General features: G+C 47.4%; 3 protein-coding genes across 5 annotated transcripts in view; 1 reads left to right on the top strand and 2 right to left on the bottom strand.

Annotated features, from left to right (window-relative positions):
• Positions 1-12,707, top strand: part of ARRB1 (arrestin beta 1) — a 118,501-nt gene extending 105,794 nt beyond the window's left edge. For both annotated transcript variants that reach the window (XM_060273992.1, XM_060273991.1), the window contains exons 13-15: positions 4,188-4,258; positions 6,024-6,075; positions 7,483-12,707. In XM_060273992.1, coding sequence (XP_060129975.1) covers positions 4,188-4,258; positions 6,024-6,075; positions 7,483-7,594 — 235 coding nt within the window. In that variant the 3' untranslated portion in view covers positions 7,595-12,707. The remainder of the gene's footprint in view (positions 1-4,187; positions 4,259-6,023; positions 6,076-7,482) is intronic.
• Positions 12,708-13,263: 556 nt separating this feature from the next.
• Positions 13,264-24,992, bottom strand: WDR73 (WD repeat domain 73). 2 transcript variants are annotated; one of them, XM_035116305.2, is made up of 8 exons: positions 24,869-24,992; positions 24,272-24,339; positions 23,905-23,993; positions 23,610-23,698; positions 22,217-22,284; positions 20,677-20,841; positions 18,011-18,397; positions 13,264-15,282 (listed from the first exon to the last, which is right to left on the bottom strand). In XM_035116305.2, the coding sequence occupies exons 1-8, from the start codon at positions 24,931-24,933 to the stop codon at positions 15,044-15,046; spliced, it is 1,170 nt and encodes a 389-aa protein (XP_034972196.1). In that variant the 5' UTR covers positions 24,934-24,992; the 3' UTR covers positions 13,264-15,043. The 2 variants fall into 2 exon arrangements, with proteins under 2 accessions (XP_034972196.1, XP_034972197.1); XM_035116306.2 differs by lacking the exon at positions 23,905-23,993 and having other exon boundaries at positions 24,869-24,990.
• Positions 24,993-35,317: 10,325 nt separating this feature from the next.
• On the bottom strand, positions 35,318-50,374 carry LOC118085082 (disintegrin and metalloproteinase domain-containing protein 21-like). Its single transcript, XM_035115369.2, has 8 exons — positions 50,228-50,374; positions 48,849-48,938; positions 47,081-47,273; positions 45,215-45,320; positions 43,204-43,387; positions 40,938-41,015; positions 36,792-36,903; positions 35,318-35,461 (listed from the first exon to the last, which is right to left on the bottom strand). The coding sequence occupies exons 1-8, from the start codon at positions 50,372-50,374 to the stop codon at positions 35,364-35,366; spliced, it is 1,008 nt and encodes a 335-aa protein (XP_034971260.2). The 3' UTR covers positions 35,318-35,363.
• Between the last annotated feature and the right edge of the window lie 20,335 nt (positions 50,375-70,709).

Genomic DNA, 70,709 nt, shown 5'->3' with positions numbered 1-70,709 from the left:
GCCATATGCTAGCTCGTAATGCAATCCTCTAGCTCGTAGAATCATAGAGATGGCAGGGACCCCCAGGGGCCATGTAGCCCACCCACCTGCGGTAGAGCAATCACAACTGAAGCATCCATGGCAGATGGCCATCCAGCAGATGGCCATCCTTGAAAAAACCTCCAGGGAAGGAGACTCCACCATCTTCCAAGGGAGCCCATTCCTTGTCCGACCAGCCCTCCCCACCAGAAAGTTATTCGTAAGGTTCAGTCAGAATCTCCTTTCTTGCAATCGGCTTAAAATTCCCTTCCATCCCCAACCAAGGCCTCTTGTGGGCTTCTCAGAAGGATTTATATGTAGGGAGCCACCCAGAGTGGCTGGGGCAACCCGGTCAGATGGACGGGGTATAAATAATAATAATAATAATAATAATAATAATAATAATAATAATAATAATAATGTGGTTATCCCCAGATGTGTGCCAAACACATGGGTCAGCCTATGATGAGAGTGGAGGCCTTCATCTGCCTAACTTCAATTTACAAATGCCTGACATTCAATCTGCTCCCTCGAGGATGCATCAATAGGAGTATAGCATCTAGATCTAGGGAAGTAATAGTACCACTGTATTCTGCTCTGGTCAGACCTCACCTGGAGTACTGTGTCCAGTTCTGGGCACCACAGTTCAAGAAGGATACTGACAAGCTGGAACGTGTCCAGAAGAGGGCAACCAAAATGGTCAAAGGCCTGGAAACGATGCCTTATGAGGAACGGCTTAGGGAGCTGGGTATGTTTAGCCTGGAGAAGAGAAGGTTAAGGGGTGATGTGATAGCCATGTTCAAATATATCAAAGGATGTCATATAGAGGAGGGAGAAAGGCTGTTTCCTGCTGCTCCAGAGAAGCGGACACGGAGCAATGGATTCAAGCTACAAGAAAGAAGATTCCACCTAAACATTAGCAAGAACTTCCTGACAGTAAGAGCTGTTTGACAGTGGAATTTGCTGCCAAGGAGTGTGGTGGAGTCTCCTTCTTTGGAGGTCTTTAAGCAAAGGCTTGACAGGCATGTGTTAAGAATGCTTTGATGGTGTTTCCTGCTTGGCAGGGGGGTGGACTAGATGGCCCTTGTGGTCTCTTCCAACTCTATGATTCTATGATCCTATGATTAGCTCCATTGATCCTCTGCAACCAGTTCCAGTCAGGCTGGCTGACAGCAGTCCTGAACACCCTCCAGAAAATGGGTTTTGCTCCCCAAGCCCTCTTAATTCTGGGGTTGGGCCAAGCAAAAGCCACGGTCAAACAAAAAAATCATAGACATTGAAAGACAACAGGACTGCTCAAGATGCCCCGACTATAAAATAGGAGAATCGGAGAGATACATAGCCGCCCCGGCAGCTTACCTCTCCTTTCTCTTAGCCAAAAACGCAAGAAGGGCTTTTAGACTCGCCAGAAGCTCAGCCCTGCCCTCGCCGGTCCTGGAAGGATCCTACAAAAAAAGTTCCATTCGCCCAAAGACTCTGTGCCTGTTCATAGGGGGAAATAGGAAGCCCAGAGCATCTATTTTTTAGATGTCCCTTCTTTGAAGAGGCCCGTCGGGAGATCTTTGATTCCACGCTGGTGAGACTAGCTGACCTCACAGAGAAGCAAATATACACCCTGCTCCGTCCTGTTAGGCAAAGATCAGAAGACAACCTGGATGGTCGCCAGTAGTTCGTTTGAAAGTCCTTAAACCCAGCTCCCCGAGCGACCCAGGGCCAGATCTCTGCGGCCGCTTATTTGAAAGTTCTAATACCTTTACGTTCACTGTATTTTTAAACATTAATTTTTATCGTCGTATAAAGTTTTTTTGGTTTGTTTTGTCCTTTGGGATTGTTCCCTCAATTGTGTTCTAAAAGCTGGTCTCTGACAGCAGTAAATTATTCATTGATTCATAATATGGTTATCCACCATTGGAAACAAGGTGGGGTCTGGGTCTGATCTAGCACAACTCTCTCTGGATACATAAAGGGGAACTGATAAATTCATTGAGCTCTTTCAGGATGACCAAATGAAGAACAGGAGGACACCAAAAAGGGCTCGCTGGCTCAGGCCAGTGGCCCATCCTGCTCTCCCAGGGGCCAGCCAGATGCTCCATAGGGAAACCCGTAAGCGAGATTCAAACCCAGGAGCAAAGTCCCCTCCTGCAGTTTCCAGCAAATGGTATTCAGAAGCATTTCTCCCTCCAGCTGTGAAGAAGAGCCTGGCCATCCTACTTAGTAGCCATCGATAGCCCCCTCCGCCTCCATGAAATGGTCTAATCCTCTTTTAAAGCCATCTAGGTTGGTAGCCACCGCTGCTTCCTGTGGCAGGGAGTTCCGCAGATCATCTGTGTGCAGAAGTGCTTTGTTTTATCCGTCCCGAGTCTTCCAGCATTCAGCCTCATTGGATGTCCGTGAGGGTCCGCGTCTTGTCGTCCCACCCAGAAGTGCTCCGGGTGCAAACGCTCCAAACCTCTTGCTTTTCCTCCCCGTCTCTGGCAGATTTTGAGAGGTTTCCCCCGTTCCAGGGGCTCAGCGTCCTCTCTCAGCCACCCTGATTCATCTATGATAGCAGGCAGAACAAACAGGGAGGCTGCAGCGAGTTCAGGCGCTGCCCAATGTCAAGAAGATGCGTCCCCAAAATGAGCTCCCTCTGATCACCTGGGCACATCTTGATCTCAGATCTATGCAGCAAGAGAGATTTAGATCAATGGCACCTCCTGCTGGCAGAGAAGAGCCAGCCCATTATTTTCCTGTCCCGGGCAATAACTTTACATTTGTATTCCATTGGAACTGAATTCGCAGAATCATGGAAGTTGTAGAGTTGGACAGGACCAATTGCATTGATTTATTAACAACTTTTATATTAATAATTTAATAATAATAATAATTTATTATTTATACCCCGCCCATCTGGCCGGGTTCCCCCAGCCACTCTATATATCCCTCGACCGCAAGAAGACAAAAGCACAGCGTAAAACATTTAAATCATGGATTACAACCCCGCACACAGTTACAATCCGGTGTTTAAAAACATTCGAAAGGCGATTTCAAAAGTCAACTCTAGCTAAAAAGAAATAAAAAGCCGGTGATATCCATGTGTCTGGACAGGCTCAGATGGTTAGAGCATGGTGCTGATAGTGCCAAGGTTGCAGGTTCGATCCCCGCATGGGACAGCTGCATATTCCTGTGTTGCAGGGGGTTGGACTAGATGACCATTGGGGACCCCTTACAACTCTACAATTCTATGGTTCAGGATGGATAAAAAAGGTACTTCTTCATGCAACGCAATGAGGAAAGTCATCTAAAAGAAAAAATTGACAGCAATAGTTTAAGACTTTCAGAAAGTTAGCAATAGACTAATATCGCATACAAACTCAATGTTCTAGACATCTGGGTAGGCTTGTCCAAACAGAAATGCTTTTAGCAGGTGCTGAAAAGGGCACTGGGAAGGTGCCATCCTAATATCAACAGGCAGGGAGTTCCAAAGTGCAGGTGCTGCCATACCAAACAATCAAGTTACAGTGGTACCTTGGTTCTCAAACGTAATCCGTTCTGGAAGTCCGTTACAAAACCAAATCGTTCCAAAACCAAGGTGCACTTTCCCATAGAAAGTAATGCAAAACGGATTAATCTGTTCCAGACTTTTAAAAAAACGCCTAAAACAGCCATTTAACATGGATTTTACTATCTAACGAGACCATTGATCCATAAAATGAAAGCAATAAACAATGTACTGCACTCACACAATCAATCAATTTGTAGCTGAACTGCGTTCCACACAGTCACAAAAACAAAAAAGCCACAGAAATGCAAAATAAATAGCAAGAACAGACAGACCCCAGCGTAACACTCAAAACAGAAGTGTGGCACTCAAAACGGAGCATGTTCGGCTTCCGGAAACAGTTCGCAAACCGGAACACTTCCTTCCGGGTTTGCACTGTTTGGGTTCCAAGTTGTTTGAGTTCCAAGGCGTTTGAGAACCAAGGTACCACTGTATTGACTTTTGGAACTGCAACCCCCCCCCAATCCCAGCAAAGCGCTCCCCCCTCCTTGTTCAAGCCCCTCACAGCCATTCAGTCGTGGTCCCAAACTTCTGGGGGGCGCTGCAGGCTGCAGAAGGCTGCCCTAGAGCCTGAGCAAGCTAACTTGGGCTGTTTTGGGGTGTCTCACTCTCTTGTCTGTCTTTCCAGCGATGTGGCTGTGGAACTGCCATTCACCCTCATGCACCCCAAGCCAAAGGAGGAGCCTCTGCAACGGGACGGTGAGTCGAGTGTCTGCCCCCACCCCACTCCGCAAGGGGGCTCTGCTTGGTGGGGGTCTCGTTGGGGTGAAAATGTTCAGGGTGGCAGGAGAGGATATATTGTTTATTAATATCCTTCCTAACTTGCACTAGCAAGTTCCTTTACTTAGCAGAGTTACGTTCCCCTGTTTCATACATGCACAGCAGGTAGCTGGTTGCAGGCTCGCGTGAGCCTCTCACTTTTCTACATTTCAGTCTGTCTAAGATTGAATTGTGCGTTCCTAGTAAGTTCCCTTTAAAAAGGTAAAGCTAAAGGACCCCTGACAGTTAAGTCCAGTCGCAGACGACTCTGGGGTTGCGGCGCTCATCTCGCTTTACAGGCCGAGGGAGCCGGCGTTTGTCCACAGACAGTCTTTCCGGGTCATGTGGCCAGCATGACTGAGCCGCTTCTGGCGCAATGGAACACCGAAACCAGAGCAGCGCATGGAAACTCCATTTACCTTCCTGCCGGAGGGGTACCTATTTATCTACTTGCACTTCGATGTGCTTTCGAACTGCTAGGTTGGCAGGAGTTGGGACTGAGCAACAGGAGCTCACCCCATCACGGGGATTCAAACCGCCAACCTTCTAATCGGCAGGCCCAAGAGGCTCAGTGGTTTAGACCACAGCGCCACCCACATCCCTTTAATCCCTCTTAAAAGAATAAAGACACGACAATCTTATTTAGAGCCAACAAAAGAAGTTTACTCGCATCAGTTCACAGTTGGAGTCCTGAAGGCAGGCTTAGTTACAAATATGTGGATCTACCCCATATGGGGGAATAATCCCAGGGCTTCTGCTAGCTAAGAGCTGGCAGAGCAGTCCTAGCTAGAAACTGGTCAAACGAAGAAGGAAGTCAAAAAGAAGTGTGTTGCATGACTCATCCTTTTGTTACCTGGACAGGTTAAGTCATGCCCACCTCTAGTTACATGCAAGGGAATGATGCTCCAGCCAGGAGGAACAGGAAGTTTCAACTGGCTGGACCAACATCGCCTTGCATGTCAATTCTAGGAAAACAAGGAATGTTTTATTTGACTGCCTATCATGGATCACATCCCCCAGTTGGGAGCATCTTGCTTTGGAAGGACCCAGTTTCAGCCGTGAGGCTGGAAGCCTGAACCGCGGTAACCGGGACTTGTTCCGCGGCAGCGGAGGTGTTAGGATGGAGTTTGCGCATCAACGGGTCCTGTGCCCTAGAGCAGCCTTCACAATGTCAACCGGCATAGCAGAGGCGGGACAGGTGATTTGATGCTGCGATTGGGCGTGTGATTTGCTGCTGTGGCAAGGCCTGCCGACGATTGGCTGCAGCCGTGGCAATTGGACGTTGATTTACGGCAGCGGCAAGGCGTTGTTGCGTTTATTTAGTAGATGGGCTTTTTGCGGTGAGCAGTCTTGGAGAGCAATTGACGTTGGTACACCCCCCCCCCAAAAAAAAGCTCAATAACTCTGGGCAATCTCTCCTCTACAAAAAGCTCAACAGTTTTGGGCAACCCCCCCAAAAAAAACATTATTTATGGTGGTCCCCAGAAATACATGAGGGGGTGTTATACACGGGAAAATATGGCATATACTGTGATCCTTTTCTGTGAACTGCCCTGAGACCTTCAAGTATAGGGCAGTATATAAATTCTGATTAATAATAATAATAATAATAATAATAATAATAATAATAATAATGTTGGGGAAATAATGGCTGGCTTCCGGCGCTCGAGAAAACTAACCGTTTGCCCTGATTCCGTCTGTTCAGTTCCAGAAAACGAAGCTCCGATTGACACAAATCTCATAGAGCTTGATACGAAGTAAGCCGGACTCACTGGGGGGAGGACGATGGGGGGGAGAAAGCATCCGCATGGGGAATCCTGCATCCTTTGCATGTCTCGCCATCATCTGCATGTAGCTTGATAGGGAGTCACTTCAATTCCTCTGCATGCCACTCACTAACCAACTAACTTGCCATCCTCCGTGGAAAGGTCTACGGCTTCCTTTTAACACTCTTGCATGTAACACGAAATCTGCATTTTTTCTTCTTCTTCTCTTCCCCCCTCCCCTCCTTTGCATGATCCCAACCATCGCCGCATGTCCCACGGAGCAGGAAAAACACAGTAAGAGCTCTCCTCATCTCTGCCTTTGCTCAGCGGTTGCTTCTGTGTTCCCTTGGGCAGGGTGATTCCTGCACTGCAACGGGGTTGGGCTAGATGACCTGGGGGGAGCCCCTTCCAGCTCTACGATTCTTGAGCTGTACCCAGGCTTGCTGCTTCTGAGCGGAAAGCGGCCTGAGAGAAGCTCTGCGCCCATAGTGCCACAGGCCACGCACCATAGTCGCTTTCGCCCCCCTTTTCCACCTTTGGTCAAACAGGCTTTGCAGGTTTCGGAAACAAACCCCAAACATGCAGCACCTGTTTGAGCAGAGGCGAAGCTTCGGTTGGATCTTGCAGCTCAACTTCACTTGCTCAGGTTTCTGGTAGTACAGAAATTTGGGGGTTTGGGCAGATAATCTCCCCCCCCCCCCTTTTCAGGAGACATCATAAAACAGCCCAGGCAAATCCTCATCGGGGTGCACAAAGGTTTGCTGAAAGTTTCATAAGGAAACTAAGGAAGTTTCTCAATGTGAAAGGAGGAGAGGAAGACCACAATTTAATATCACATTTCCCAGTCTCTCTCTGGGTGCCTCCAGATGGGTGCTATTATGGGATGGGGACTCCTCCTGCACTCAAGGGTCTGTACCCCCCACACTCCACAGTGCCCACAATATATTGTCATCAAAATGCCTGTATTTCCCCCCAGTTCATTTGGATATAGCCTTTTTTGGACGGAATATGTTGTTGCCCACGACTTGCTTGCAATTCATTATGATTATCACTATTTTCACTGCACGTTTACGTTGATTTCTATAAAATAGGTCTCTAACCTGGGGACCGTTTAAAGCCAAAAGCATGGAATAAAAGAGACTGCAGCGGAGGGGGAAAATTAATATCAGGGGCCACCGCAGGAGAAGGCCATCTCCTGGGTTGCCATTCTCCCCACTTCTGAGCGCAGTGGAACAACCAAGAGGGGGTCCCCTCTGCCGATTTTCACTTCTTGCCTAGTGATACTGCGGGGGTATCGCTTCCACCTCTACGTTTGTGCACTTCTGCAACCCAGTCCCGTGTCCCCATCTTTTTGCAGCTCTCGGCCCATTTTCCTTCTCACTTTCTCTCTCCCGCTAGTGACGATGACATCGTTTTCGAGGACTTTGCCCGCCAGAGGCTGAAGGGGGTGAAAGACGAGAAGGAGGAGGATGACGACGGGATGAGCTCCCCGCAGCTGTATGACAGATAAACTGGATCTCCTCCCCGAGGGTCTCTCTCTCTGTTTCCAAGTTCTGACACCTGAGCACTAGGCTTCTTATCTTTTGTATAAAGGTTTCTTTTTTTCCGGGGTGGGGTGGGGGTGGGGAGTTCCTTTGTTTTTTTAAAACACTGACCAGGAGCCCTGTGTGGTGAGTTGGGGAGCTTGCAAGAGCCTTGGGTTCTTTTTCCACCTGCTCTACGAGCCACAGATTTTTCTGGCGGCCTCCAAGGAGGGCGAATGCCCACCCACCTGTGAGCCACGCTGGAGGGGGGGGGGCTGTGTGTGCGTGTTTTCTGTCGTTGTCGTCATTTGCCCAGGAAGGAGCTGCGGCCTTGCTTGGTAACTCTGCTCTGCTTTCTGCTGGGGGGGGGAAGCAAAGCTCCCCTCCTTCGGGGCTCCATCCCAGGGTCCCCACCCCACTGGCTCGAGGGCCCTGCTGCTTCGCACTTCACTCCGTTCACCGGCGGAACCCCCTGCCACAAGATGCGGCAACGGGCGCCTCTCGCCCTGAGAGTTCCCGAGGCGATTTTGGAGGCCTGTCGGCAGCTGTTAAGCCAGGGGGCAATGCGCCTAGAGCTGGCTACCATGGTCTTTGGGTTGGATCCAGTCGAGCGCTGTGCTGTCTTCTCTGGTTTTCCATCTCTTGCCCTGAGGGCCTTTTTGAGATGCTTAGAATAATAGAATTTGTAGAGTTGGAAGGGCCCCCCTGCGGGTCATCTAGTCCAACCCGCCCTGGAATGCAGGTATCTTTTGCCCAATGTGGGGCCCTGAGTTCAAGAGTCATGTTCCACCCACTGAGGTGTCCCAGGTCCAAGGAGGGGCTATGGCTCAGTGATGGAGTTTATCGGCACGCTCATTCCCCATCATCTCTAGATAAATGGAACAAGAGAGAAAAAGATGCATAAGTTGATGGAATTGAGATGAGGTTGAACAAGAGCAGCAGTCCGGTTTTGCAGAAATGGAGAATTCTCCCTTCCAAACCCGTACTGCATGTTCTAAACGCTTTAGCTTCATAGAATCGTAGAGCTGGAAGGGAACATGCAAAACATGTTCGGTGGAGTTGCTCTGATTCCCACCCCCAGCCCAAATTCCAGCCCCTGAAAAGGTTGTGCTTCGGGACTGCTGCAGCTCCCGGGAATTACTGCCCTGGGTTCGAATGCAGTGATTTGCTACATTTGGACTACTGCAATGCGCTCTACGTGGGGCTACCTTTGAAGGTGACCCGGAAACTGCAATTAATCCAGAATGCGGCAGCTAGACTGGTGACTGGAAGTGGCCGCCGGGACCACATAACACCGGTCCTGAAAGACCTACATTGGCTCCCAGTACGTTTCCGAGCACAATTCAAAGTGTTGGTACTGACCTTTAAAGCCCTAAATGGCCTCAGTCCTGTATATCTGAAGGAGCGTCTCCACCCCCATCATTCAGCCTGGACACTGAGATCCAGCGCCGAGGGCCTTCTGGCGGTTCCCTCCCTGTGAGAAGCGAAGTTACAGGGAACCAGGCCTTCTTGGTAGTGGCACCCGCCCTGTGGAACGCCCTCCCATCAGATGTCAAGGAAATAGACTTTTGAAGACATCTGAAGGCAGCCCTGTTTAGGGAAGTTTTTCATGTTTAATAAATTATTGTATTTTAATATTTCTGCTGGAAGCCACCCAGAGTGGCTGGGGAAACCCAGCCAGATGGGCGGGGTATAAATAATAAATTACTATTATTATTTGGGTCTGAGAAGCCAAGCTGGACTGGAGAGCAAAACCTGCCACTCAAGTTTTCATCTCCAGGCAGGGTATGGGGTCTCTGTCTGCACACACTGCGATTTCAGTGAGCAAGGACTACACATTTGTTATCTTATGGGTTCCATAAAATATATTCAGCTTGATTGTTCAAACAAACAAACAAACCTAAAAGCGGTTTACAAAGAGAACGAAGCGATAAAACTACCAGTAAAAGCACCTCTTTGAAACTTTTGAAAGATAATGTAATAAACTAAGAAGAAACTAAAACATGCATTGAGGTTCCACGTGTCCGGACAGGCTTGTCTAAACAAGACTGGTTTGGGCAGACACCAAAAATAGGATGGTGTCAATGAGCAGGGAGTTCCAAAGTGCATGGGACATTAAAATATTAATTCAATATTAAAATATGGATTTCATACCAGTGTGGAACAAGCATCACGCGGCACCTTTAGCAGTGCCGGTTTCTGCAGATTGTCGCAGTCGGAAGGACATCTGTGAGGTTTGTGCCATTATCACGGACAGGCTCGCTCTCTTTCTTTCTCTCTCTCTCTCTCTCTCTCTCTCTCTCTCTCTCTCTCTCTAAGGCAAAATTTCCTGCCGGAATGCTGTATTCTTATGCTGTGAACCTCCCTGAGCTCTACAGGCGAAACTTAATACATTTAATAATAAATCTGCAGAGATGGGCTCTGCAGATGAAACTTAATAACAACACCCTTGGTTCATCCAGAGCTCACCTGGATTTCAGAAAGGAGTCCCCCCCTCTCTCACCTGCAAATCCCCTCTCGCCGTGCGTTTACCCGCCTCACACCTGATGCCATAAATCAGCTTCAGGTGTAGGGTCAGGTGGCTGGGGGTCTGGCCTTTAATAGCCTCATGGGCCAAGGGTGAAGGCGCCACGGGCCAAATTGGGGTACAGGGACCTAAAACTTCTATCAGGTGTGATATTTGTCCAGCTGGTCTCTCAGGGGCTTGGGCAAAGGACCCCAGCGCCTGGCAGTTTCTTAGTGGAAGACACCTTTGGGGGATTGAGCCTTGGGAACAAAGGAGTTAGGCTCTTTTGCTACAGCCCCTTTTGCCCTATGGAAGAAGGGCAGCAGCTAGTTTATGCTGGAAGCTGGGAAGAAAGGGGAATCACAGAAAAGGAACAATGGCTGCATTGATCAGCATGAGCCGATCGAATTTGCAGAACTAGCAAACGGCAGCCCAAAATAAGGAACCAAGGCAACAGGCAGATAAGGGGCGAGTGGGAAAGCTTCAGGGGGGGGGGGTATTTTAAAAGATATTACACCAAATTTTCATGTTGAGGCAGCTTTATGAGGAACAGTGAACAAAGACATGAAAAATAGGGTGGATAAATTATTTGATATGCAGCAAAACAAGGCATATCTAGAATGCCTTTTGGGAGTCTTGGGTTGGGAAGTCTGTAAATATTGCATGATGGGAAAGTATGCTGTGTATATTGAATACTGCAAAACGCTTTAAAAAATTTTTTAAAAAGGAAGAGGGGGAGCAGCAAGGCTTTCTCTGAATGACCCAGAAGCCTCAGGAAGGGGGTCTGCTGTCAACAAAAGGGTGGCGGACGAGATTTTTGCCTATCCCAAAGAATGATGTGCTTTTACTAATCTGGCATGTAGAGCCTCTTCCACTGCCATTTGTCAGCAGAGGACTGGGGGCCAGTTCCCTGAATTTCTCCAGGGGATGAATCATAGCATTGCAAAGTTGGAAGGGCCCCCCAAGGGGCATCTAGCCCAACCCCCTGCAATGCTGGGGAATATTTGGAGACTATTCTGCAAAGCAGCCTTTCCCCGAGGAGCTGAGGAAAAGGGGAAACCGGAATATATTTTCTTTGCAAAAAATGTATTACGAGATGTTTTGGCTCAGCTGCACCGAAGCAACACCTGTGTGCCTTGAACACTTGCAGAAACCAGCCACCTAGAAAAAGCTTCACGTTTTCCCCATTTACATTCCCCACTTACTATGGACTTCAGTTTTGCACACGTAGCAGATATTATCATTGCAGTCGTAGTTATTAGAATATGAGAAATCGGTAGAAACAATTGGCCAAATAGGTATTGTCACAGGTATATTATTAGTTATTAAATTTGCAGGCCACCCTCCACCTGAAGATCTCAAGGCAGTTCGCAGCGTAAGAATACAAAAGCACAAAACGTAATAATTTGTAGAATTCAGTATGCTCAAACCATCTTGCCCTGGTGAACAACCTGGCCGCTGAATGCTCAGTGAGGTTCCCCGCTGACCGAGAGGGAAAAAACCGGTCCTTCCTGCTTCTGCACTTTTATAAAGTTTGATAGGCAGAATCGTGCCACTGAAGTGCGGAGTGAAATCGAATCAAGCTGCCAGTTAAAGGAATTCCCTTTAGGCTCAGTCTTAGGCAAGAGAAGCGATCTCAAGAAAGTGGGTAGGGCGTTGCCAGGAGGGGGTAAAGGTAAAGGGACCCCTGACCATTAGGTCAAGTCGTGACCGACTCTGGGGTTGCGGCGCTCATCTCGCGTTATTGGCCAAGGGAGCCGGCGTACAGCTTCCAGGTCATGTGGCCAGCATGACAAAGCCGCTTCTGGCGAACCAGAGCAGCGCACGGAAACGCCATTTACCTTCCCTATTTATCTACTTGCACTTTGAGGTGCTTTCAAACTGCTAGGTTTGCAGGAGCTGGGAGTGAGCAACGGGAGCTCACCCCGTCGCGGGGATTCGAACCGCCGATCTTCTGATCGGCAAGCCCTAGGCTCGGTGGTTTAACCCACAGTGCCACCTGCATCCCCACCAGGAGGGGGAGTTTTCACAAAACCGCTTTCCGGTGGCTTTCTTTTCTTCTCACGAAAAGCACTCTATTAAATGCCCCCAATAAATATTCCTGCACAGCAAGGGAGTTGGACTAGATGAGCCCTCCGTTCCCCTTCCCAAGCCTTCTAACAAAAGCAGGGGCAGCGGCGACTGCGCCTGCCCAGGTTGTGTGTTCGGTCCCATCCGTGGTTGTGTTTCACGTTGCTGTGTTGACTTTTTGCAACTTCCACGTTTGCCAGAACCGTTTTGGGTCTCGGGGGGGCCCCCCGTTAATAAGCGCACATTTGGGGGTTCGAGAGGCAAGCAGAGCAGAGTTACGGCCGCCCCTTCCCTGGGAGAGGAGGGGGAGGAAGGCTGAATGAACCCGGGGTCAAGGAGGGAGCCCTTTGCAAACTCTAGCTCAGCAAACCAGGTGGCAGCGTGGTCCGTTTTGTAACGTGGTTCCTTTGTACTGTTCTTTAAGGGGGGGGGAGACGACAACACCTTGGCTTCCTCCACTGTATCCGTGACGTTTTCTGTGTTTTTGTCAAATAAATTATTCTAGTTTATTAATCTTAGAAAAATACGAAGTGCTCTCGCAGGGTCTCTGGCCTCATTTCTGTCTCTCTTACTTGAACCAGAGTAGTTTTGCCAGAAATGTTGTTGGTTAGGTATGACTAAAGCAGCCCCACCCCCCACCCCCGGCCTGGCGTCTTCCAGATGTTTCGCCCCCACCTCAACTTTCTATTGAATATTTTGTTGCATGCAGTGTCAGCACTGGGGGGGGGGAGAGAAAAGCAACCATGGAAAGCAGTAATGCGGAGCGGCGGGGGTGAAATAAAAGCTGCAAACCGTTGAACCAAATTACAGGTATTTTTGACTACAATTCCCATCATCCACAGTATGGCAACACTGAATGATGGAGTTTGTAGTCCAAAACTTCTGAAAGGCACCTGGCTAGAAGGTCCGCACTTCCCTTTTGCTCTATGTTTCCTAAACTTATCTCAGTCCATGGAAGGATAGATTCTGAAAGGGAAATGATGCTAGCATTTTTTTGGGGGGGGGAACAAAACTTCTTGCAGGTTACATGTACACACACATCACAGGAAACAATAGGAGCAGGAGTGTTATTGTCCCAACCCCCATCCCCTCCTTTGAGTTTTCCTGTTGCCCCCTGTTGTTATTGCATTTATATCCCTCCCACCTTTTCTCCCCAGAGGTCCGGGGGTGTAAATACTGCTCCCCATTTAATCCTCAGAATAATAACAACCCTGCGAGGTAGATTAGGCTGAGGCAGCAGCTGGCTCAACCCAGGGAACTTAATAGCTGCGTTGGGATTTGAACCCGTGTCTCGCGTGTCCTTGTCCAGCACTCTTAACCACTACCCTACACTGGCTGCCCAGCGTGCCAAACACATCAAGTTTCCGCCCTCCTCACCGAGTTTGGCAGACCAGCTTCCTCGAGGCTGAAGTTCTGCTCTAAAGGAGGTAGAGAGTGGTTTATTCCTGCCTCAATGACTGAAAAAACGAGGGGAAACCACTTTTTGCATGTTTTGCTAATGGTGAACACTCACTTGGGGCTGAGCCCTAGAAGGTGCCACATTCAAAAGGCTTCAGGAAGAAAATCAAAACCTTCCAGTTTAGGAAAACTCGTTTATTGTTAGACTTAAGTATAGCATTCCAATTGCCAGGGCATTCGTCTTTTGTTTTATTCGCTGCTTTGGGTTGTGTGTGTGGCTTGTATGAACAAACAGAGCCATAAAATGGGTACCTAGTGATAAGGGAGGTCTTCAAAAATAAAAGAGTGACGAGGGGGTCCACACCCCATTTTACAGGGCTCTGTGTGGTTTGCACAAAGTTTTAAAACCATTTTGCACGCACCCCATAAAACTGTTGGAACGTGGCATCCCAAGGGAGCTGGCAAGCAAGGACCCTCGGAGACACCAATTTGCATCCTGCAGGGTCACTAACCTCACGTTGATCTTCGCCACCCCTGAAAGCCAGAATGCAAAGACGGCTTCTACTGAACAACTTTGACCGTACCTACAATCTGTTGGGGTTTTTTTGGGGGGGGGGCACGCAAATGCACTGCAGCAATACTTAAGAGGCAGAAGGGGCGGCAGCCCAAAAACGGCTTTTCCCCTTTGCTGATGTCAGCAGCTGAGACCTTCAGAGCCTAATTCTCTCCCCTGCACGATGCCACCAATTTATTTAACTCCTCTATTTACCGGCAGCCACCACCTGATGACAAAAGTCCTCTGGGTGCATAGGAGCCAACTTCTAGGGGCCGAGGGGGTCTTCGCACCCCCATAAAATAATTTGAGAGGACCAGGCCCTTCCAAAGTGGCTGGGTATTGCCGTCCAAATTGGGGTGCAATCGATTAAGGGGGAGTAGGGCTTACCTGCTGCTCCCCCAATATTATATTCAAGTTGGCGCACCTGTCTGGGCGGGTCACAAGTAAAAACCAGAAACATAAAACAGGACACCGAAATGCAACGCAGGATAAAATCAGCGATGACACAGGTACAGCACCTTTTAAAAAGGTTATTGTGAAGGCATCAGGTTCTTTTTTGGCGGGGGGGGGGCAACACTAAAAAGACCCCCTCCCCCATTTTGTAGCCAGCCTCATTTCCTGCATTTTGCCCACACTGTGTCCTGCGTTCCTATGTGACACGACTGGCAGACGTTTGCAGCCGCAGAGCACTGAAGGGTTTGGACTTCTCTCAAGTTAAGAGACAAAGCATTAGGAAGAACTGCTGTGCAGGGTGAGCTCCACAAAGATGCAATCCCTCCCCCCAACAAAAACCCCTCCTTTGCAAAATATCCAATTGCTTCCACTGAAAGAGTTCCAGGGGGTGTGTGACATTTCTCCAGTGTGCAGTGTAGAGAGAACCGCAGCCGGGAAGCGATGCCGCGTGGGCTAGCTGGCCGCGCAGAGCTCGGACCAGTCCCACACGTGCAGCGACCCGTCGCTCGCCGCCGACAGCAACGTCCGGGGCTTGGAGGGGTGCCAGGCGTGGCTTGTGGTGACCGGGGCTGCGTCTCCAGCTTTGCCCACCCCGCTGAAGACGTGCCCTTTGTGGACGAAGGCCGGGTTGACGTCCTGCACGGACGGGCTCCAGTTGTGTGTGTCGTAGACCCGCACGATTCCATCGAAGCCTGCAAGGGGGAGGGGAGGGGAGAGGTGAGCACTTCTCTGCACAGGAGGGAGAAGGGCATGGAAGGATCAGGGCCCTGGAAGGGCAGCATCCTCCTCTCTTACAAGCAGGGCCTCTCCACTGCCTGCGGTTCCCACCAGCTGTTATTTGGAGGTGAAACTGCACCCCAACAGCGGAGGCTGAAGAGGAGAAGAGGTGTAGGCCCCCGTGGTTGCACCTGCGCATGCGACAATTGGAGAAATGATGCTCCAGCCATGCTCAGAGATCACAGACCTATATACCTGAAGGAGAGTCTCCACCCCCATTGTTCTGCCCGGACACTGAGGTCCAACTCCAAGGGCCTTCTGGTGGTTCCCTCACTGCGAGAAGGGAGGTTACAGGGAAGCAGGCAGAGGGCCTTCTCGGTAGTGGCGGCCGCCCTGTGGAACACCCTCCCATCAGAGGTCAGGGAGATAAACAACTACCTGACATTTAGAAAACATCTGAAGGCAGCCCTGTTTAGGGAAGTTTTCAATCTGTGATATTTTAATGTATTTTGGCATTTGTTGGAAGCCGCCCAGAGTGGCGGGGGAAACTCAGCCAGATGGGCAGGGTATGTATAAATAAATAAATAAATAAATAAATAAATAAATAAATAAATAAATAAATAAATAAATAAATAAATAATAGACCTGCAGAATTCGAAGGGACCCTGAGGGTCGTCCAAAGTCCACCCTCCCTACAACACAGGAATCCTTTTAAATCAGAACCGGTGAAGGTCCTGTGTGAGTGGCTGGAGGCGGTTGGAGGATGGATGGCGGCTAACAGATTGAGGTTGAATCCTGACAAGACAGAAGTACTGTTATTGGGGGAAAGGGGACAGGCGGGTGTGGGGAAGTCCCTGTGTCCAGGGCAGCTGTCTATCAGCTCCATCTGGTACGCAGGCTGAGACCCTACCTGCCCACAGACTGTCTCGCCAGAGTGGTGCATGCTCTGGTTATCTCCCGCTTGGACTACTGCAACGCGCTCTACGTGGGGCTACCTTTGAAGGTGACCTGGAAACTACAACTAATCCAGAATGTGGCATCTAGACTGGTGACTGGGAGCGGCCGCCGAGACCATATAACACTGGTCCTGAAAGACCTACATCGGCTCCCAGTACGTCTCCGAGCAGAGTTCAAAGTGTTGCCGCTGACCTTTAAAGCCCAAAACGGCCTTGGCCCAGTAGACCTGAAGGAGCGTCTCCACCCTCATCGTTCTGCCCGGACACTGAGATCCAGCACCGAGGGCCTTCTGGCGGTTCCCTCCCTGTGAGAAGTGAAGTTACAGGGAACCAGGCAGAGGGCCTTTACGGTAGTAGCACCTGCCCTGTGGAACGCCCTCCCATCAGATGTCAAGGAAATAAACAACTACGGTATCTGACTTTTACAAGACACCTGAAGGCAGCCCCGTTTAGGGAAGCTTTTAATATTTGATGAATTATTGTATTTTAATATTTTGCTGGAAGCCACCCAGAGTGGCTGGGGAAACTCAGCCAGATGGGCAGGGTATAAATAATAGTAATAGTAATAGTAATAATAATAAGATGATGATGATGATTTTGGACTCTTATCTCCCCTCCAGCCAGCTTAGCCATGTGATGCCTGGGCTGGGAGGAGCTGGGAGTCCAAAATGTTTACTGTATTATTATTATTATTATTATTATTATTATTATTATTATTATTATTATTTATTGAATTTATATATCGCCCTATACCCGGATGCTTCAGGGCAGTTCAAAGAATAAAATCAAAATATAAAACCACAAAATACATAATCAAAATTAAAAACAACAACCCAATAACCTCCCACTCCCCCCCAAAAAAAACACACAGGATCCTCACAACATTTAAAATGTTTGGAATGTCTCGGCTTCGAAGCAGCTGCTCTGGAGAATGAAGGGAGGTTCCGCTGCAGAGCCTGGCAGCTGGGCAAGAGGCTACTGCAGGCACCCCCAAACTCGGCCCTCGAGCTGTTTTGGGACTACAATTCCCATCATCTCTGACCACTGGTCCTGTTAGCTAGGGCTGATGGGAGTTGTAGTCCCAAAACAGCTGGAGGGCAGAGTTTGGGGGTGCCTGGGCTACTGTAACCCAGCCCCAAGGGTAGCTCTCCACTGGATAAGATTCCCATTTTACAGAAGCGGAGAACCGAGGCCGTTTTGCCCAAAGCTCCCCTGTCGAGTCAAAGGTTGTGTCTCCAACTAGAGAGGGCCCCTGGGGTGGTTGACTTGCCCACACACCCCATTCCCTCGGGATTTCTGGAGCCCCAGAACCAGGACTAGGACGCAGGTGGCACTGTGATCTAAACCACTGAGCCTCTTGGGCTTGCTGACTGGAAGGTTGGCGGTTCGAATCCCCGTGACGGAGTGAGCTCCCGTCGCTCTGTCCCAGCTCCTGCCAACCTAGCAGTTCGAAAGCACACCAGTGCAAGTAGATAAGTAGGTACAACTGTGGCGGGAAGGTAAATGGTCCTCCGTGCACCAGTAGTGGTTTGGTCATGACCTGGAAAGCTGTCTGTGGACAAACGCCGGCTCCCTCGGCCTGTAAAGCGAGATGAGCGCCGCAACCCCAGAGTCGCCTTTGACTGGACTTAACCATCCAGGGGTCCTTTACCTTTAAAGCCAAGGCATTGTGACGTCAGCAGCTAAATTTCTCCCTACCCCCAAATTCCAGCACAAACAGGACCAAAGAAATACTGAGATCTCTTACCTGAGATGGCCAGGTGTTCCCCAAGCAAAGGGGCAAAGGAGACAGAGAGGAACCCTGCCCCACAGAGGCCACCCGTGGGCACAGAGCACTGAGCCATCTTCACAGGTCTCATGGGGTTTCTGAGGTCCGTCAGCATGACACGACCGGCGGAGGAGAGGCGGGCGACCAGCCGCCTGTCCCCCGAGGACAGCAGTGGGGCACAGCAAACTCCAGCACACCAGCTCTGCCCAGGCAGCACCTCAGAGACGTGAGCATCCTCGCCAACCCACAGGAGACCCTGCGGCTGCCTGGTGTCGCCCAGGAACAGCTGCCCCTTCGTGCTGCAGGCCAGGACGGCGGCTTCATCCAGGAACTCCAGTGTGGCAACCTCGTCAGTGCTTGTGGAGCCTACAGAAGCGAACAAGAGCACAAGGGGGTCGTGGAATTGTAGGGTCGGAAGGGATCCCCAAGGGTCATCCAGTCCAACCCCCTCCAATGCAGGACACGGCAATTCTATGATTTTGCAATTCAGCTATCCGCTGTCAGCTGGGTTCAGCTGACGGATCCTGCACAGGAATACAAAATACGGTGATCTTTCAAGGCCAGGGACAGACAGCAGTCTTATAGCTCAGTCAGTCGAGCATGAGATTCTGAAATCTCAGGTTCTGGGTTCAAGACCCATGTTGGGCAAAAGATTCCTGCTAGAGGGTTAGGGGAGGTGAACCTCGTAGTCCCTCCCAGCTCTACAATTCTGTTATTCTAATTGGTCTGAAACCCTTCTTGCCACTGGGTTTGTAAGAAAGTAAAGGGCTTTTGGGAAATGATATATAAGGAACCTAAAAAAATTGTTGAAATACACATTTACAAAAAAAAAACCCAGAAGCCTTTCTATTTGGTATCGTAGGAAGAGAAATACGTAAGCAGGGTAAAATATTGTTTTTATATGCAACAACCACAGCGAGAACATGATGAGCCCAAAGATGGAAGCAGGAAGAACTATCAACAAAAGAAGAGTAGCAGGTGAAATTATTGAATTATGCCGAATTGGCAAAATTGATGGGGAAAATCCGGAACCAGCAGGACCAGACTTTTCTGAAAGATAGGAATAAATTTATGTTGTACAGTATTTGAAAGACGACTGCCAACAACTGACATCGTTACTAGGGTTACAAGAAGCTTTGTAAGGATAAAAGTATCATTGTAAGGATAAAAGTATCAGTGATTTTTTTTTTAAAAAAGGATTGGACTTAATAATAATGAAATATGATCAAATGGAGGATCAGAGAATAAGTTTGAAAACCATTAGCCAGGGGGGAAGGAAGTTATTAGCCAAATGTTGTTATACAATAATATTGTCATCTTGGGGGGGAAATTGTAAAAACCAATAAAAATTATTACCGTATTTTTGGCTCCATAAGACACACTTTTTCCCTCCTAAAAAGTAAGAGGAAATTATGTGCATCTTATGGAGCGAATGCGTGGTCCCTGGAGCCAAATTGCCCAGGGGCGAAAGGCAGGTCGTGCCCTTTCTTTCTTTCTTTCTTTTTCTTTCTTTCTTTCTTTGAAAGAGCTACAGGCTAACAAGAGGGAAAGAGAGTGTTGAAAGGACCCGCTCAGCAGCTGATTGTAAGAGATCAGGGAGGGAGATAAGGGAGCTAGCTCCCTTCCCAGCCCCATCCAGCCCCCTTGCTCAGGCCTCAATTGTTATCTGCAGAAATGGGTCCCTTTCCTAGAGAAGCTGAAGAACTGTGAGTTCAACCCCATAAAAACAGGATTTTTTCCCCTTTGCAAGGTAAGCTCAACAACTTTGAGCTGATCCTCAAAAATGGAGCTTTCCCCCTTTGCAAAAAGATGCACAACTGTGAACTGACCCCCCCCCCCCAAAAAACGGGGCTTTCCCCATTTGCAAAAAGGCTGCACAACTTTTGAGCTGATCCTCCAAAAAAATGGAGCTTTTCCACTTTGCAAAATAAGCTTCCTCAAATATTTAATGGGGGGGGGCAAAGGCACTCAGGCCTTCAAGAACTGTCTGTTATGCCTAGAACAATTCAAGAAAGCAAAAATATATATATCTTGTTTTCCTACTCTAAAAACTAGGTGCGTCCTACGGAGCGAAAAATACGGTATATAAAAGAAGACACCCTTCTTGCCCCTAACTATTCCTCGCCAGGCGATTCCACATTCTCTGCAAATATAGGCCTCCTGCACCCAACACTAACCAGCCAGAAGAAGAAGAGTTTGGATTTGATATCCCGCTTTATCACTGCCCGAAGGAGTCTCAAAGCGGCTAACAATCTCCTTTCCCTTCATCCCCCACAACAAACACTCCGTGAGGTGAGTGAGGCTGAGAGACTTCAGAGAAGTGTGACTAGCCCAAGGTCACCCAGCAGCTGAATGTGGAGGAGTGGGGAAGCGAACCCGGTTCCCCAGATTACGAGTCCACTGCTCTTAACCACTACACCACACTGGCTCTCATTCTGAGCCTAATACGATGTGCTCCCAGGCGGATGGGGAAGGGAGAGGAATTGCTGGCACATAACAGGCTGGGGACCTTTCAGAACTTCCCATCCTGCGGGGCATCCTTTGCCAGCCTGGCAGACCTCCAGACGTTTTGGAGGGATGGCTGGGGCTGTTGGGAGCAGCAGCATTTGGCAAAGAAGGTTTTGTCCCGCGGGACCGAAGGCTACCTGCCATGAAGACGGTTCTCCGGGATTCCATCTCCGTCACCTGAACATCGCTGACCCGCAGGCCATGAAGGACCCACGCCGATTTGGAGAAAGCGGTTGCAATCTTTGCCCAGCAGTGCTCCTCTCCTCGCGTGGTATGGACAGTGTACAGAGGCTTAATAACATCTGGGGGGGGGAGGAAGGGAAAAGGTAAGTTGTCCCCAAGGTATGGCTGTGTGTGTCTCTACGCTCTCCACAACTCCCACAATCCCTGAGCACTGCCTATACCTGAAGGAGCGTCTCCACCCCCATCGTTCTGCCCGGACACTGAGGTAGAGCTCTGAGGGCATTCTGGTGGTTCCCTCGTTGCGAGAAGCCAAGTTGCAGGGAACCAGGCAGAGGGCCTTCTCGGTGGTGGCGCCCACCATGTGGAACGCCCTCCCATCAGATGTCAAAGAGAAAAACAGCTACCAGATTTTTAGAAGACATCTGAAGGTAGCCCTGTTTAGGGAAGCTTTTAATGTTTAATAGAATATTGTATTTTAATATTCTGTTGGAAGCCGCCCAGAGTGGCTGGGGAGGCCCAGCCAGATGGGTGGGGTATAAATATTATTATTATTATTATTATGCTGGCTGGGGCAGGTTAGAATTGGAGTCCATCAATATTAGGGCAGGATCTCTATAGAAGCACCAGCAAACTGGAATCTGGAGACCAGAAGCCAGTTAAGGCCGAGCGAAGGCAGTCGGGTTCAAACTGGAAGCTCGCCGCTCTCGCGGTGCGCGTTTAAGGAATCCTGATTTAACGGCCGCAGAAAGGGAGATGTAATTGTGGATTGGAGAATTTTATGACCTGGAGAAAGCGGGAGGGAGGAAAGCTCTCCTCCCTCCTCGTATAACACACACATTCAGTGAATGTTGGAGAACTCGGGACGCATAGCAGAAAGCCGGTCTTCAAGAGTTAAACTTTGGAACTCCCTGCCACAGGAGGCAGTCACAGCCACCTGCTTGGGTGGCTTTAAAAGAGGATTAGGCAAATTGATGGAGGAGGAGAGGATGATTGAAGGCTTCTAGCCAGGATGGCTCTGCTCCGTCTCCGAAAAGTCAGAGGCAGCGACGTTGCTGAATCCCAATCAGTGGAAGCCACAGGAGGGGAGAGTTGTTCTTGTGCTCGGATCCTGCTTACAGGTTTCCCAGAAGAGGCATCTGGTTGGCCCCTGTGAGAGCAGGATGCTGGACTAGATGGTCCTTTGGCCTCATCCAGCAGCCTGGCCATTCTGGCTGTTATCATGCAGCAGAGACCCCCTTATGTTAAACATTAAAGTAGAAAATATTAGTTCCAGCCTTTAGGGCACGTGGCAAGCCTCACGGTGCAGTGGAAGAAAAATAAACTATGTACCTTTTCTTTTGAATTAGGGTTTTCCTTTCTGTTTTAACATTTTTTGTACTGTAAATTGCCCTGCAATCTTCAGATGCAAGGCACTATACATGTGAATTTAATTAATAAATAATAATAATAATGATAATAATAATACATTAAGCAGCGACTTGCTGGTGGACGCACCTGTTTCATCCTGCCCCATGTGCCACACCTGCAGGAAGCCGTCCGCTGGGCCACTTGTCACCAGCAAGCTGCAGCCACAAGCAAAGAAGAGTTAGGAATGCTTGAGAAAGGGGCAGGGCAAAGGTGGTCTTCCACTCACACACAAACCCTGGAAAAATCTATGACATGTTGTCAACAGAGAACTCCAGTTCAGGATGATCAAGGCACAGTCCGCTCTGCACTGCAAGGACACTAGAACTATTGTATGTTTCCATGTATAAGACAAGTGTTTAATATGGGGGGGGGAAGATGCTAAAATTTGGGGGTGGTCTTATACACGGATAGTGGAGAGGTGGGACGGGTGATTGGTGGATGGCACTGAGCAGGAGATTGTCGGCGGCGTTTTTTGTGGGCGATTGGTTGTTGCCTGAAGGTCTGCTGGCTATTGGCTGCTGCGGCAATTGGGTGGGTGATTGGCGATTGCTTTTTGCGAGCGTGCAGACGATTGGTGGCGTCGTCGATGTGGGTGGGTGATTGGCTGTTGCAGTTCTGCGGGCGAGTGGTTTTTGGCAAACCCCCCCCCCAACAAATCACCCCAACAAAGCTCAACAACTCTGGCAATCTCCCATTTTCTCTATTTTGAGTCTTATACATGGGGGCGCATTATACATGGAAAAATACGGTAATTTAGGTACCACTTCTGAACGGAATGCTCTGGGCAGGCCTTGCACATCTAAATAACCAGCAACCAGAAAATAAGGATTTTCTTAATCTTGTTTTTCTATCTTTCTCTTTTAACCTATTCTTACTCTCTTTATTTCTCTCCCCCCTTTTTGTGTTTTTATTGTATCTCGATAATATTCTTTTAAGAAAAAGAAAGGATATAAAGTTTTGTATTTTTCTCTATAAACCTTAATAAAATTTTATTTAATATATACCAGTATATAAATAACCAGCAACCAAGAAGCAAAGTCCTTTAGTATGTTTCCGAGCACAGTTCAAAGTGTTGGTGCTGACCTTTAAAGCCCTAAACGGCCTCGGTCCTGTATACCTGAAGGAGCGTCTCCACCTCCATCACTCTGCCCGGACACTGAGATCCAGCACCGAGGGCCTTCTGGCGGTTCCCTCATTGCGAGAGGTGAGGTTTGCGAGAGGTGAGGGGCCTTCTCGGTAGTGGCACCCGCCCTGTGGAACGCCCTCCCAGCAGATGTCAAGGCAATAAGCAATTATTTTACTTTTAGAAGACAACTGAAGGCGGCCCTGTTTAGGGAAGTTTTTAATGTTTGATGCTGTACTTTTTAATATTCGGTTGGAAGCCGCCCAGAGTGGCTGGGGAAACCCAGCCAGATGGGCGGGGATTAATTAAATATTATTATTATTATTATTATTATTATTATATTTTAGCACCACCGACCTGGTCTTTGGCACATGCTTCAGCTGGTACACTGGGTGATCGGAAAACCCACCGTGTTCAACCTTGAAATCTCTTTCTGGACATAAGCCCTGTTTAAAAATAAAAAAAATAAGAATCCACCGGAAAACCACCCTGCAGCTAAGGATCCATGCCTGAGCCTCAGCAGAAAAGAGACCCAGAAGAGCATTTGTACAAATACCTATCTGTTTTGAGGCTGGGGTGTGAGGGGGGGGGGCAATAGGGGAGGGGAGAGCAAGGGGGAGGGGTGTCTCCGGAGTGTTATCATTAACATTACCTGGTTCTCCTTTGCGTACAGCCTCTGAGGCAGGAGAAGCTGGAGGATTTCATTCCTCCTTCCATTCTCATACCCTGCCACACAGATGCCTAAAGAAATCAGACCAACATCGTCCCTTTTTAAAACTCCAAGACAGTAAGTTGTTTGTTTTTTTATTAAAAAAAAAAAGATGTAGCAGAACTACGCTAGGAAACGGCATCGTGCCCAGCTGTCAGCTGATCAAATTACTAGGAATCTGAATTCCCAGAAAACAAAAAGTGGAAGCAAAAAAAAAAAAATGCCAACCCTCGTTCTTAGTTTCTAGAAACAGCTGTTCCCAAAGGGCCTGGTGGGCCCAACTGCAAAGAGAAAGAAAACAAAAACTCACTTTTTTCTCCCGTCCACTCAATGACTCTGGTGGGATCGTGAAGCTCAAACAGGTGGAGATCATTGTACCTGGCAACACAGGGGGAAAGAGAAGTGGGAGAGAAATGCAATGAATGAATGAATGGATGGATGGACAGACGGATGGACACTGGGCGACTGGGATGGCTCAAAGGGGCAGAGCAGCCCTCTCCCCCCAGTGGCCACGGAGGCAAAGTGGGAGCCCAAAGCGGGTGCCCCCCCTCTTCTCCCCTCCCCTCCTTTTCTCTCTCCCCTCCCCTCTTCTTCTCCCTCCTATTCCCCTTCCCCACCTTCTCCCCTCTTCCCCCTCTTCTTCTCCCCCTCCCCTCCCCTCTTCTTCTCCCCCTCTCCTCCCCTCCCCCTCTCCTCCCTCCTATTCCCCTTCCCCACTCTCTCCCCTCTTCCCCCTCCCTTTATCTTCCCCTCCCTCTCCCCTCTCCCCCTCCCTTTCTCTTCCCCTCCCCCTCCCCTCCCTCTCCCCTCTCCCCCCTCCCTTTCTCTCTCTCCCCTTTCTCTCCCTTGCCCTCCCCTCCCTCTCCACTCTTCCCCCTTTCTCCCCCCCCCCCAACCGCTGGCTTACAGTCTCAAGGACTCCATCAGCCACTCTTCCTCTCCCTCTCCTTCCTGCTCTCCTTCTCCCTCCATCCTCCTTTCCTCCCAAAACTTGCAATCGGCGCAGAGCGAGGGGGACCCGTCACGTGAGAGCGCCCCGTCACGTGTCCGCCGGCTTCCCTCCAATCGCCGGGCGCCCGGGATGGGCGGAGCCTCGCTCGGAGAAAGCCCCTCCCTTCCCGGCCAGCTGCGAGAGGAGGAGGAGGAGGAGGAGGCGCCGCTGGCTTCTTCCTCTCCCCTCCGAAAAGGCACCGCTCGCCCCGGACGGGACCTCCGCGCTGTCCTCTGGGTGCCCCGCGGGTTTCGTGGCCTTTGGGAATAAGAATGGGGAGGGGGCTCGCATGGCTCTCCCTCCCCCGCCCTATATTTCACCCATCACAAGAACCCCGCAAGGTAGGCTAGGCTGAGAGGGGGCGACTGCACCCCCAGGTCTAGCCCCGTGGGGGGATTCGAACCTGGGTCTTTCCCAGAACCGCTGCTCCGCACTGGCTCTCGGTGGGCTGGGTGCGGGTTCTGGGTTCAAGGGAAAGTGCTAAGTGGTGGCCCCCACCGTGGGTGACGTTAAGAGAAGCAAATTCTTGGAGGACGAGGCCTAGCCAGGGTGGCTGTGATCTTTGGTGGTGCCTCTGGCTGCTGGGAACCCCAAGCGCTGAAAGGGCTTCCCACAATTATTATTCCATTTATTAAATTTGCACATTTGAAGATATCTGGCTGGGCGCTGTGAGAACAGGATGCTGGACTAGATGGGCCACAGGCCTGATTCATCCGTATTGCATTCAGGTGCCTTTTACACAACAACCCTGAAAGGTGGATGCAGCTGAGAGATTGACTTTATACCTACAGGTGTGACTCAGTTGCTTGCCAACCTGGTGTCCCTCCAAATCGGGCATCCCCAAACTTCGGCCCTCCAGATGTTTTGGACTACAATTCCCATCTTCCCCAACCACTGGTCCTGTAAGCTAGGGATCATGGGAGTTGTAGGCCAAAACATCTGGAGGGCCGCAGTTTGGGGATGCCTGCTCCAAATGCTGATGGGGGTCTGTCCCGAAACATCTGCTGTCCTTTCCTGACCCAGTATCTCTCCCCACCATTGCAGCCACTCGCCAGCATTAAGAATGAAAATGGAGAAAGAGGGAGCAGGTGCAATGCAGGGGGTTGGACTAGATGACCACCAGGGTCCCTGCCACCTCTACAATTCAACGATTCTTTGTGCATGGGGGAAAGGGCAAAGATGCACTCATGTACCAGCTAAACCAGCTTTCTTCTTCTTCTTCTTCTTCTTCTTCTTCTTCTTCTTCTTCTTCTTCTTCTTCTTCTTCTTCTTCTTCTGTGGGATAGCTCAGTTGGCAAAGCAGAAGACTCTTGATCTCAAGGTCATGGGTTCGAGCCCCGCGTTGGGCATAAAGATTCCTGCATTGCAGGGGGTTGGGCTGGATGACCCTCAGGACCCCTCCTGATTCTGTGATTCTTTCCTTGGGTTCTGCTTCAAGTGGTGCTTGGGAGCAGGGTTTGTCTCTTCATAGGCTTTGCACCACCGTGATCTGAATGTACACCCTGCCTATTTTTCAAATACGTTTGAAGCAGTAAAATGAAAATATATAAAAATGTCAGCAGTACATAAAAAGTAATGGTGGGAAACCTTGGCTAATGTAGCAAGCCCAGAAATCAAGTAAGCAAACGGAAACAGCCGTTCATAAAGCAGCAATTTAAAAAGAGAGGGAGAACAGACAAGGGAGCAGGAAAATACTCTGCTAGAGGCCTTTCTTGAACAACCAAATGCCTGGCGATGGGTTTCATGTGGGTGGGCATGGCACCATCACCGAAAAGGCCCTGCTGCTCATCATTGCCTGCCATACCTCTCACCTGGAGCCAGGCCTCAGATACTGGGTGGAGCAAGCAGAGAAAAATAGATGAGATAAGGTGGGCTGCAAAGTCTTTAAAGCTGTTTAGGGCTTTAAAGACACCGCTTGAAATAAATGACACACATCTATTTGGTTCTGCCTTCCAGCATAGGGTCCTGGGGCAGGGGGTCTTTTTGTCCAGGACTCAGCCAGAAGCCTAGAACCAGATCACTTTCCTGGCAATTCTCAGCGCCTGGGAAAACAAAGAGTGACCTTTGAGCAGCAGGGTTATAACTTTTTGACACCCCCCCCCCCAAAGATGATTTCCTGTATCGTAAAGGGATAAACTTATGCTTAGAAACACTGGGAAAGGGACTGATTCAGTTGTGAAAAAAGGGCACCCCAAAATGAAAAGTTGGAACCACCGTATATGTAACGTTACTACTCATAAGTATAAGCACCGTAAGAAAAAAAACACTTTATGGATCTGTTTAGAACTTTTACATCTGTCTGGAACTTCCTAAAACTGTATTGGAGAATCAGTTGTAGCAGGACCCACCCTTCCTCCAGATCGCGGGAAGTAATCAGTGTGCATCACACAATCAAAGCAAACTTTATTGCAGCAGAAAGAAAGGCCAGCTACAACCTCGCTTTATTCTAAGCAACAATGTACAAAACATTGTGCGAGTATTGGAAAAATTGCCAGCTCTATTTTCCCTGTATTATAACACACGCTATGCATATTTACACAACACGTTATACAAAAATCGATTGATTTTGAGGTGAGCTTTTTTTCAAGAGATTTGGAAATGACAGTTCATTCCTTTGTATTTTAGGCAAAAGTTCATCGAGCTAAGCTACAGGAACCTGAGGTTGTTAAAAAAAAAAGTTGCAAACCTAGTGGGCAGCTTGTGGGGCAGATGTGGGTCGGTACACCGAGGAGCCGGACTTAAGATCTGGGGAGGAGTGTTGCTAAAGGGCCTTGATGATGTCCCAGCCTTCACGCTGCAAGGAGGCCACTTCGGAGTGAAAAAAGACCAAGCCTGCTCCCATAGCGAGAAGGAGTGTTGCTCAGCCAAAATCTCCAAAGAGGACAGTAAAATTTAACGTTAGAAGAAAACGGATATGCAGGACACTCGAGTGAGGTTGGTGTGTGATGTATTTCTCAGAACTGAAGTGCCGATTTGTGCCTGGAGCACACCAGTGGCAAATATATACAGTATTGGAAGACGAATATATACAGTATTGGAAAAGGGAACACTTTGTTCAAAGGCAAATGATGAGATTAGGCAAAGAAGCAAGAGACTCAGTAGCAGAAGAGGATTCTGGGTGAGCAGCCCGGAAGCGGCAGGCAGAGGGAGCCTCCGCCCTTCCTTCACCACCACAAGCTCCTCCGCAGTCTTCAGGTATAAGAAATGTCTTCTGCTGCACGATTTAGCCAGATTCAAGGCCACAGTAGAGCAACACGACCTCTGTTGATTGTTGGTTCTCCATTGACCCCTAAAAGATGAGAAAAGGGGGGAGGGTTATCCTGGACTAGGTGACCCTTAGGATCCCTTCCGATTCTGGCAGCTAACAGATGGAGGTTGAATCCTGACAAGACAGAAGTACTGTTCGTGGGGGACAGGAGTCGGGCAGGTGTGTGTGGGGGGGGGGGGGACTCCCTGGTCCTGAATGGGGTAACTGTGCCCCTGAAGGACCAGGTGCGCAGCCCGGGAGTCATTTTGGACTCACAGCTGTCCATGGAGGTGCAGGTCAATTCTGTGTCCAGGGCAGCTGTTTATCAGCTCCATCTGGTACGCAGGCTGAAACCCTACCTGCCCGATGTTTTGGACTACAATTCGCATCATCCCTGACCACTGGTCCTGTTAGCTAGGGATCATGGGAGTTGTAGGCCAAAACATCTGGTGCCTGCAGTTTGGGGGTGCCTGATCTAAACACTGTGACATAAGTGACATCAGTTCTGTGCCCGGGGCAGCTGTCTACCAGCTCCATCTGGTACGCAGGCTGAGACCCTCCCTGCCCGCGGACTGTCTCACCAGAGTAGTGCATGCTCTAGTTATCTCCCGCTTGGACTACTGCAATGCACTCTACGTGGGGCTACCTTTGAAGGTGACCCGGAAACTACAACTAATCCAGAATGCGGCAGCTAGACTGGTGACTGGGAGCGGCCGCCGAGACCACATAACACCGGTCCTAAGAGACCTACACTGGCTCCCAGTACGTTTCCGAGCACAATTCAAAGTGTTGGTGCTGACCTTTAAAGCCCTAAACGGCCTCGGTCCAGTATACCTGAAGGAGCGTCTCCACCCCCATTGTTCTGCCCGGACATTGAGGTCCAGTACCGAGGGCCTTCTGGCGGTTCCCTCACTGCGAGAAGCAAAGCTACAGGGAACCAGGCAGAGGGCCTTCTCGGTAGTGGCGCCCGCCCTGTGGAACGCCCTTCCATCGGAGGCCAGGGAGATGAACAAACTACCTGACATTTAGAAAACACCTGTTTAGGGAAGTTTTTAATCTGTGATATTTTAATGTATTTTTGTATTTGTTGGAAGCCACCCAGAGTGGCCGGGGAAACCCAGCCAGATGGGCGGGGTATTAATAATAATAATAATAATAATAATAATAATAATAATAATAATACAGTGGAACCTCGGTTTATGAACACCTCGGTTTACGAATTTTCGGTTTACGAATGCCGCGGACACATCTGGAACGGATTAATTCACTTTCCATTACTTTCAATGGCAAAGTTCACTTCAGTTTATGAACGCTTCAGTTTATGAACAGACTTCCGGAACCAATTGTGTTCATAAACCAAGGTACCACTGTAATAATAATAATAATAATAATAATAATAATAATAATAATAATAAAGTGCTTTAGTCCTGCTGGCCACATGACCCGGAAAGCTGTCTGTGGACAAACGCTGGAAGCGAGATGATCGCCGCAACCCCATCGTCGCCTTTGACTGGACTTCACCGTCCAGGGTTCCTTTACCTTATGAGGCCCTGAAATTTCCCTGACCTTCCGATGCAAGCCACTATTTGCGGGATACGCAGAAGTCCCTGTGACCCCCTTCCCCCCACTTCCTCCTTGGTTCCTTCCTGGGAACTGACCTGGACAGCGTCCTCCGCAAGGTTACAGAGGGATGCTATGTCAGTCGCTCTGGTCCTCTTCATCGCTGAGCTGCTCCTGGAATGAGGAAGGCAGGCATGAAAATCAAACACACACCCCATGTGATGCCACACCCCACAACTCCCCATTTCGCCCCTAGTATAGACTTCGGTAATCCTTCAGCTCAGATGTAGTTTTAACTAGATTTATGGGATACAGACCACCCCCACACACAGCAGACCCATGCAAGGGACTGAAAACCACACGCCAGACCTGCAGGGATTCGACTCTGCAAAGTGATGCAAGCCATGCGAACAGGAAGCTGCTGGACCACTTGGGCCCTTGGCCTGATCCAGTAGGCACTTCTTATGTTCTTAAGCCATGGTTTGCCCAGATGCGCCTGAATGTAGTGTTCTGGGAAGCGGGGTGGGGTGGGGTGGGGGGACCTGACCTCCAGGGTAATGATGGATGGATGCTGTGTCTCTCAAACTCGGGTCCCCGGCTGCTGTTGGACTACAACTCCCATCACCCCTAGTCAGCAGGACGAGTGGTCAGGGATGGTGGGAGTTGTGGTCCTGCAACAGCTGGAGGAGCCAAGTTTGAGAAACATTGGAAGGGCTTATTCACACTTGCGTTTTTCATTTTGGCCCTGTGCTTTCCTCGTGGAACATAGCTCTTTAAAGCTGAATCGGAGCAAAAGTCGATTTGGGTTTTCCACAAATGGTCGTTTGCTCCAATTCAGCTTCAAAGCACGGGTTTTTGTGGGGAGAGAGGGTGCCTCGCCACAGAGCTCTGAAACGTGAACCGTGCCTGGAAAAAGGAAAGTGTGGCCAAGCCACTCCATCCCCTTTCCGCATATCCCCAAAGCTTAATTAATTGCACCCCATTTCTGCATTTAATGTGCAGCTTAATAATAATAACAATAATAAGATTTTAACATTTTACATACCAGGAGACCTGTAAAAACGTAACTGTCACTTGCGCTGGCTGCACCCAGTGAAAATGGAACTGGGAATACCCCCTGGAAGCAACAGGATGTGACCATGTCCCATTGCTCACATGGACACCCGACAGCAAAAAAGACGGTTGAACCCATTTGTGGGATGGTGGTCATATTTTTTGCCTTATGTGGACACTGTATGGCAAGGAGGGGGAAGGGGGTAGGTATGTACCGGGGCAAGTGACAGGGTGCCATCCTATCTAGTCACTTTCGGGATGGCATTTGTGACCCCCCATTTAACAGCTATGGCGGCAACCAGCATGCAGTCATGGTGTGGTTCTAAAAGATGATTAGGCAAATTCTTGAAGGAGGTGAGGGCTACCAATGGCCGGAGTTTGGGGGTGCCTGCACTAGTGCTTCGATGCTCCTCCACACACACATACAGTATATATACAGTGGTACCTCTACTTACGAATAACTCTACTTACGAATGTTTCTACTTACGAATGGAGCTCCATCTGCCATCTTGGATGTGGTTTAGATAGGATTTTTTTCTACTTACGAATTTTTAGATAGGGTTGCTTCGACTTACGATTTTTTTCTCCCAATGCATTCCTATGGGGTTCGACTTACACATTTTTTCGACTTATGAATGTGCGTTCGGAACGCATTAAATTCGTAAGTAGAGGTACCACTGTATAGGAAAGTCCAGCAAGAAGGCCTTCTGCTCTCGAACCTTCCAGGAACTTACAGTACTTTCCGAAGCAGAATCGATAGGTTTGGGGGATATTCTATCACTGATTAGTCTTCCAACCCTGTTGAGGCAAAACAAGAAGAGTTGAATGGGCGTTCTGTCTGCATTCAGGCCAGAGGTTGAAACTGAAAGGACTTCTCTCGCCTGGCTGTGCTGCTATAAAGGGCTTCCTCTCCAAGACGCCAGACATCTTGCCTGGCTGAGAACGTCTTAGGAGGAATTGTGTCAACTGGTAAAAAATCATGCTGAGCTCAGTGCTTCCCTTTGCTTATGTTTGGCTTCTAGGCAACATGTTTGAGGAAGAGGCATGAGTGTCTGCGGATAAAGAGGAGCAGGCAGGTTTAGCCTGGAGAAGAGAAGGTTAAGGGGTGATAAGATAGCCATGTTCAAATATATTAAAGGATGTCATATAGAGGAGGGAGAAAGGTTGTTTTCTGCTGCTCCAGAGAAGTGGACACGGAGCAATGGATTCAAACTACAAGAAAGAAGATTCCACCTAAACATTAGGAAGAACTTCCTGACAGTAAGAGCTGTTCGGCAGTGGAATTTGCTACCAAGGAGTGTGGTGGAGTCTCCTTCTTTGGAGGTCTTTAAGCAGAGGCTTGACAGCCATCTGTCAGGAATGCTTTGATGGTGTTTCCTGCTTGGCAGGGGGGTTGGACTGGATGGCCCTTGTGGTCTCTTCCAACTCTATGATTCTATGATTCTCTTTCTTACAAAGAGGGTTAGTGTTTGTACATTTTGCCTCCCTTCTGAGGCTCTGTACAAAGGCGAGATGTGCACGAGATAAGGGTGCTGTGGCAGGCTGACCAGTTTGAAAGCAAGCAACATGCAGGGTTCGAAATTAGCCAGGTGCCAGGTGTGTTTTGCGACCATGTGGAGAGCTCCGGTTGCCAGGTTGGCGACTGACATCTCCACCTGGCTAGCCCCTCCAGCTTTCGTTCTTTCGTTTTAATAAACATTTTTACTAAATTTTCCTATTTAAATATCTAATCCATTTTCAAATCATACAAATTATGCAAATATAAATTAAACAATTAATCCAAATCTTCTGCCAAATTATACAAATTTAACTTTGACTTCCCATGCTTCAGACTCCGAAAGCCTAGTCCTCTTATAGTCACTGCATTTCTAATCAATATAGTCCGGATCTTATCCAATAATCTATTATTATCCTTCTATCTTCTTTCAAGTCACTGAGTTATTCCAGCAAGCAAGTATAACCAAACCGTATATGATTATGTGTGAATTTATGCCTATAATTCATTTCTGTAAGTTAGCACTGTCTCTTCACACGCTGGTATCTTGCCAAGTCAGTCCAGAAATTCAAAAATCCTTTTCACATCCAGCAGCTGCCATCTTCAAGCAATCCCAATAAATCATATCTTTAAGCCTCTATGATGATTTCTCCAAGCCGCTACTCAATATAGCCTTTTCAGGGGAGATTTTGCCAGGTCAGAACTATAAACACACATCTAATGTCTTATTTATGACTCACTCCCCCTTTGACTATTATCGTAGGCAGCTTTGTCTCCAATATGGCGGAATCTAAATTATAACTGTGTCATATCTCAGAAGTTTCTTGACAAGTTTCCAGCTGCTAATGAGATTGCTTCTCTTTAATGACCACGAATTAGGGAATCTTTAGCCACGTTCCAGACAAGTCCAAAAATACATACTTTGATTATTTATATTTTCAATTCACACAGTTTATATATTTAAGAAACCACATTAATTCAATCAATTTCCAACTTTCCGATCTCGCTTGCTTTGTAAATGTTATTTACGGCTCTTCAGGAGGGAGTTTTGTCAAGTAAATTGTAAAGCACAGTAAAGTTCTCGCTCCCCCCCTTCCGCTCCGTCACATACCATTTCTTGCTCTAGTATAAACATTCCTCTGTTATCTTTTGTTTTCTCAGTGGCTGAGCTTAGCAGAATAAATCTTCTTTCTTCGTCTGAAGCATGTCCACGACTGAAATCCAATTTTCTCTTAAATCATGGAGCCTGTTTCGCTTGTAGAATCAGGAGATCCAGACTCCCATGGGGGCTTTCCATCCAGTGCCCCCAGCCCCTCCTTCCTTCCGAAGTCAAAGCTGGTTAATGGGCATCAGCGGATGAGACTGCGTCTTCCTGTACCCCCGCCCCCGCCCCGGGAAGATTTCGGGAGGCTGCATGCTCCCATTACAGCCTCTGATTACCCCGTGGGAGCTGGAGAGATGGTATTTTCAGCCATCTTCTACGGCGCTCCAAGCGGAAGTCTGAGCCCTTCCAGCTTTCTTATGCAGGTAAGCAGGGGAGTTTATTTATTGCAATTATATCCCACCTTTCCCTCCAAGGAGTACAGTGGTACCTTGAGTTACAAACGCCTCAGGTTACAAATGCTTCAGGTTACAAACTCTGCTAACCTGGAAGAGCTACCTCGAGTTGAGAACTTTGCCCCAGGATGAGAATGGAAATCGTGTGCCAGTGGCGCAGCGGCAACAAAAGGCCCCATTAGCGAAAGCACGCCTCTAGTTAAAAACAGTTTCAGGTTAAGAATGGACCTCCGGAACGAATTAAGTTCGTAACTAGAGGTACCACTGTACATGGTTCACCCCACTCCCCTCAGTTAATCCCTGCAACAACCCTGTGCATAGCTGCCAAGTCTTCCGTATTCCCCAGGAAATCCCCGTTTTCCCAGCTGTTCCTAGCTGAAAAAACAGATTTTTTTGTTTTTTCCTGGTTTAATCTGGCGCGGCAGCCATTTTGGAACTGGGCGGAGCATGCTCAGAAGCGACTTTTGATGCTGCTCTGCCCAGTTTCAAAATGGCTGCAGTGCGACTTCTGGCGCGGCGGCCATTTTGGAACTGGGCAAAGCAGCATCAAATGTCACTTCTGAGCATGCTCTGCCCAGTTCCAAAATGGCGGCAGCGCTACTTCCAGTCTGCTACTTCCGCCCGGTCCCTTATTTCTCCGACAGCAACTTGGCAGGTATGACCCTGTGAGCTAGGTTAAGAGACTGGGGACTGACTCCAAGGTCACCAGTGAGCTTGATGATGGAGTGGGGATTTGAACCCAGATCTCCCAGGTCCTAGCCCGACACTCTAACCCAGGGGGTCACCAAAGTTACCGCACTTCGGGCCAGTGCCTGCAGCACCAATCCTGCAGCAGGCCGGTGGGCGGAGGAGTGCGTGGGAGCGCACTTCTGGGTCACAGGAGCACCGGAAATAGCTTGTGCACATGCGCACGGGCCTCCTCCAACCCGGAAATGCGCCAGAAATGACGCTTATGCATGCGCGCAAGCTATTTCCGCTGCTCCTGCGACCTGGAAATGGGCAGCCGCACCGCGCTGGTAAGAGCGAGCGGCGGCAGCGGGAGTTGCCGCGGGCCAGATAAATGAGTCCTTTGGGCTGTATCCGGCCCCCGGGCCATAGTTTGGGGGTGCCTGGTCTAACCACTACTCCACACTGGCTTCCTAGAGGACTTCTGCTACGGGGGCAGCACTATAAATTAAGTAGGCAAGTAAATGTGGGAAAAGGAAAGTGTCACTTGGAGACAATATTTTCCTTGAAGATAGAATTTACTCCCCCCCCCCCCGGATTGTTTTATTGGATGCTTTATGCTTTGAGTTTTTTCTTCTTTGAAATATAAGGCACTACAGAAATGAAAACAATACTAATAATAACAACAAAACCCCACTAGAAAAAGGCACCTAGACGTTTGTTGTGGCAACCATAACCCAGGTTTAAGGCGCCACCTTATGTATCTTGAGTTTCTAACACTGGCAAGGCAGACATGTTTTTATCCCATGGAGCAAGAATGGAGGAGACTATGCTTACCAGATCTGTATAGAGTTCCTGAGCATTATAACAGTAGCCAGCAAAAGCAAGCCAATCCCAAGCATAGAGCTCAGCATTGCAACCTTGCTAGTTTCTGAGAAAAAGAGGAAGAGAGGGAATTAATATTCTGCACTTCAGTGTTAAAGGACAGATTACACACACACACACACACACACACACACACACACACACACACACATATTGAGCCATCAACAATCCTGGATCTCATTCTTGTACTTCCAGACTCTGGGCTCATCCCTCTTCCCTGCCACTTTCTTCCAGGAAAACCCACACTTTAGCACTTAAAAAGGTAAATCCAGTCACAGACAACTCTAGGGTTGCGGCGCTCATCTCGCTCTATAGGCTAAGGGAGCCAGCGTTTGTCCGCAGACAGCTTCCGGGTCATGTGGCCAGCACAACTAAGCTACTTCTGGCGAAAGCAGAGCAGCACACGGAAACGCCATTTACCTTCCTGCTGGAGCGGTCCCTATTTATCTACTTGCACTTTGACGTGCTTTCAAACTGCTAGGTGGGCAGGAGTTGGGACCGAGCAACAGGAGCTCACCCCGTCGCGGGGATTCGAACCGTCGACATTCAGATCGGCAAGCTCTGTGGTTTAGACCACAATGCCACCTGTACCCTCTTTAGCACTTAAGTTGCAGCAAATGCCATTCTGGAAAAAACCCAATTGAGGTTCAGCGGTAAAGCTGAATTCACTTGTGCTTTATCTTTTATATTATTTTGTGAACTGCTCTGATACCTTTCGATGAAGGGAAGGTATAGAAACCTAACAAATAAACTAAGCTGGGGGGGGTTATTGGGGGCAACCGGAAGCGTGGAGGAGCCCGCTGTATCACCCGCGAGCGTCTCATGGAGACAACGACCTTCGGAAGCCCCAAGATGGATGGAACATGTTACATCCAACAGGACACCAACTGTAATATAATTTATATAATTGAATGGAAACGGGGGGGGGGTTGTCATTCCACTGCATAGGTAAAGCTGACCTACGGACATTTTTTTAGGACCCCAAAATTGGCATTTTAGACATAAAAACATCAGAGCAATCTGTTTCCTTCGATTCTGAGAACTGCAGCTTGCTACAGGTACTCCAATGGACCCAACAATGTTTGCAGAAAGGGAGAACTCCTGGAGAAACTTCGGCCCTCCAGATGTTTTGGACTACAATTCCCATCATCCCTGACCTATTAGCTAGGGATCATGGGAGTTGTAGGCCAAAACATCTGGAGGGGCGCAGTTTGGGGATGCCCGGTTTGGGAACCCCTCCTTTAGGAATCTGGGATGGATCTGATCCAAGATGTGTCATCAGTCCAGAGATTTCCTTGGACTGTTCAGGGAAGCAGCACAGGTGTGAACGTCTCTGCGGTAAGAGGTGCAGCCAGTCCCTGGAAGAAGATACTCACTCTTTTGTTCCGGAGGGGGGCCGCTGTCGAGGCTTCCTCCAAATCCCCTGCCAGCACAATAGGGAGGGGCCCATCCGTAACTGCAGTGGCAATTCCTGTTGCTGTTGCAGAACTGAAATACATCAAGCGTTTGAGCAGCAAACAAAGGATTTACAGGTGAAACTCGGAAAATTAGAATACAGTGGTGCCTCGCGAGACGAATTTAATTCATTCCGCGAGTCAATTCATTTTGTGAAAAATTCGCCTTGCAAATCGCGGTTTCCCATAGGAACACATTGAAATTTCTTTCTTTGCCCATAGGAACACATTAATTAAATTTCAATGCATTCCTATGGGAAACCGCGATTCGCAAGACGAATTTTTCGCAAAACGAATTCATATTGCGAGTCACCATCAGATCGCAAGACACATTCCTCTTGCAGGGCATTCATCTTGCGAGGTACCACTGTATTGTTGAAAAGTGCATTTATTTCAGTAACGCAACTTAAAAGGTGAAACCAATACATGAGATAGATGCATGACATGCAAAGCAAGATATGCCAAGCCTTTATTTGTTGTCATTGTAATTATTTGTCGTTAGCGGGTCAATTATAAATGGAATATAATTAATGAAATGTAATAATAATAATAATAATAATAATAATAATAATAATTTTTATTTATACCCCGCCCTCAGGCTCAGGGCGGCTAACACCAATAAAATTACAATAAAACGTAAAAGAAAGAAAAACAATTAAAATACAGGTTAAAAAATAATTTGAATTTAAAATGCAGCCTCATTTTAAAATGGCCCAAATCAAAACCATAAGGGAGGAGAACATAAGGGTCAGACAAAGGCCAGGTGGAACAGCTCCGTCTTGCAGGCCCTGCGGAAAGATGTCAAATCCTGCAGGGCCCTGGTCTCCTGTGAGAGAGCATTCCACCAAGTCGGGGCCAATACTGAAAAGGCCCTGGCCCCAGTAGAGGCCAATCTAACCACCTTATGGCTCGGGATCTGCAGAATGTTGCTATTTGTGTTTAATTTTGCATTATTGTAACCATTTGTTTTATTACTGTGCAATTTCCAAAAGAAAGCATTTGTAAAAATTAAAATTAAAATAAAATAATTATAAGTTGCATTACTGAAATAAATGCACTTTCCGACGATATTCTAATTTTCTGAGTTTCACCTGCATTTCTGAGATATTTTCCGTGTTCTACAGCTCCTACGCAGGAGGCTGCCTTATATAACACCGGTAATAATAATAATAATAATAATAATAATAATATATTTATTTATACCCCGCCCATCTGGCCCGGTTCCCCCAGCCACTCTGGGCGGCTTCCAACAAAACATTAAAATACAGAAATCCATCAAACATTAAAAGCTTTCCCCCAGAAATGCAGGTAAGAGTCCAAATTTAACATACCACAGGCTCTTTAGTCACGTAAGAGAATGGAATGCTGAACTTTTGATTTTTTTAAATTGAATATAGTACATATATACAAATATATTAAAAAGGGAATATATTGTCTTGCGTATAATTATGAACAAAGTAATAATAATGCTGGCCTTTTAAAATGACAGTATAGATAAGAGGAGTACAGTGGGACCTCGACTTACGAATTTAATCCGTTCCGAATGCACACTCGTAGGTTGAAAACTTCGTAAGTCGAGTTTCCCATAGGAAAAGCGGTTTCCCATAGGAATGCACTGAAAACGGAAAAATTCGTAAGTCGAGGAAACCGCATCTAGCCGCGAAAAGGTTTTTCCGTTCGGATGTCGGAAAAATTGTAAGCGTGCAGCCACTTTTCCCGCTCGTAAGCCGAAAACATCAGATGTCGAAGAGCTCGTAAGTCGAGGTCCCACTGTACTTGCCTTCTCCTGAGTCAGACCACTGGGGTCCATTTAGCTCGGAACTGCTCATATTTAGCTCGGGGTTCTCTCTGGGGTTTTAGGCAGGGGGCCTCTTCCACAGCTCTACCTGGGTTTGCCATTGGAGGATTGGAACCTGGGACCTTTTGCTTGCAAAGCAGCTGCTCTGCCACTTGGCTACAGACCTTCCACAGCATCCTATCTCAGGTGGTGCAATGGGTCAGTGTGTCTGGCTGTTGACCGAGGACTCCCTGGTCCTGAATGGGGTAACTGTGCCCCTGAAGGACCAGGTGCACAGCCTGGGAGCCATTTTGGAGCCAGTGTGGTGTAGTGGTTAAGAGCGGTAGACTCGTAATCTGGGGAACCGGGTTCGTGTCTCCGCTCCTCCACATGCAGCTGCTGGGTGACCTTGGGCTAGCCACACTTCTCTGAAGTCTCTCAGCCCCACTCACCTCACAGAGTGTTTGTTGTGGGGGAGGAAGGGAAAGGAGAATGTTAGCTGCTTTGAGACTCCTTCGGGTAGTGATAAAGCGGGATATCAAATCCAAACTCCACAGCTGTCCACGGAGGCGCAAGTCAATTCTGTGTCTAGGGCAGCTGTCTGCCAGCTCCATCTGGTACCCCGGCTGAGATCCTCCCTGCCCGCAGTCTGTCTCAGCTGAGTGGTGCATGCTCTGATTATCTCCCGCTTGGACTACTGCAATGCGCTCTACGTGGGGCTACCTTTGAAGGTGACCCGGAAACTACAACTAATCCAGAATGCGGCGGCTAGACTGGTGACTGGGAGTGGCCACCGAGACCACATAACTCTGGTCCTGAAAGACCTACATTGGCTCCCAGTATGTTTCCGAGCACAATTCAAAAGGTTGCTGCTACCCTTGAAAGCCCTAAACGGCCTCGGTCCAGTAGACCTGAAGGAGCGTCTCCACCCCCATCGTTCTGCCCAGACACTGAGGTCCAGCGCCGAGGGCCTTCTGGCAGTTCCCCCACTGCGAGAAGCAAAGTTACAGGGAACCAGGCAGAGGGCCTTCTCGGTAGTGGCACCCACCCTGTGGAACGCCCTCCCATCAGATGTCAAGGAAATAAACAACTATATGACTTTTAGAAGACATCTGAAGGCAGCCCTGTTTAGGGAAGCTTTTAATATTTGATGAATTAATGTATTTTAATATTTTGTTGGAAGCCACCCTGAGTGGCTGGGGAAACCCAGCCAGATGGGCGGGGTATAAATAAAATGTTGTTGTTGTTGTTGTTTGTTATTACTGGAAGGTTGGTGGTTCGAGCCCACCCAGGGACAGCTCTGAGCAGCATTCCTGCATTGCAGGGGGTTGGACGAGATGACCTTCTGGGTGCCTTCCAGCTGCACGATTCTATGATTCTATAATCCACTTCACCTCTGTTTGTCAAATTCCGTACCCCAACGCAATACATTACATTTAAAAATTGCATAATGGATTTACGTATGCCTATTTCACTGTGTTTTTTTAAAAATGCTTTGTTATTCCTTTTATGCCACATCCTTCCTCCCAAAGGGGTCCAGGGCACCAAGCGCACAAAAACAAGGAAACGATGAAAACATCTAAAAGCAATTCCATAGAAGCAGGCTGGGAAAGACCACTGCGTAAAACGCTTGTTGGAGGAGGAGGAGGAGGAAGGTCAAAACACAATACCGCTACTGCGATTCTACTCATATATAATGCAATCATCTGCTATGATACCAAACACATGCTATGGGCGCTTTATTTCCTGTAAAAAATGAGCATTCAACTTTTAGCCTGCTGCTTCTCAAGACATTATAGTCTTCTTTGTATCTTTTCATTTTGGCAGCAAAAAAGGACTAGACATTTCTACCTGTAACTTCTGTTTCATGTGTGTTGTAAGAGAGAACCATGTTGAGATTACTGCCTTGCGGGGGGGGGCAGAGTAGATGACCCTCAGGGGTCCTTTCCAACCCTTCCAATTCTTTGATTCTATGTCCCCTGCCCCCAAACTGTTTGGGTTTTTTTGGGGGGGGGTTGCCCTTCTCTTTGAATACCACCCATTGCCTTGAGTAAAGAATCACCAGTTCGGAAGGCACAAATGCTACCATCCTACTCTGGAAAGTCAACTTATTTGGAACAGACTCCCTCAGAAGGTTGTGGACTCTCCTTCCTTGGAGGTTTTTAAGCGGAGGCTAGATGGCCACCTGTCATGGATGCTTGAGCTGAGATTCCTGCATTGCAGGGGGCTGGACTAGATGCCCCTTGGGGGTCCCTTCCAACTCTACGATTCTATGCTTCCATGATACTTACCCCCTGGTTGTTACATCTTGTGAAATTGCAATCATAATTCAGAACTTTCAGGTCAACGCATTCTCTTTTGATGCATACCTAGGGAAAAGTATATATCAATGTGTTAATGGGGGGGCAGGAAGGCCCGATTTCTTCAATTTTTGCAGACATCCAGAAAACAGATGCGTCCTGTGGCAGATAGTTGATTTGCAGAGCCACAAAATTACCGCCTGGCCTTCTCTAAACATATTATTTAGTGAGGTCAAGGCAAACCCTTCGGTGGATAGTTATTTCTTGAGTTCAGCCTACTCTTAACCAAGACAATCTACAGGTGAAACTCGGAAAACTAGAATATTGTTGAAAAGTGCATTGATTTCAGTAATAGCTTGGAAGCTGTGGCTGGATGGCTACGTGGGAGTCGGCTGAAGCTAATTCCTTCAAAGACAGAGGTCCTCTGGTTGGGTCGGGATGACATGGGGCGGGGGGGGGCAACTTCCATCTTTTGCTGGGGTTCAATTAGTGTCAGCCCCTTCTGTCAAGAGCTTGGGTGTAACCTTGGATGCCTCCCTTTCCATGGAGGTGCAGGCTGCAACCACAGCCAAGGTGGCATTTTTCCATCTCCGCTACATTAAGCAGTTGGTCCCTTACCTCTCTCGCCCTGACCTGGCCACAGTGATCCATGCGATGGTCACCTCTAGGCTTGATTATTGTAACTCGCTCTACGCGGGGCTGTCCTTGAAACTGACCCAGAAACTCCAGCGGGTGCAGAATGCCGCGGTGAGACTCCTTACGGGGTCCTCGCCGCGGGATCACATTTATCCAGTGCTTTACCAGCTGCACTGGCTCCCGGTGGAGCACAGGGTCAGGTTTAAGGTGCTGGTTTTGATCTTTAAAGCCTTATGCGGCTTAGGACCCTCATACCTGCGGGACCGCCTCTCCCGGTATGCCCTGCAGACAGGTCCACAAATAATAACATACTGGAGATCCCGAGTCACAAGGTGGCTAGACTGGCCTCGACCAGGACCAGGGCCTTCTCAGTACTGGCCCCGACCTGGTGGAACGCTCTCTCTCCGGAGACTAGGGCCCAGCGGGAGTTGTCATCTTTTCATAGGGCCTGCAAGACAGAGCTGTTACGCTTGGCCTTTGGACTGACACAGTCTGACCCCGGTGTTACCCTCCCCTGAGGTTTTATCCTACAGATATTTAAATGAGGTTCCACTTGTAGATTCCTAATTTTAAAATTGAATTTTAACATTGTATTTAACTTGTATTTTAATTGAATCGTTTCTTTTATGCTTGTTTTGATATTTTTGTTGTTAGCCGCCCTGAGTCCGGTCTTGACTGGGAAGGGTGGGGTATAAATAAAATCATTATTATTATTATTATTATTATTATTATTATTATTATTATTATTATTATTTATTTGTCTTTTAATTTTTACAAACGCTTTCTTTCGGAAATTCCACAGTAATAAAACAAATGGTTACAAGAATACAAAAATAAACATCGCTATTACATTTCATAAATTACATTCCATTTATAATTGACCTGCCTAAGCACAAATAATTACAATTACAACAAATCAAGGCTTGGCATATCTTGCTTTGCATGTCATGTATCTGTCTCAGGAGTCCCCAAACTTACCTGGCTTCAGGCAGGTGCCCACCGTGCTGATTGCGCGGAGGGCCAGAGGGCGGGGGAGTGCGTGCCCGTGCGCATGCGGACACACTCTTACAGGCGCGGCGGCGCACTTCTGGGTCGGAAAAAAGCAGCAAAAATTGTTTGTGCGCATGCGCATGGCCTGACCCGGAAGTGCACTGGAAATGATGTTTGCACAAGCACGCAAACATTATTTCTGGTGCACTTCCGGGTCGGGAGAGGCCCATACGCATGTGCACAAATAATTTCTGGCATATATATATATATATATTTTTTTAACCCAGAAGCGCGCCCGTGAGCCTTAGTCTGGGGACCCCTGATCTATCTCATAGACTGGTTTCACCTTTTAAGTTGCGTTACTGAAATAAATGCACTTTTCGAGGATATTCTAATTTTCCGAGTTTCACCTGTATTTATTTATTAATTCATGCAGCATTTTTTAGAGCCACAGATTCCTGACAGCCCAACCAGGTACAAAGACTAAACACCACGGCACGCCCAGCTGAGAACCATCGGCAGAAGCACTGCATCCAGTCTTGCCTCCAGGCATGGCGACCTCTAAAATGGCCACCCCCTAAACCCTCCAGGACTTGCCCCTTCAGCCCTGCTCAGAGGTAACCAACGTCACCTTGTTGTCACCACACACTGATCCATCTGCTATCACTCCAACGTCATGCACGTCGTCCCCTTTGTGGGAAGCTGTCCCCCAACACAATAGATTGTCCATAGGAGTCTGAACTACAGAACGTTTGACTGCAAATCTTGGGACTTTATAGATGTTGACGCACTGGATCCTTCCGCAAAGGACATCTCTGCAACAAAAAGTGAGAAGGGAAAGAGAGAGTACGTACCGGCCCGGGATGCCTTGTCGCCAAATTCAATCTCAGTAGAAATTGGAGTTCTTGGGAAAGTCCAGAAATAAACGATAAATTGCAAGAACTCAGGCCAAAAGAAGATGGATTTCAAATAAGTCTTCACAAGGTTTTATTGATGTGATGCGGAGTTTAAATGGGAATCAATCCCAATGTTGAAGGCAAATAAAGGTAAATTCCAGTAAAAATCAGGACAAGGCCCTGTTTTGACTATTCTTCGTCAGCTGGAATATTGAGAAAGTTGAAATGAATCTTAGAATAATTCTCCTTATAATAAAAATTCATTCAGATCTCTAAACATAAAGTTTTATCATATGTAAAAGGCAGAGACTGTGTTTAAATGAACATAACAGGTATATCTGTGAGTAACTAACCTTACATTTATTATAAGGAGAATTATTCTAAGATTCATTTCAACTTTCTCAATATTCCAGCTGACGAAGAATATTTGCCTTCAACATTGGGATTGATTCCCATTTAAACTCCGCATCACATCAATAAAACCTTGTGAAGACTTATTTGAAATCCATCCTCTTTTGGCCTGAGTTCTTGCAATTTATCGTTTATTTCTGCCAAATTCAATCTGGCTTGTTAATCTCACTAAGGGCAAAGCGTGGGGAACTTTTACCAGCCCTTCAGGGACAGCACCAGCTCTGTACCAGGAGAAATTGGCCCTGAACTTTCAAGGTCATCCGAACAAAAGGGAGCTCTAGGCTAGCTATTTTTTTACCAAGGTCCAACAAGACATCCCTCCTGCCTCCAGTGTCGATGACGACGATGTGTTTTTAAAGGTTAATGACTTATTTTAGGAATGGTTCTATCTTCATGGTTTAAGTGGAAAAATCCAGTCACCTTAAGATGGATATATCTGTTGCCAAGAATCTGGGTCCTAAAACTGAGTAAAAACCTTGAAATTCCCCAAAACAATAAGCAGCTACAAAGTTAGATTTCTCTAGGAAACTTCCTAGAGGAGTCGTGCCTTAATTTAAGACCACCACTTGGAGCCAACATTTTCCTTGCACTTGATCTTCCTAGTAACTTTTCCCTGCCCTCCGCCCCTTATTTCACCTGTATAACTTAAATGCACAAGTATTCTTGCTAACTGTATTAAATCTGAGAAGGGATTAAAAAAAGTTCTGGGACTCAGGCAGCTAACAGATAAAACTGAGTGATACCCCTCCCCACCCTTTCTCTATATATAAGCGTCTGGGGACTTCTATTTAAGTGTATCTGAAGAAGTGTGCATGCACACGAAAGCTCATACCAAAATTAAAAAAAAACTTAGTTGGTCTTTAAGGTGCTGCTAGAAGGAATTTATTTATTTTGTTTCGACTATGTCAGACCAACACGGCTACCTACCTGCAGATAAAACCAAGAACAGCTAAAAAAGAATCTTTCAAAAAATAAACTCTGATAAAATTAAAGCTATATGGAAAACTGCGCACCAAGGAGAACCAGCCGCGAGCTTGCCGAGCTGAGAGGGCGAACGCTGCGACTGGGGCACAGCATAGCTGCCAAGTTTTCCCCTTTTCTCACGAGGAAGCCTATTCAGCATAAGGGAATTTCCCTTAAAAAAAAGGGATAACTTGGCAGCTATGGGGCACAGCAAAGTCTACCTGTTGCCTCCCACGTGACGCCCCCAAGAAGGTTAGGGGACGCAATCCTTGTCTTGCCCCGGGCACTGGCATCACATGCTATGCCACTGATCAATTGCCCCCTTTGCATCGGACCCAGCAGGTTGGACCCCTGCCCACAGGTAGAACCTACTCTTCTTTGCATTTCTTGTACCCCAATTTATTCCTGCCGCAGTTGCCAATCCGATCTCCTCTCACGTTGACTTTTTTGTAGCAACTCAGCGGAGCACTTTTTGCACCTTCGGATTTGGGAGAAAGAGGAGATAGGGAAAAGGGGGAAAGTGTCAGGAGCAAAGTGTGTGTACATTCACAATAAGAAGACAAGGAAGGCATCTCTCCCCCCCCCCCATCCAAATCCAAATAATTTGAATTTATTAAAATGGCTAGCTCTTAAAATGGTGGGCCTCTTTTCTTTCACACCTCTAGCAGGTAAATGGTGATAGCCAAAAGCAGACCCACCGAAATCAACAGACTTAAGATATTGAAATTTGGGACATAACTGCATCTTAACCTCCTGAACTTCAGATTATAGTCCCAAACAATCCTGCTTGGGCAATAGCCTCCACCGTAGGGCTGCCATGCATCCAGACATAGCTGGTATTTGGACCTCGCAAACAGCGTCTGGCCGGAAAGTGTAGGGTTTTTTTTTTGGTGAATTTCATTAAAAATAGCTCAAGAACTTTTGAGATTTTGCAGAAAAAGCTCAACAACTTTCACCTTCTGAAATATGGCAACCCTACCATGGAAGAGTATTGGTCATCGTGTGATAGGAGGGGCATATGTATTCTATACCACTTACGTGCTTTGGGTAAGTTACAATCAGATTCCTTTAAGGGCTTGGGGTGAAACGTCTCTCTCCCATCCATAACAATTTAAGAAACCCCAAAGCTCCTCCCCAAAGCATAGCCAAGTTAGCTGAAAGTTCTACTGTGGCGGTTTCCTCCATGCAGCTAGAATAATATGTGCACAATTCTGTGTCATCGCAGCAGCTCAGCCAGTGGCTGAAGGAGCTGGTAAGCAGGAAGGCTGGTCCCAGGCAGTCTCAGTATTTGTTGATTTCTGCATGAGATTTATGCACGAGAAATTCAGTGTGAGGTTGCCAGAGGGAACCTTCCTGATACAGCATTTGTCCCTCCTGGCTAGGAGAAGACTCACAAATTCCTGATCACAGAAGTGGAGTTGGGTTAGAAGTTCCTTAAAGTCCAGCTCGCCCTTAAATGTGAACCTACCCAAATCACACGAGGAGCAAACCAAAACACAACCATCCATCAAAATTCACACCCCTCTGGAGGTTGCAATGCACTTTTCCCACCAAGGAGGAGAAAATGCATATACTCTGGCAAAATGTGCATAAAAATTAGCCCAAATATGCAAAACTGCATTATACCAAGGGAAATTACTTTGCAAAAAATGTGTATATTAGAAGAAAGCAGCTCTGAAATGCTGATTAAGTTTTGTGAGCACCCGGAAATAATAATACAGTAATAATAATTCACAAGCTGAAGTGGAAATGTGGAGACCCGAAGATTGGAAAGCTGAGAAACCGAAAAGTTCAGATCTGCTCTCCCGTGCTCAGAGGCACATTTAAAGGTAAAGGTAAGGGTACCCCTGATCGTTAGGTCCAGTCACGGACGACTCTGGGGTTGCGCGCTCATCTCGCTCTATAGGCTGAGGGAGCCGGTGTTTGTTCACAGACAGCTCCAGGCCATGTGGCCAGCATGACTAAGTCCCTTCTGGTGAACCAGAGCAGCGCACAGAAACGCCGTTTACCTTCCCGCTGGAGCGGTCCCTATTTATCTACTTGCACTTTGATGTGCTTTCGAACTGCTGGTTGGGCAGCTGGGACCGAGCAACAGGAGCTCACCCCGTCGCGGGGATTCGAACCGCCGACTTTCTGATCGGCAAGCCCTAGGCTGTGCGGTTTAGACCGCTTAGGAACACTCTGTACAGGACGGCACAAAGCTGGTAGCTATTTTGCATTCAATCATGTCAGCCTTGCCTTTGCCAAAGATATCTTCGCACTGCTGGTGAACATTGAAGCATTTCCCCGAATAGCAGATGTCCTTGTTGCCGCATGGCATCCCATTTTGCTTGTGCACATCCACGGGGCATTGGGCGGAAACCCCATTGCAGTATTCAGGGAAATCACATTCGGAAACGGCTTCCCTGCATTCTTTCCCTTCGGGGGCAATCTGTTGGAAACAAGAACCAAACCGCAAACTGTGGCTGCTTTCCCAGAGGATGCAGAAACATTTATTATTATTATTATTATTATTATTATTATTATTATTATTATTATGCAAATTATTGACTGCCTACATACAACAGGCTCTGGCTTTGTAACACCGCATGGAAATATGCACACAACAGACAAACTGTGGAATAAAATGTTCTTGGCGTCTGTCTGTCTCGAGAGACAATGGAGTGTGCCTCTGGAGGAGAAGTCAAACTGCTGGAGAATCACAGCGTCTGCTGTGGCTGCAGAGGGCAGTAACTTGCAACTGCTGCCACCCGTATTGTTTTTGCTGCTTTAGCAAAGTGACCTCCCTGGAGTGCCAGCCTGAGTAGTGTCTCTGGAGGTCCTGGGCTGCCCAGGCGACAAGAACCCCCCCCCTCTCACCCTCACTGATGTGATCCAAAGGAAAGCAGAGCAAGCTGGAAGGAGGTGTACATGGCACCACCCAACTGTCTTAAGGACTTCACTCCGGATTTGTGTAGGGTTTGTTCCTTAGCCTGTTCTTCTCCTGAAGATGTCCCGCAAGGCAGCGGAGATTTAGGATCAAGAGTTTTCCTTCTTAGTTAGCCTCCCTTCCCCTCACTTCCCTCTGCATCTCGTGCAGAAACTGCCGCCTTGGCCATTGGACCCACTAATGGTCTAGTCTGCTGAATCCACCAGAGCCCGTCTTTGCAAATAAATGCAAATAATCATGCAAATAAGACAAAATGCACCAGTGTGGGATATGCAAACGGATCTATGCAAACGTGGGTTCTCCAGCTCAGCAAGTTCCTTCCTGGCTGGCAGCGTTGGACTTGTCGAAAAACAAGGCTCTTAAAAATTATATTGCCTACGATGAGCGCATTTTGTCTGTAAAGTGGGGCTGCGGTGGATGTAATCATAAAATAAAATGAGGATGGGTAAGTATTGAGGGGGCTAAATAAGAAAGGAATAAACATAGATAATGTAGTGTATGTTCGGCCTTCCCCCAACTCATACCTGGCAAGTTGCTGTCGGAGAAATAAGGGACCGGGCGGAAGTAGGAGACCAGAAGTAGCGCTGCTGCCATTTTGGAACTGGGCGGAGCATGCTCAGAAGTGACTTTTGATGCTGCTTTGCCCAGTTCCAAAATGGCCGCCGCGCCAGAAGTCGCACTGCAGCCATTTTGGAACTGGGCAGAGCAGCATCAAAAGTCGCTTCTGAGCATGCTCCGCCCAGTTCCAAAATGGCCACCGTGCCAGAATAAACCGGGGAAAAACAAAAAAATCCGTTTTTTCAGCTAGGAACAGCTGGAAAAACGGGCATTTCCCGGGGAAAACGGGAGACTTGGCAGCTATGCCAACTCGAGATGGAGAAGAAATTCGACCCAAAGAAAGAGACCACTTGCATTATCTAATGCAAATAAGCCATGAAAGGCATTGTGACATTAATATACCGTAACTATCTGCACAAGGATGTCACCAAGGGGTTTGTTGGAGATTCGACAGGCCCAGAGAGTAAGGATTTCAAGCACCAAAGCAGAGGCAAATGACAGCTTCCGTGGCAATCTTACCTTGCATTTGTCACAGCAGAGTCCGTAAGAACACGCTGTGTTTGGTTTCAGCTTGCAATCCTCTTGGCAGCAATCATTTCCCTGGCACTCCTGTCAGAAAAGAGGGCAGGCTAGTTAACAGCTTCTTGGACCCCCTCCAGATCTGTCCCTCTCCTCCTCTTCGCCCTCTCCCTCTCCCACCCCTCTGGTCAGACCTGACCTGGGAGCAGAGCTGCCAAAGCCTGTGGGGGTGCCCGGTCACGCTCTCTCCAAAAAATGAACCCGGGGCCACAGCCTGCCCCCCCAGCCCCCCCACTACGCTGCAGGAGGCAGGGGAGAGCTGAGCCAGCGGAGTTAACAGAGGCTTCAGGAATCGAGAGAAGCATCGTGATTTTTGCATGGCACACACCCATATTGTGATTCGAAATACATGGGCAGGTCATAGAATCATAGAATCGTAGAGTTGGAAGAGACCACAAGGGCCATCCAGTCCAACCCCCTGCCAAGCAGGAAACACCATCAAAGCATTCTTGACATATGCCTGTCAAGCCTCTGCTTAAAGACCTCCAAAGAAGGAGACTCCACCACACTCCTTGGTAGCAAATTCCACTGCCGAACAGCTCTTACTGTCAGGAAGTTCTTCCTAATGTTTAGGTGGAATCTTCTGTCTTGTAGCTTGAATCCATTGCTCCGTGTCCGCTTCTCTGGAGCAGCAGAAAACAACCTCCCTCCCTCCTCTATATGACATCCTTTTATATATTTGAACATGGCTATCATATCACCCCTAACCATGGTCAAAAACCATGAGACCAAGATGGATGATATATTGACATGTCATCCAGCCCTACTCTCTGTAACCATGTGGTCAGAGACATCACAACAACCTCTGGGAACCAGGAAAGGATGGAAGAGGCTTTGAGCACAATTCAAAGTGTTGGTGCTGATTTTTAAAGCCCTGAATGGCCTTAGTCCAGTATACCTGAAGGAGCGTCTCCACCCCCACCGTTCTGCCCGGACACTGAGGTCCAGCGCCGAGGGCCTCCTGGCGGTTCCCTCCCTGCGAGAAGCCAAGTTGCATGGAACCAGGCAGAGGGCCTTCTCGGTAGTGGCACCCACCCTGTGGAATGCCCTCTCACCAGATGTCAAAGAGAAAAACAACTACCAGACTTTTAGAAGACATCTGAAGGCAGCCCTGTTTAGGGAAGCTTTTAATGTTTAATAGATTCTTGTATTTTAATGGTTGTTGGAAGCCACCCAGAGTGGCTGGGGAAACCCAGCCAGATGGGCAGTGTAATAATAATAATAATAATAATAATAATAATAATAATAATAATAATAATAATTGTTATTATTTGTCAGGATGGAGGTCTCATCCATGCTCCACCACCCCCCCCCCCAACCTCCCAGTAGGCAGTAGGGGCAAAAAGGACCCCGCAGGCCTCTCCGCTGCACCTGTTGAACTTCTGCCTAGCGTACTGAGGCTGCTTTGCTACTGGGGTGGTGGTGGTGGTGCCTTCTTCAAAGGCTGGTGTTCCTGCACTTCCCATTGCTGGGGGTTGGGTTGGATGGCCCTTGGGGTCCCATTCTATGGTCCTATATGTTTAAAGCCTAGACCAGCCCAGGCCAACCTGGTGCCCAGCAGAGAATGCTTCAGCCAACATGACCAATGGTCAGGGGCGATGTCCGACCTCCACGACCCTTCTTCCTTTCTCAATCCACATTTGTGACTTTCCCTGGTCCTGACAAAGGGCTGACCCTCTCTTGGGCCTTGGAGACTGAGCTATCTCTCTCCCCTGGCAGTTGAAAATCGCTTCTCTGACACTGCTCCTTGCATTGGGTCAATGTGAAAGCTTCCTCAGGGAAGAGCCCCACAGAAGGACACACACACACACACACACACACACACACACACACACACACACAGCACCCTACGGAGGGAGAACTGGCAGGATGGAAGAGGATCCCACCCTCCGCAAACCTCTGATCTCAGAGCCTCACGTTCAACTTCATTTATACTTTATTGAGATTAAAAGAAGTAACAAACAAAAGGGTTATCCAGAAGAAAGAAAAGAAAATGGTAATATTTGTTACATCACATCACAACACATTCTTCTTTAATTTCTAATGACATCACAACAACAACAACAACAACAACAACAACAACAACAACATATTGGACAAACAGGCCAAACCCTACGCCAAAGGATAAATGGATATCAATCTGACATCAGGAATCACAAGACAGAGAAACCAGCAGGAGAACACTTCAATCTCCCAGGACATTCTATACAAGATCTCAAAGTAGCTGTTTTATTACAAAAGATTTTCAGAAATAGACTGGAAAGAGAAGTTGCTGAACTGCAACTTATTACCAAGCTTAAAACCATGGAGAGATCTGGTCTGAATAGAGACATTGGATTCTTATCTCATTATACATGATAAAGCTATTTTTGGCCATCTCACCCCTTGCTTTTTCCTGTAAGACCAATTGCAGTCATTAACAGCCATCAACAGGTTTACCACACCTATCAGCCAACCACCCATTCCCACCACCCTTCTGAGTAATACCCCTCTCCCCACCCTCTCACTATATATAAGGGTCTGGTGACTTCTGTTTCAGTGTATCTGAAGAAGTGTGCATGCACACAAAGGCTCATACCTATGACAAACTTAGTTAGTCTCTAAGGTGCTCCTGGAAGGATTTTTTTTTATTCTGTTTTGACTACGTCAGACCAACACGGCTAAGGTAAGGGTAAGGTAAGGTAAGGGGACCCCTGACCATTAGGTCCAGTCGTGACCGACTCTGGGGTTGCGCGCTCATCTCACATTATTGGCCAAGGGAGCCGGCGTATAGCTTCCAGGTAATGTGGCCAGCATGACAAAGCCGTTTCTGGCGAACCAGAGCAGCACATGGAAATGCCGTTTACCTTCCCGCTGTAGCGGTTCCTATTTATCTACTTGCATTTTGACGTGCTTTCGAACTGCTAGGTTGGCAGGAGCTGGGACCAAGCAACGGGAGCTCACCCCGTCACAGGGATTCGAACCGCCGACCTTCTGATCAGCAAGTCCTAGGCTCAGTGGTTTAACCACAGCGCCACCTGGGTCCCTACCTGTAACTATAACAACATCCTACCACCCCAAAATGCACCTACCACTTAGTGTATCTAGCGCACTATTTACTTTCATTTTCATTTGTTAATTTTCGTCAATATTATATTCTCCTATAATTATCCGTCACACCACAGAAGCCATTCAAAGGCTGCCACTAACGTCATGTTATTACAGTAATCCTTAAGATATATTTTTTGTAGAAGTCCCATTTCCTAACAAATGTTTGATCAGTGTGACCTCTCATTTTTTTCTGTCAATTTTGCTAACTCGGCATATTCCAACAGTTTATTTTGCCACTCCAGCTTTGTCAGTGTTTTCTCCCCTTTCCAATTCGTAGCGATTAATATTCTTGCAGCTACCGTAGCATACAAAAATATTTCTCTCGCATTTTTAGGTATATCTGGGCCTAGTATCCCCAGGAGGAAAGCGTCCGGGTTGTTGTTGTTGGTTTTTTTTATAAAAAAAATGAAAGGTACCTTAATCATTCTTTTGAGCTCATTATAAATTACATCCCAAACTTCCTTTATTTTCTTACAGGTCCACCACATACAGTCATACCTCGGTTTAAGTACACCTCGGTTTGAGTATTTTCAGTTTAAGTACTCCGCGGACCCATCTGGAACGGATTAATCCACTTTCCATTACTTTCAATGGGAAAGTTCGCTTCAGGTTAGGTACAGACTTCCGGAACCAATTGTGTTTGTAAACCGAGGTACCACTGTACATAGCATTGAGCCTTCCGCTTCCCCACATCTCCAGCATTTACTTGAAATGTTCTTATACATTTTAGATAGTTTTAGTGGTGTCAACTCAACTTCCAGCTCCCCTCAACCCTCACACTCCCAATGGGCCACTCGCCATTCAACAACGGGAAGCTTGGGGCCAGAGCAGTGCTCTGTAATGACAGCGACAAAGGGCACTCAGTTGTAGCCATGACTTACCGCCAGCCTCTTCAGTTCTTTTATTCTGCTTTCCGATAGCGAAGCAGCGTTCTGCAGTTCTTTTAGGTCCTTTTCCAAGAAGAAAGAAAGAAAATTAACCTCCCATCTCACCCACACTTTTCATCCTGCCAGTTTTTAAATACAGTGGTACCTTGGTTCTCAAACGCCTTGGTTCCTAAATGCCAAAAACCTAGAATCCTAGAATCACAGAGTTGGAAGAGACCACAAGGGCCATCCAGTCCAACCCCCTGCCAAGCAGGAAACGCCATCAAAGCATTCTTGACATATGGCTGTCAAGCCTCTGCTTAAAGACCTCCAAAGAAGGAGACTCCTCCACACTCCTTGGCAGCAAATTCCACTGCCGAACAGCTCTTACTGTCAGGAAGTTCTTCCTAATGCTTAGGTGGAATCTTCTTTCTTGTAGCTTGAATCCATTGCTACACTTACCTGGAAGTAAGTGTACCGGGTTTCGAGTGTTTTTCGGAAGCCAAGCATCCGATGCGGCTGTCGGCTATTGTTTCCGGGGCGCCTGCACCAATCGGAAGCCGCACCTTGGATTTTGAACATTTCGGAAGTCAAACGGACTCCTGGAATGAATTAAGTTCAAGAACCAAGGTACCACTGTATTTTGTGCTCTTTTTTTGAGGCTTTTTCGGTTAATTTGTTTTTGTGACTGTGTGGAACCCAGTTCAGCTGACTGATTGAGTATGTGACTGCGGAAATGGATAAAAGCCCCCTCCCCCCCCCCGCATCCAAACAATGACTATCATCAGTGCAAGTAAGAAAAAAATAATAATTTTCATCATCTACAATACTGTCTTATTTATTTTATAGCACAGTACATTGATTATTGCTTTCATTTTATGAATCAATGGTCTCATTCAGTAGTAAAATTCATGTTAAATTGCTGCTTTAGGGGTTGTTTTTAAAAGTCTGGACCGGATTAATCTGTTTTGCATTACTTTCTATGGGAAAGCACGCCTTGGTTTTGGACGCTTTGGTTTTGGAACGGACTTCCGGAACCGATTAAGTTTGGGAACCAAGGTACCACTGTGTGTGTGTGTGTGTGTATTAAAAAACCTTGATCATTCTGTGCATTCGTTTGTGAAACAGAAAAACAGGAGATACTTGCAAGCATTCATCTTGGTTGGTTTGCACAAAGTTTGTAGGGAGATTCTACTACGTTTACTGTTTAATGGGCATTCATTCTGATTTGTAGATGTGGAGATCATTTTACAAAATTTATTATACTGCTTGATTGTAAACGAACAACTCCTCTAAAGTGGTTTGCCAAGAATATAAAATGAAACATTAAAATTCCAAAGATGATTAAAATCAACAGTAGCCAAAATGTATACTAAGTTCTTATCTGCCACCAGAGGATTTTCAACCAGAGAAGGCACATTCAATCTATATGCTCCCCCCTGGAATGTATTCCAGGATTTGGGATTTTAAAATGAGAATTAAACTGGAGATAATGTGCCTGGGAAGCAAAGTTAAGTTTGTGTTTCAATGAAAGGAGTTGTTAATTTGTTAACAAAACAGGATGCAAGAACCTTAGGGTAGATTTAAAAGCAAGGAAATGTTGGGGATTCATTCCCCGTGTCTGCAGTCATGGGGTTGTTGTCTATCGCATGGCAGTGTATATTTTCATTCCACAGAGTGGGAAGTGACGGAGACAGGATGTTTGTGTTACTCTGTTCCGTGAAATGGGGTTATTGTCCTTTGTTTTGTTTTTGTTCTTTGCTGTCTGATGCTAGAGAGAGAGGGAGCCATGTTGCAGTGCTCCGTGTGTGTTTATATGTAAACAAAGTGGATTAGCCAAATACTGAGTTGCTGAGGTCTGTTACGCAAACTGCGAACACTCTGTGGATCCCTGAGTGTGCTGATGTCTGTTGGCATCAGTCACTGTGATGTTCGGGCAGGAGAAAGCTTTTGAAGCTCCCGAACGATCGACCAGGAGGGAGAGAACATGGCAGTTGGGCATGTGTCTCTGCCAGGGTCCCGCACGAGAGTAGGACGATCCTAACAGGAAACTCCATGCCCCTCAAGGCAGAAAACATATATATTTAATAACACCCCCTGCACACATAAGCTCTAACCTCAGGCCTACCACAGTCACATTGTTCCTTGCCTTCCACCACTCCGTTTCCACACATCTTTATGTTGAATGAAGCATCAGAGTAGCTTTCAAATGAGTCCCTGGGCAGATTCAGTAAACAAAATTTCCCCTGGTTCGCTAGGAATTCGTAATATGCATTTTTGCTGCAGTTACTGAATTTGTGACACCCTCTGCAATAGAAGACAACAAACTGTTAGCAGAACAGCAATCCTTTTATTTTACTTTTTATTTCCATGCTGCTCATTAACAAACAAACACACAAAAATGCTCCCTGGGTGCCTGACAAATGAAAGTTAAAACCGCAGCATGGAACACAATCGTAAAATCCAAAATGATTAAAAGAGCCTGAGAATGAAATAGGCAACGGGGAAGAATGGCGCAAAGGACATAAAAATAAATAGAGACCGGGGCAATGAAAAAAGACGCTTGCCTGCTCCTGAAAATACCTCACTGGCGAGGGAATTCCACAACCTGGGAGCCACCACTGAGAAGGATCTCTCCCAGTGGCATCTGCCCCACTTCATCTGGTGGAGAAGAGGCTCTGAAGGTGATCTTGAGACTCAAGCAGGTATATATGGGACAATCCTTCGCGGAATGTGGACCCAAAACATTCAAGGTTAAGACCAGCTTTGGAAACAGACTGACGTGATATGATCCTATTGGTCAGTCCCAGTTACCAATCAGTTCAACTGAAATCATTGGGTTGTGCTTCCCCCCAAAAAATAAATATATCTGAAGGGTGGGTTGACTGGTCACGTTAAAGGACCCCTGGGCAGTTAAAGGTAAAGGTAAAGGGACCCCTGACGATTAGGTCCAGTCGTGACCGACTCTGGGGTTGCGCGCTCATCTCGCATTATTGGCCGAGGGAGCCGGTGTATAGCTTCCAGGTCATGTGGCCAGCATGACAAAGCCGCTTCTGGCGAACCAGAGCAGCACATGGAAACGCCGTTCACCTTCCCGCTGTGTCGGTTCCTATTTATCTACTTGCATTTTGATGTGCTTTCGAACTGCTAGGTTGGCAGGAGCTGGGACTGAGCAACGGGAGCTCACCCCGCCACAGGGATTCGAACCGCTGACCTTCTGATCAGCAAGCCCTAGGCTCAGTGGTTTAACCCACAGAGCCACCTGCGTCCGGTCTAATTCGACTATAGCGTGCGGCGCTCGTTTCCGCTTTCTGGCCAAGGGAGCCGGCGTTTGTCCGCCAGCAGCCTTTCCGGGTTGACTGGAGCCGTGACTGAGAATATAACCAACAAAGATGCTTTATTTCCAGAGTCAAAAAACTACACCGGCCCCTACTTACGCAACAGTTGAATGCATGATGCAGCGGCCATGCTCCGAGCTGCAGGCGCAGCCACACCTTCTGTCTTTCAGTTCCGGAAGGTCATCGTGGACAAAGCCAAAGACTGCATGGCCCAGCTGATGGGCCGCTGATACACCATCATTTGTTAAAGACGAGGACGTCTGTGTGCAGGAGAGGAAAAAGACAGACAGGGAATTGAGCCCAAAGGCGACGGAAACGTTTCTGAGAATGCAGGAGTGCACCGGACTGCGTGCGAATTGTGATTGCGCAGTGGGAGGAGATTATGCAACACTTTTTGCAATAAAATAAAATAAAATTCATTTTGGGTTGCACGATAAAAGTGGCGAAACAGCAGCTCCAGATTTATGCAGGGTTAACTCCGGAGCCTTTTCTTCTCCCAAAGATGTTCTGCAAGGCAGCCAGTATGAATAACAGCTGCAGGAAGCAGAGAGCGTTGTTGCAGCCGGGTCCTGGTTATAGGTTATAGGCCCTCGTGAGAACAGGATGCTGGACTAGATGGGCCACTGGCCTCATCCAGCAGGGCTTTCCTTACATTTCCAATATAAATGTTGTCACAGGGAAAATCAAAGAAGTCCATCGCCATGTTGTGACTTGTATAAAGAAATCAGAGGAAATAGATAAAATGTTGAGTCGTAAAACAAAGGTCTGATTTTTTTCAAACTACAAGAAAGAAGATTCCACCTAAACATTAGGAAGAACTTCCTGACAGTAAGAGATGTTTGACAGTGGAATTTGCTGCCAAGAAGTGTGGTGGAGTCTCCTTCTTTGGAGGTCTTTAAGCGGAGGCTTGACAGCCATATGTCAGGAATGCTTTGATGGTGTTTCCTGCTTGGCAGGGGGTTGGACTGGATGGCCCTTGTGGTCTCTGCCAACTCTAGGATTCTATGATTCTACATTTCCAATATAAATGTTGTCACAGGGAAAATCAAAGAAATTCATCGCCATGTTGTGACTTGTATAAAGAAATCGGAGGAAACAGATAAAATGTTGAGTCGTAAAACAAAGGTCTGATTTTTTCAGTATCCAATGGTCATACGGTTTCTTTCCGTTCAGTTGGTATTTTGTACTGGTGGTCTTTTGGATTTTTAAATTAATAGGTTTTCAGTGATGCTCCATAGTAGTCTGAAATAATAATAATAATAATAATAATAATAATAATAATAATAATAATAATAGTATATAGTAATAATAATAGTAATAGCTGTTGTTGTTACTGTATTATTATTAGTTCAGAGTACTATGGAGCATCACTGAAAACCTATTAATTTAAAAAGTAGGACTGTATACAGAGAAGCCTCAAGCAGCCTATGTTAGCAACTGGTCAATATAGGAACAACTGTCTAGAAACTGGTGCTGGAATTTTGAGTTTAATTTTCCCCTTCCCTCTTTGTCCCCTTCGCCTTGTGTATTGTGTTTTTATTGATTTCATTCTTTCTTTATTAGAATGTAAGCCTGTCTTGTCTGGATTTCATGTAAGCTGCTCTGGAGGGAGTCTTTTTGGCTGAAACGCGGGTTGTTTTTTAAAAAAAGGCATCGTTGCTTAGTGCTAGTGTATAAAAACATGTGAATTAAGGGGACCAGGGATTGACAAGGGCACATCAAACCATGTGCCACACCACTTACTTTGACAGAAGAAGCTGAGACATGATCCTGAAGACAAAAACGTTCTTCCGAGTTTCCAAAGGAATTATGTGTACCCACGGCCCTACAAAACAGAAGATGTCAAAATTCAGGGCATAACTGGATCCTTAAATTATACGGGCAAGGACGGATACAATCAGCACCAAAACCACTTGGACAGCATCATCTGTGGGGAGAAGGTTCTTGTGCTCAGATCCTGCTTATGGGTTTCCCATTGAGGCACCTGGATGGCCCCTGCGAGAAGAGGTTGCTGGAAAAGAGGGGGCATTGGCCGGATCCAGCAGGCTCTCAGCAGGGCTCTGGGAGCGTTGCGCTTAGCGGCACTGCTAGCCAAATACCCAGACTGCATCCCCTCCAACACTTTCCCCAGCAAAAACAGGGGCGTCCTATTCCTCCCTGCCACCATTTTTCCAGTGAAGGAAAAGTGGGACATTCCGGGATCCAATCGGAAAAGGAAGGTTGGGGGAGAGATGATGGAGGCTGTGCGTGGAGATGGCTAGAGAAAAGTGCGTCTCCCTCTCATAACAGTGAAGCCCAATGGGACCATCCTGTGAAGTTGAACGCCGGGGGCTGGACTAGATGACTCTTGGGGACCCCTCCAACTCGACAATTCTATGCTTCTTTGTTGCAAGGTTCAAAACAGGCCAGTGATCGCGCTTCACATAGGACAGAGTTGTTGCTTTGTTGTTGTTGTTGTTGTTTAGTCGTTTAGTCGTGTCCGACTCTTCGTGACCCCATGGACCATAGCACGCCAGGCACTCCTGTCTTCCACTGCCTCACGCAGTTTGGTCAAACTCATGTTCGTAGCTTCGAGAACACTGTCCAACCATCTCGTCCTCTGTCGTCCCCTTCTCCTTGTGCCCTCCATCTTTCCCAACATCAGGGTCTTTTCCAGGGAGTCTTCTCTTCTCATGAGGTGGCCAAAGTATTGGAGCCTCAGCTTCACGATCTGTCCTTCCAGGGAGCGCTCAGGGCTGATTTCCTTAAGAATGGAGAGGTTTGATCTTCTTGCAGTCCATGGGACTCTCAAGAGTCTCCTCCAGCACCATACCATGTTGTTGTTTAAATATAATTAAATATAGTGCCTATACAGTCATACTTCGGTTTAAGTACGCCTCGGTTTGAGTATTTTCAGTTTAAGTACTCCATGGACCTGTCTGGAACGGATTAATCCACTTTCCATTACTTTCAATGGGAAAGTTCGCTTCAGGTTAAGTATGCTTCAGGTTAAGTACGGACTTCTGGAACCAATTACACTCATACGTCAGGTTAAGTACGCTTCAGGTTGAATACTCCGTGGACCCTTCTGGAACAGATTAATCCACTTTCCATTACTTTCAATGGGAAAGTTTGCTTCAGGTTAAGTACGCTTCAGGTTAAGTACAGACTTCCGGAACCAATTGTGTTTGTAAACCGAGGTACCACTGTAATCTATAATATGCTATACATTCAGACCCATGGACTGCAAGAAGATCAAACCTGGCATGCTATGGTCCATGGGGTCACGAAGAGTCGGACATGACTAAGCGACTAAACAACAACAACAACAACAACAACAACAACATACATTCAGATATTAAATTTCTAAAAGAAACAGGGGAAATGTTGATGTTAGCAGCAGCAGGCAGGCAGGCAGAGTAACCAAATCCTACGGGACCGCCTCTCCCGGTATGCCCCGCGGAGGACCTTAAGGTCCATAAATAGCAACACCCTAGAGGTCCCGGGCCCTAAGGAAGTCAGATTAGCCTCAGCCAGAGACAGGGTCTTTTCAACACTGGCTCCGACCTGGTGGAACGCTCTGTCTCCTGAGACCAGGGCCCTGCGGGATCTAATTTCTTTCTGCAGGGCCTGTTAGACAGAGTTGTTCCGCCTGGCCTTTGGCCTGGAACCAACTTGACCCCCTTCCCCTCTTTCCTTTTTCCTTCTGTGATGGAACTCATATTTGGGGACTTCCCTGGCTTTTTTCCAGCCCACGTAGGATAGTTGGCCTGATGAAGATCTGACATTTTCCTCCCCAAGCAGTTTTTGATTTGAGTTTCTATTGAAACGAGGCCGCATTTTAAAGTTGTATTTAATCTTGTTTTTAAGCTGTATTTTAATCAATTGTTTTGTATCCAGTGTTAGCCGCCCTGAGCCCGGTCTTGGCTGGGGAGGGCGGGGTATAAATAAAATTTATTATTATTAAGAGTCTCTCACGTGAATAAAGAGGCATGGTCGAAATGGACTTGAGTCCGAAGCTCAGAGGTGATGTAGTCGTGAAACGCTAGCAAACCGGCATCGTCAACTGCCAGGTCTTGCCTTGTCCACACCTCTATTCCTGTCAAAACAACGTGAAGACCTATGTCGTCATATATCTGAAAGCAGAAAATAGGAAACCACATGCTTATAAAATATACTGGAGAGAGAGAGAGAGAGAGAGAGAGAGAGATGTGCATAAGATAGCACATGTCATGGGGTTCAAGACCCATGTGGTGCAAAAGATGGGGACTCGGTGACCCAACCCCCAGGGTCCCCCTTCCAGCTCTACAATTCTGTGGTTCTGTAGGCAGAAACACACAATTATAATAATGCTGATCCACCTTACAGGGTTGTTGTAAGACAAAGCATGTGCTAAGTGCTTTGAACACATTACCATCAATCAAATTTTCATTCTTAATAATGTTTATTAATTTATTATTATTATTAAATACATTTCTATGCCTGATGCCCTGGCAGTTCACACCAAAGTAATCAATTTATGTGCTCAGAGTCTCTCCCAGCTGCTACACTGCAGAGCTCAGTCTTGTCGCAGTTTGACTACCGAAAGTCCCCAAGCTACAGGAAAGTGGTGTATCAAGTCAAGTCTTGAGACACTCAAGGAAAATGGTTAAATCTTAGACTCATAGAATTGTAGGGACCCCAGGGGTCATCTAGTCCAACCCCCTGCAAGACAGCAATAACTGCTGTCTTCTACTTACCCTGTGCCTTAGGAGCCTAACTTAATCAAGTCACACTGGGAACATTTTATTTGATTAAATTCACACAGAAATGGGGAAATGCTTCCTTATTAATGAAGGTTTAAAATGGAAAATGCTTAAATGTGTATTGCTAACACTGGGTTTCCCCCCACAGTAGTTAGAAAACTACCGGTACTGTGGTCTCTGAGCTCTTGCCGATCTGATAATTAACTGTTGTTTTCTGCTAGCAGGGGAGTGTTGTAACCTTAGATCAGGTGAAAAAGGCATTGAGCTGCAAATTCGCCTTCTTGAAAAGGTTGTGACTTTTAGTTTTTCTCTGAAAGCAACAGAGAATAAAGTATGCGATAATGCAGGCTTCCCCAAACTTCAGCCCTCCAGATGTTTTGGACTACAATTCCCATCATCCCTGACCACTGGTCCTGTTAGCTAGGGATCATGGGAGTTGTAGTTCCAAAACATCTGGAGGGCTGCAGTTTGGAGATGCCTGCGATAATGGCTCTCCAAGAAGCTGGAATGAGGGAGAGAGACACATTTTGATTTTTAGAGTTATCTTTTGTTGTAAAATGCTGAGCCTGTGCTGGACAGCACAATACATCGTAGGGATGTTTTGGGTGTTTATTTATTTGATGTTTTAATTCTGTTATGAAGAAAGTTCTGCAAATGGAAAGTTTGAATTATGTTTTTATGGGCCAGGGCAATGATTTCTTCCAAAAGGAGCTAGTTCTTATGCTTCCAGTTGCTTCAAACGGCACAGTGTTAATACCTGCAATATGCACAGCTCATCACCCTTTTTGCATTTGACTATCACGGCAAGAAAGTTTCACTCCAGCTAACACATAAATCCCCCTTCTCCCTCTTTGCAAAAGGGAAACTCTTCTCCAAAGACCAGAGCGTCTCACGATGGCTTCGCATGTGATGTGCCCTTTGTCCTCCGTTCTTCAAGTTAAGAGAGTGCTTTTCACCTCTTTCCTCTCCCAGGCAAGACGCAGAACATTACAGTATTCAGAAGTTTCCGATAAACATACTTACATTGTGAAGGACAGATAGAATCTGAAGCACCATCCATATCACCTGAGTCATGTTTTTCTTTTTCTGCTGGTACTAAAAGAAAAGAAGTTCTTTATAAGCTAGGGCTAACATCTTTCTTTATTGCAGTTGCCAATGGCTCCCCTCAAAACAACCCCTTTAACGGGGAACTCTGGGATCGCCGCCGCAGGGGGGGGTGTCACCACTTCACCCCCCCCCCATTTAGGGAAGATAGACTAAAACAGGCTTCCTCAAACTTGGCCCTCCAGATGTTTTGGGCCTACAACTCCCATGATCCCTAGCTAGCGGGACCAGTGGTCAGGGATGATGGGAATTGTAGTCTCAAAACATCAAACTAAAGGATTCCGCCCAAGGCTTGAAACCGCCAAAGTTGTGACGTTTTGCTACGGGGAAGGCAAAACCTGCCAGTGCAGGAAAATTCCTTTCCGGCCCTTCAACAGCGACCATAATGTAGCAGCATACCCGTGAAGAAGAGATTGATCTGCGAAAGAAGCCTTAATTGAGGGAGGGCAGGGTGGGAGAAGCTCTGGAGCTGACTGGGAACTCCCAGGTAAGTTCCACCCACTATTGTGTGGGCAGGTCGATCCCTCCTCCCCTTACCTGGCCAACTCTCTCCTGGCAATGCCTCCCCCAGCTGGGATTGGGTAACTGGCAGAGGTAGGCGGCCACCCCCAGGTGTCCAGCCTGGGAGGGGGGTGCAAATCCAGGCTGTACTGCAGGGGCCGTGCAAAAGGCACCCCACGTTTGATGTGGGGAGCAGTCATTCTATTGCGTTTTATCTTTAAATGCTATTGAAGACTGCCAAAACGTGCCACGCCACAAGGCATCCGAGGAAGGTGCTGTCTTTTGATAAAATTCCACTGTCAGGATAAGTAACAAGGCTCTCTTCATCTATATTAACTTTTGCAATCCGCTCATCAGTGAGGAGGGGGAGGCAGGTGGCACTGTGGGTCTAAACCACTGAGCCTAGGGCTTGCCGATCGGAAGGTCGGCAGTTCGAATCCCTGCGACGGAGTGAGCACCTGTTGTTCGGTCCCAGCTCCTGCCAACCTAGCAGTTCGAAAGCACGTCAAAGTGCAAGTAGATAAATAGGTACCACTCCGGCGGGAAGGTAAACGGCATTTCCGTGTGCCGCTCTGGTTCGCCAGAAGCGGCTTAGTCACGCTGGCCACGTGACCCGGATGCTGTCTGCGAACAAATGCCGGCTCCCTCGGCCAATAGAGCGAGATAAGCATGCAACCCCAGAGTCGTCCGCGACTGGACCTAACAGTCACTGACCTTTAATCAGTGAGGAGAATTGCTTGTCCTCTAATCTGAAAGCTGGTATCTCTCTTTCTTAAGCCTATGATGTTGCATGGATTTAAGCACTGCAAGGAAGCCGCTGAGCAGGCAGGCAGACATGCATAAATCTTACAGGCAGAGAATACAGGTTATCGCCACTTACGATGGAATTGTCGCAAACAGCAAAATACTCTAGGTATCTGGATGGCGCATCAGCTCCCGGAAACTCTGTCTGAAATGAAATGTACACAGCTCAGGGTTTGTTGGGGGGGGGGGCAATCAAAGCAATGTAGAGCTGCAGACATTGTACCACTTCCGCAGGCCCTCCATTGGGCTGGAAGCGGAAGATGCAGCCAGCAAATCTGATGGATCTAATGTTGGGTCCACCCCAGTCAAGTTCATCAGGAAAGAGTAATGATACACTGGGCGAGAGACTTGTTGTATACAACTTACAGCATGGGAGAAGTTATGGAATTGGGATTTAAAATTCACAGTGTGTTACACGTTGAAAGAAAATTATATGACAAGGATGTACTGCTGGTATTTAACTCCTAGTGAATGAGCAAAAATGTATAAAACGAGGTCAAATGTGTGCTGGAAATGTAAGGAAAAAGAAGGCACCTTTTATCATATGTGGTGGAAATGTAAAATAGTAAAATAATTTTGGGAAATGATATATAATGAGTTGGAAACTCATTATGCGCAAGGAGGCATGGAAGCTCAGTTTTTTTATGGAGGAACACCTTGCTTAAGTAATGTTGGTTTTCAGTGCGGGAGGAATATCCACAGAAATAACCATTTTGACCACCAGCATCGATTACCCAGGATCACGTGCAATAGACGCACCGTGCAGAGTGCTGGATTTACATGTAAGCTAAACAAGCTCTAGCTTAGGGCCCCACTCTCTTGGGGGCCCCCAAAAAAATTAAAGGAAAAAAAACCTGGATGTACATTTCTAAAATAGTAAGATAAAAAATAAAACCTACCTACAGCAACCGTGTTTTGTGTTGTGTAGGCTCCTATGGTGTAAGTAATGGCCTCGCCTGCTCACTAAAATATCACTGCTTTGCTCATTTCTATATATAGGGTGCCTCCATTCTGCAGGGACTGCTTGCATGGCAACATGTGCAAATGGCTTGAGATACCAATTAGGTCCATAAATGATCACATACCATATATTCAACACAAAAAACAGCGACCATTTTTGTTGGCAAAGGACAGCTGGACATAGAAAGGGCCTCGACTCGTGCACCAACGGCGGGTGTTTGGGCTTCTCATTAGAGAGGCCTAAATGTTACTGCATGTACGGTATCGGAGGCTGCTTAGACCAGGGGTCAGCAAACTTTTTCAGCAGGGGGCCAGTCCACTGTCCCTCAGACCTTGGGGGGGCGGGCGGGCGGGCTATATTTTTGGGAAAAAAAATGAACGAATTCCTATACCCCACAAATAACCCACAGATGCATTTTAAATAAAAGCACACATTCTACTCATGTAAAAACACCAGGCAGGCCTCACAAATAACCCAGAGATGCATTTTAAATAAAAGGACACAGTGTGGTGTAGTGGTTAAGAGCGGTAGACTCGTAATCTGGGGAACCGGGTTCGCATCCCCGCTCCTCCACATGCAGCTGCTGGGTGACCTTGGGCTAGTCACACTTCTCTGAAGTCTCTCAGCCCCACCCACCTCACAGAGTGTTTGTTGTGGGGGAGGAAGGGAAAGGAGAATGTTAGCCGCTTTGAGTCTCCTTAGGGTAGTGATAAAGCGGGATATCAAATCCAAATTCTTCTTCTTCTTCTTCTTCTTCTTCTTCTTCTTCTTCTTCTTCTTCTTCTTCTTCTTCTTCTTCTTCTTCTTCTTCTTCTTCTTCTCATGTAAAAACATGCTGATTCCTGTACCGTTTGCGGGCCGGATTTAGAAGGTGATTGGGCCGCATTTTGGAAACCCCTGGCTTAGACCATGGGTTCCCAAACGTGGGTCTCCAGCTGTTTTTGGACTACAACTCCCATCATCCCTAGCTATCAGGGCCAGCGATGGGATTTGTAGTCCAAAACAGCTGGATACTCAAGTTTGGGAAACACTGCCTTAGAACATGGACCCCACCACCACCACACCCCTGGGGTATAGAGTTTCCACTGATTCCTCAGGTTTAGTGGACAAAAGCTTACCTTCTCCTCGAGGGACGCTGTGGCTGGAGTAAATTGTATCTTGTGCCTTGGCAGTTCCTTCTCGGGGTCAGGAATCCCTCTGCATGGCTCCTGCTGCTCTGGGGCCATGCGGTAGAGAAAGTGTTGGTGCGTAGAGGAACCCTCGAAAGGATGTATCTCATACTGCAATTGTCCAATCTGTATATGTCCCCTGAAAAGCAAAACAAAAGGATAATTGGGGGCGGTTTGGCAAGCTATACAGTCGTACCTTAGATCCCGAGCGCCCTGGAACTCGGATGTTTTGGTTCCCGAACGCTGCAAACTCCGGAAGTGATTGTTCCGGTTTGCGAATGTTCTTTTGGAACTAGAATATCTGACGGGGCTTCTGCAGCTTTCGATTGGCTGCAGGAGCTTCCTACAGCCAATCAGAAGCCGTGATTTGGTTTTCGAATGTTTTGGAAGTCAAACGGACTTCCGGAACGGATTCTGTTCGACTTCCAAGGTACGACTGTACAAGGAATCCAATAATAATAATTATAATAGCTTATTATTATTATTATTATTATTATTATTTATTATTATTGTACTTCATGCAATGCATAAAATGGATAAGGGAGAAGCTTTTGCGAGACCTTGAGCTCCCTGGAGGAAAGGCGTAGGATAGAAATGCAACAATGAATAAAAATGGGATACATAATAAAAGTCTGGTCAGTCTGTGTAAAAGAACAACATTAAATGAGACACGAGACAGAAAAAAAGATACAGGTTTGTTGGCAGGCTGAAACTGTATGTGGGAGTTTTGGTTCCCACCTCAAAAACAAGTCCCAAAGCAGTGGCGGAGGAAACCTCTCTGGCACCTGGGGCGGGGCAGCCTGTACAGAGTGCACATGTCCGGTATCCTGCGCATGCGCACTCTGTACAGGATGCCGCACATGTGCACTCTGTATGGGCCGCCCCTCGCACTCGGGTGTACGGACTGCCGCTTGCACAGTGACCACACAGGCTGCTGTGCGAGCGGCATCCCGTACGGACTGTGCATGTACGGCATCCCGTATGGAGTGTGCATGTGCGGCATCCCGTATGGAGTGTGCATGTGCGGCAGCCCATACGGTCGCCGTGCTCTACAGCTGGGGGGGGAGGCAGGGGCCATCTTGTCACCCCCCCTAGAGTGGCACCTGGGGCGGACTGCCCCCTCCACCCCCCACTTCGTACGCCCTTGTTCCAAAGGTTGGACTGGATGGCCCTTGTGGTCTCTTCCAACTCTATGATTCTATGAGATTCCAGGGTTTCCAGGCACTGGGATAGTTTGTCCACCTTTGGGCCCCATCCTGCTCTCAGCTCTCACCTCTGGCTCCTGCACGTCAGCATGAGACAGCCGCCACAATCCTGGGAGCAGCTTTGACTGGCCGGATCAGTGCCGGATTTACGTGAATGATAAACAAGATATAGTCCCACTCTCTTGAGGGCCCCCCAGAAAATTAAAGGAAAAAAACAACTGGATGTACATTTAAGATAAAAAAAACCCAATAAAATAAAACCTACATACAGCAACCGTGTAGGCTCCAATGATGTAAGTCATGGGCCTTGCCTGCTCGCCCAAATATCCCTGGTTTGCTCCTTTCTATATATAGGGTGCCTACATTCTGCATGGACTGGTTGCATGGCAACATGGGCAAATGGCTTGAGATACCTATTAGGTCCATAAATTACCACATAGCATATATTCAGCACAATAAACAGTGACCATTTGTTGTTGACAAAGGACAGCTGGACATAGAAAGGGCCTCAGCTTGTGCACCGACGGCGGGTGTTTGGGCTTCTCATTAGAGAGGCATAAATGTTACTGCATGTATCTGAGGCTGCTGAGACCATGGGTTCCCAAACTTGGGTCTCCAGCTGTTTTTGGACTACAACTCCCATCATCCCTAGCTATCAGGACCAGCGATGGGATTTGTAGTCCAAAACAGCTGGATACATGGCAACATGGCAACATGGGCAAATGGCTTGAGATACCTATTATGTCCATCAATTACCACATAGCATATATTCAGCACAAAAAGCAGCGACCATTTGTTGTTAACAAAGGACAGCTGGACATAGAAAGGGCCCCATTACCTTCAGGAGCTTAGGGCCTCATCAAACCAAAATCTGGCCCTGGGCCGGCTAAACCAGGTGAGGGCAGCCAAAAGGTCACAATCACAAACCATCGGGAGGTGTGTGTGTGTTTTTGTGCATGCAAGAGAGAGAGGTCAGATTTTGTGATCTCCCGTGCTAAAGGCCCTGTTTTGCAGCCTACGCAGCACGATTAACCCCTTGGTTTTGTCCTGCCTAGGGAGCGGTGAAGAAAAAACACAGTTGTGAGCATCTGATGAGGGTCTGCTGGGTTACGAGTCCTACAGGCCTGGGCCTGAAGATTTGCCAAACGCCTCCTTTATCCTAACCCCCAGATCAGCCGCAATATTTTCAACGCCTCGGGGTGCTGGACATTACCAAAGCCCACGGCAGGTAGACAGGATGACACTGGAGTCTGGCAAGGCTTCAACATATCCATCGTAATAGCAGTCGACCTGCAAGGTTCAAAAACAGCACTTCGGAACGGGTCAGAACAGAACCAAGGTTCCTTCCACCCAAAGGAGCCACTCAGGGCTCAAGGACAGGAATCTTGGTTAGTCGACACACTTTGTGGTTCGTAACCAACCTACAAACTTAATTCAACGGGTGGGATTTATGGCCAAGGAACTGAACTGCACGGGGCTGAAGTCAGAGGGCAGAGACGGCAAGAACCTGAGGTGACGGGATTATTTTTCGTTTTCATTTTCATTAGACGGTTCCTAAGACACTTGTTCCTGCTCCAACAGCAGCAATGAGGAGCAGGGAGCTGCTTGTATTCACAAAGTCCCCACACTGATCTCTGGCAATATTGTTTGAAAGCAGGAGGAGATGCAATTAGGGTTGCCAGACTCAATAGAGGACAGGACTCCTGTGTGCCTTTAATTGCCCTGCTCTCTTTTGAGCCTGGAAACCTTAAGAAAAACCAGCAGACCCTTTCCTTTGTTTAATTTCCAAGCAAAGGGTCTGCTGGTTTCTCTTTAAGGTTTCCAGACTCAAAAGAGAGCAGGGCAATTAAAGGCACAGAATTCCTGTCCTCTCTTGAGTCTGGCAACCCTAGATGCAATGGATCATTGTGTGCTTCTCTTCTCAGATACTCAGGAGTAGGGACCATTATCCAGCTGGGGCTATGATTGCAAGACGGTGTCAGCAGGAGGCTTAAAAGCCCCACAAATCCCAGATGTGCATGTCATTCTCTCACTGGATATGGGCACCTGCTCTTAAATACTGCCCAAGACAAACTGAGGGCAAGACCAGACCCTCCAAGTGTCCCTATTTTCCAGTGACAGTCCTGGATTTACAGAAGCCGTCCCAGTTTCTGAATTGATCCCGGAATTGCCCGCTTTTCCTTGGGACGTCCCTATTTTCATCAAAATGTTGGGGTGTGTGTGTGTGTGTATGGAGTTCTATGACCCCCGAACCAAGGAGATAAGTAACTCTACGACCTCTAGAAGACATCTGAAGGCAGCCCTGCATAGGGAAGTTTTTTTAATATAATGTTTAGTGTTGTATTATGTTTTAATATAGGTTGAAACCTGCCTAGAATGGCTGGGGCAATCCAGTCAGATGGACGGGGTATAAATCTAACAACAACAACAACAACAACAACAACAACAACAACAATAGAATAAAAGGCAAAGGGGCCCCTGACCATCAGGTCCAGTCATGTCTGACTCTGGGGTTGCAGCGCTCATCTCGCTCTATAGGCCGAGGGAGCCGGCGTTTGTCCGCAGACAGCTTCCGGGTCATGTGGCCAGCATGACTAAGCCGCTTCTGGCGAACCAGAGCAGCGCACGGAAACGCCGTTTACCTTCCTGCCGGAGCGGTCCCTATTTATCTACTTTGCACTTTGATGTGCTTTTGAACTGCTAGGTGGGCAGGAGCTGGGACCGAGCAACGGGAGCTCACCCCGTTGCAGGGATTCGAACCGCCGACCTTCTGATCAGCAAGCCCTAGGCTCTGTGGTTTAACCCACAGCGCCACCTGGGTCCCTAATAATAGAATAGGAGGTCTCTATTTTCATCAGAGAGGGGCTACCTGAAATGACTGTGAGCTACATTATGATCCCATCTTACACAGAGTTTACATTCCAAGGGTGGCGCATATTAGCGCATTAAACCTGCCCAAGCATCCTTACCCTTCTGGAGCCAGCGCACTGCGTGGCCTCTGGGCTGCTCTTGCGAGATCTCGCCAGAGATTCTGCGGGGCCGTCCCCGGGCTCCCAGAGCCAACACGCTTAGAGAGCCTTGCCCAGTAAGCAGGACAGAGAGCTTAAAAGCTCTCTCCATGCCGGGAAAGCTTTGCATACATTTAATTTACACAATTCCAATTGCACAAGGTTGAAATGGCGCAGGTCAAATGCGCGTAAGACGTGATTGTGCTGCATTGCAGTTTGACAACTGCAAGCTACAACATGGGGAGATCACCCTTGCCTGGAAGAAAAGAATGAATGCGCCCCCGAGAAAGGAAAGGGCCAGTGGAAACGACTTGGGCCCCAGACTCCAGATATTCAATCTCTCTCTATATATATATTAAAATAATCCATGTTTAATGTCATCCCTGCCCTTCTAAAAACATGAATAAAATGAACCTGGATATACGGGTTCTGCGTTAGACGTTTTCCTTCTTGATTAAAGGAGTAAACAGGCATATTTCGAAATATAAAGAATCTGCAAATAGAAAGCTTGCATTAGAAACGCAGGATGGACTTGCAAAATGCCGCGTCTAGACACAGCAAACGATTTCTGATTATTGGCCACTTCTGCCTGCCATTCCAAGCAGAATGTTCCTATTGACATTTCACGATGAAAAAAAGCAACCACTTACTTCTGTCGGAGGTGAATAGTTCTGTCAGATCCTTCAATTCTAATTATATAAGACACTTCTCTCTAAAGGATTCAAATGAAAAAATATATATGTATATATATAGTTAAAACCAGAGACAATTTAACTCTGCGGATATAATGAGTCTGTTCTGTATACTTTCATAATAGTATTGCTACTATTTTCCAGCTCCCTCTCTTAGTCTTAAAAAGAAGCAGAAGCAGTAATACACACTCAAAAGCCGTTCTTCACTTTGGATTGAGGCTTGTATTTCTTTCTTTCTTTCTTTAAGGGGTTTTTATTGAAGATATTGGGAATGTTATTAATATTGGGAATGTTATGCATTCCTCCCCCATCTGGGCATTGTGTGATATCGCCCCCTAC

Source organism: Zootoca vivipara, chromosome 4 (assembly GCF_963506605.1).
Source record: "Zootoca vivipara chromosome 4, rZooViv1.1, whole genome shotgun sequence".
NCBI classification, from domain to species: Eukaryota; Metazoa; Chordata; class Lepidosauria; order Squamata; family Lacertidae; genus Zootoca; species Zootoca vivipara.
Note: the sequence above shows the minus strand (reverse complement) of the source record. Positions and strands in the feature narration are given on the sequence as shown.

Bases quoted from the DNA above. Each gene is read 5' to 3' on its own strand.
- LOC118085082 (XM_035115369.2), bottom strand. From the start codon at position 50,374: ATGGGAAGTGCAGGAACACCAGCCTTTGAAGAAGGCACCACCACCACC. The intron at 45,321-47,080 runs GCAAGGCTGACA...CCAAATCCGAAG, and splicing joins CGAAGATATCTTTGGCAAAG to GTGCAAAAAGTGCTCCGCTG. The intron at 36,904-40,937 runs GTAAGTATCATG...GATGTATTTCAG, and splicing joins CAAGATGTAACAACCAGGGG to TTCTGCAACAGCAACAGGAA.
- WDR73 (XM_035116305.2), bottom strand. From the start codon at position 24,933: ATGGAGGGAGAAGGAGAGCAGGAAGGAGAGGGAGAGGAAGAGTGGCTG. The intron at 24,340-24,868 runs GTAAGCCAGCGG...CTGTGTTGCCAG, and splicing joins CTGATGGAGTCCTTGAGACT to GTACAATGATCTCCACCTGT. The intron at 22,285-23,609 runs GTCGGTGGTGCT...TTGTGGCTGCAG, and splicing joins AAGCATGTGCCAAAGACCAG to CTTGCTGGTGACAAGTGGCC.